A 72,089-nucleotide genomic window follows, 5' to 3' on the forward strand; every position below is an offset into this window, starting at 1 on the left:
AGGCAATTAATTATCATACCAAATCATTGCTAGATGCCCATTTCTTCAAGCAGCAGCTGATCTTATTGCCACCCCTTCCACTTTTTATTTCATCCACATCAGTCTTGTGTCTCACTTACCACTTGCATCATCGTAAATTGCAAAATTCAGAGTCCACAATTTTCTCAGATGGAAACTATAATATGTAGTAGGTAAACACTTCTCCAAGTCAATCATTATTACTTTCATACTCGTAAATTTTTCTTTTTTTGCAAGAGTTTTATCAATCTTATTTAATTGCAACTGCTTCCTGTATGTGGTCTTCCAAAAGGTGTCTTTGAATTTCTTTTTCTTCAAAAGAAATATTAACATCTTTAAGACTTATCTTAGGGCTATCGCAGGCGTCACAGGTATCATTGCTTGGCAAATGAAACCCGAATTAAATTTTTATTTTATTTAATTGAAAATCCATTTTGAATAGGTATATGGCGATAGAGCCACAATTTTGGGTTCATTCATGTGTTTATATTCTTTGAAGAATAAATCAAACATTTTTGTAATACTTATTTATGTATAACTAGCTGTATCACCCGGTGCTGCCTGGGAGTTACGTAGAGTGCAAAGGATTGAATTTAAAAAAGGTAAAAAATATAATATTTTAGATTTTAATTTTTTTGTACATTTATTGCATTTTAAATATGTCAAAAAGTAGTACAAATTAAATTTATCATTATGTGCAACAGGTTAAACTGAAATTCGAGACCCCGACCACGCACTCCGGCTCTGATGCGTCCCCAGGGTGCAACTGGTTAAAACTGAAATTCGGGACCCCGACCACGCACTCCGGCTCTGATGCCACTACATACAATTATTGTCCGTGAGTGAAGCATTCCGATATACGCGTAACACGTCGCCCGCGCCGACCTGCCGGTTATTAATTTTAATAACATAATTATTTGGATCTAACTTTGCCATTTGACTTCCGATCAAGCTGAAATAAACGCCAACATTTTTTAAATGTACACATTTTAATGACATTTTCAATAAAAAATGGTGGTTGCAGCATTAACGTCCGCGTTTCAAGACCTTGTACACGGTGACTTTTTTCCGCAAAAACTGTAAAAATGTCCCTGGGGTTCAACGGGTTAATCTGAAATTTGAGACCCCAACCACGCACTCCGGCTTGTTGGCCCCCGTCTACTGTCCAATTTTTGTCGAAATCCGATTGCGTGTATGGATTTGTACAAAGAAAAACGAAAATTATAGTATGGATAATAAATGTACCTACCTAACGTTTGTTGGACTTCCGTATTTATGGAATTATTATAATGGTTTATTAACATTTTTCTTAGAGCATAACCATCGTAAAAAGGACACCCGTTGTTTATGCACTAAAGTGAATTGGACTTCAGTGATTTTTTTATTAGCTATATCGGTTAATTTACTACTTATGGACTTCAGTGTTTCATTCATTTGTGTAATGAGATAAAATAAAATAATCTGCATATTTAACTCAGAAACGGTAAAAACTGGACTTCCGTGGTTTATCCTCTAATGTACAGTGAAATATGAATTAGCGATCAAACAAGTCGTAATTATGATGTATTGCTTGGTACTTTCGTTCTTCTATTAATCAACGCATATACGTAATAATGAAAATTTTCTTCTTCAAAAATATACAACCTAAAATTATATAAGATTATACGAATTTAATTATTTATAAACCTCTTAGCAAAGTGACGACTTTATTTTGAATATTATTTGTCTGGGCATCAATGAGTTAAGATACGGCCCTGTGAGACAGTTAGGATTTCTTATTAGTTATTATATAATATCATCATTAAGATGCCATCTATGCATTTATTGGTATAATAATTAAAGTATGTAGATACTTACCTTATTATAATTTAATAATTATTATTATTGGCTAATAAAATATTTGAAATAGTTGTAAACAGCGGAGCGGTATGAAAGATAATATTTATATCACGTGTAAGTTCATAGAATACCTGTGAATTATCGATGAATTATTAAAAGATAAGCAGTCAAGCAGGTGTGTGAGAATTTTCAATGATTAGTCTATATTGAATGTCAGACTGACATATCGGTCTTTAGATTAATTAAATTGTATTTATTTCTAATAAAGAAAATATTAATGTAATAATATTTTAACGCCAGCGTGGAAAGTAGTGAATAAAAATAAATACGATGCTTTTAAAAATAATCACTTGATTAATATCATAATATAAATTACTTATGTTATATTATTTTTATATAATATAATAACTAAAATTAAATAAGTAAGGATTATATCTGAATTAAAAAATGTGAGCTCATATGTGACAAAAGTGACAGTGGTGTTTAGATAATTATTTTGTGTAATCTTTTTTTAAAATCTGATAAGAAGACCGAAGTGTAATTTTATAAATTATTTTACTAATCGTAAACTGATTTGGTATTTAGAAAGTTAATAAATTTGAAAATTATTAAAGCGTGCAATTATTAATGATAACTATAGTACAAATAAAATAAAATAAAATTGTGTTAGTGGTAGGTATGTTCTTTGAATATAGAACAATGCCTTATTTGCACAGTTGTATTTGGCTATTTGATAAAGTGATTGCCTGACATATTAAACACTTACTAAACAATGGAATAGATTTTCAATGTGTATTTTTGAAACAAATGTAATTTTTCTACAAAATGGCTTCAGCAATTCGTGGTTCCGTTCCTATGCAGATTGGAGGAATCGAAATTTTGGCAAGATACTCTCTTAGCTCCTTGCGTCACACCAGTGTGTTGACGTCACTAGAAGATTTTCGACAATACGAAAGAGGATCTGGAACTGATAAAGAATGGAATTGGAAAATTCTCAGAGTGAGTCTTTTAATTTTAATGCATTTTGCCAGAAATATACTTAATAAAAAATCTACGACGCCGGACGGGGCCCGAATCTACATTCATCGGATTCTAGCCAATGTGCTTCACCAATTGTACTATCTGTGTCTTAACATAATAATTACAACTAGTAGTATACATTTGAAGCGCTTCTCAACCTACCGCTACCAATAATATGTACTTACCTTGATTCCTAGACGATATCAGGATCTAAAAAAAATAATAATATGTAAGTCTATTAAAATTGTCATAAGTGCAGTTATTTAGGATGACCATATTTGGGAAATGTGAATATGAGATATTTTTAATGGGAACCATTTTATAAATATTATAATGAATGACTAGCTTTTACTTTTTTCAGAATTTTTTTTTCTTTTGGTTATAATACATTTTCTCAGAAGTGTATTCTCAAAATTATAGTATATGGTTTTCATCTGACACGTCATGATTGTTATTTTTTGCAATTATAAAACAAATAAAAAAACCTACTAAATAATTGCATCTTTCGTGTTGTGTCGCTAGGTGCCTCTAGTCAATCCACAGTAACACTACATTTCGTCATAAAATAAACTAAATTAATAATTATTATTAACAGTGAAAACAATTATTATTAATAATGAAACAGGATTGGATGTATTTGTTTTGTAATCTGTTCTTTTTGATGTGACGGCATATAGTCAGCCACAGTATGTATAGTTCAAATTAATTGTAGCCCATCCCTTAATAAATGCAAATCAAAATTTTTATTATAGTTTAAAGTAATTCTACTTCTATTCTACGACATCTATTCTGTAATACAAAAACTGTTGTAATGGTAAATGCGTACGAACGACCCTTATATTAAATAAGTACTCTTATTTCATTAAAATAATTACAGTTAAAATTTAAGAGACTAACCTATTTTAGAATTTGTTATGTCTCAAAATGATTTTTGAAGTTATACTTCTTTTGGCGCGTTTGGGAAAACAGATCAGAGTGTATTTTTGGCGTGTAACGCCGATGTAACGCCTTTGTCGTGTGACGTAAGTTACGCTCGCCGATGCAACACAATTTCTTATTATGATTATTCATTAAGATTTGAGGCTATATTTATGTAAGTATTATTTATGAGTAAAATTATATATCAATAAATAAATTTTGTGAATGTTGAGTTGGTAAATAATTCCAACAATGGTATGTTGTAAATTTACAATATTTAGACACTTCATACACAAAAATATATATTTTTACAGTTTAGGATAATATTTGTCGCATATCCCATATCAATTTATTTATTAGCGGTTTATAATAATTGAAGACAATAATAATTAGTATGTTTCATCACAAAAGCTAATATCACGTTTCAGTTAAACCATTAAATAGGCTATGTTTTACTTTTCATTTGTAATAAATTATTATTGTTAACGAAAATAGTTGTACATCATGTACACACATCTTACATGTCAGTCATATGTTTAAGCAAAGATGGTTGAAATAGCGGTTTGCTAAATTTTTCAAATATAGGTTTTCAGATTTTTTTCTTCCAAAGTAGGTACATTCTGCAATAATATTATTTATTCGCATACATAATATTATTGCTGACGGTACCTATATCGATAAAATACCCTTGAGACCGAAATGAATATAATCATAATAACACGCCAATAAAATTCATTTGTTTTGTTTTGTTTGTGCATTTTATTCACAAAATGTTTTTTTTTTATTAATTCATCAACCGGCACACGGGCACTTCTGAATCGATTATAACCGCTGTATGGCAAAGATGAGTTTTACTGTTTTGTTATTTTTTGTTTTTTTACGCCAAGAAGTATAACTTCTAATGCGCGCACATAAGTATACACACCGATTTTTAAAATTTTTTTAACAGTGATTTTAGGAGGAATAATTTCACTTTCGGAAATTTAGTAAAAAGGGTTTATCACTTGAATGCGTGTATTAAATAAGGCTCTAAGTACCAAAAAGTAGTATTGCCTGTAGTTACAAAATACCGAGTCATTGCAGTAAAATTTCATGAAGCAGGCCTTTTGAAAAATGTAGTTTTACAGTGTGAAGCAATCACGACAGCTTCTAAAATTTTAGGTATTAAGGTATTAAGAACTCGCAAGTGTCAACACACCATCGTCAGCTATTTTATATTGAATGCCGTTGACCACTGCAGTGCTACTTACACCATTATAAATAAAACACGCCAACGGACTTACAACGTCGACAGGTTTAATTATTTTGCTGTATTTTTTTGACTTGCTTGAGGCACTTAGACTATAGTTGAAGTTATTGGCGTTGTTATGTAGAACATTTTTCTATAAAAATGTCAGTTTTTATTTTTTTGGTACTTAGCGCCTTAATTAATACACGTATTCACTTATTAACATAGTTTAAATCTTTAAAAAATATACATAACAACATTATAAATTATATTTATCTAGATAATATGCATATACTTACCTGTTTTAATCAATTTTATGTAGAAATATGTACGTTGTCACGTTATTAAAGATAACATTTTAACAATGATTTATTGTGAAATATTGATATGGTGCATTCAATTTTATTATACATTAATTGATAACGAAAATTTTGAAGGTGATATAAACAACAGTAAGTTCATGACCAACAAACACATACAATTTTAAAGGATTACTCACCTATAATATAAAATATATCTACATTTTCATAGAAGTTACTTAAAAATAAAATAACGATAATATTTATCACAAAACCACGATGTGTAAAATACTGTGTAAAATTTAAAAAATATATAAGCTCAATTTCAGCCCTTCATTACGTAATTTGAAGAGATTTAGTGTTAATTTAGTGGAAATATTATAAAATATGAAATATAATAAAACTTAAGACTCAGTAACTTACTCTGCTTACTAGAGGTATCTTTCGGTCGCTGAATCTAGTAAGTTTCAATATGGTCACAATATTGAAACTCAAGTTCGTAAAAATAAATATGATTTGAAGTTATTATTATTTTTTAAATCGATGATTTTTAAAATTAATATTATAAATTAGGTATATTAAAACTGTAAATTATTAAAAAAAACTTTTTATTGTAAACTAGGTTTGAATAATAAATATTACATTAAAAAAGTTGAGATCGTTTAACGAATGCATGTCTTATATAGTTTTTAATTGTAAGTATCGTGTATATGCTGACTTTAAAAAATATTTAATTTTCTTTTTCATGTTGATATATTGTATTGATCAATTAAAATGCTTTAAAATATAAATTATTAATAAACTATATTAAAATGCCAGCTTGCAATTTTGTCGATAGGTGCCTAACTCCAGTAGGTAGAGCATTCACATTAGTTATGCAATATTTATATTAGTGATAATATTAATATGTACATTGGTAAATATACAGTAGTTCGTAATCGTCTTTTGACACCTAAACACAAACCAAAACCTGACTTAAACTACTGTAACCCCGGAGTAAGTAGGTTGTATTGTGTGTGTAGTTTGTTTTTAAGCTAATTTTACTTCTGTTATCGATAGATTGACACGAGTTTGTATTGAGTTTGATTTGTATTGGTAATGAAATAAAACTTTTAATAACACTGCAATTTATCGGACATGTTCAGTTTGATTGCTACGTATATATATAAACATATTAATTTTGAGCAATATTTTAGTTTTATTACGAAATGTCATTACCGATACATTTTATATATTTGCTAATTGAATATGTCTTATATTAAAACTTTTTGTGATTAGTTGTTATAAAGTAATATAATCGGTGGATGTGGGATACTAACCGAAGTAATTTACAGAAACAAATATGAACATAAAAATGAAATCTTCTATAGAAAGTTGTGTCTAAATATATGAAAATGATATAAAATCTGACTTATGGAATTTCCAAATGTAATACAAAATATCAATATTATATTGCTTGTTGTTTATTTATTTCATACAAAAATAACGGTCCACCTGGAAGAAGATTCAATATCTTTGATCTAACCTTCATAATATTATAAATTTAAAAAAAATCTAATATTTGTTTTTATATAAATACATTGTAAGCGGTATTCAGGTTATAGTTTCTTATAAATGTATTTTTTTCCAGGACCAGTTCATTCAAAAGGATATAGAGAGTCTATTCCGGAAGTACGATGATAAACTTCGACTTAGTTATCTATCAATATTTGTTATCTTACAGATAGTAATGTCAGTGAGTCATATATGTGTTCTCCTGTGTGATACTGCTGGAAATGTAAGTTGATAATATTTTGATTAGTTTGAACGATTACTAAGTATATACGTCTAGTTGTTATATAAACTAATCACTCAATATAATAATAACTAATAACATACTAAATATTATTAGTTTGATAAAACTTTGTAATTGATTTATATATCTATAAAAATAGAAACGTAACACTGATACTTTAGCATTGCAACAAAATAATGTATAAGATAATATACAACAATAAATCAACTCAAATATTAATAGAAGTCGTACTAGATTTCCATTCTGAAGCTTGAAACCATTTCCGGTCTTCAGTGACGAAGGAAAGAGGTAGGCTGTTAAGATCCGACCGACATATATGGTGCACACTAAACTTTGGCAGCCAAACATATTTGTTTTCATTTAACTATGACTACAATGTATAGACAGTGTTTGTTAGTTTTTTTTTTAAATTTAATTAAACCTTGCCTGATCCAAGCCATAGTAAATAATAGTCATAAAGTATCTAAAACAATGCCATAGGCCATGGGTTATACCTATATGACTTTAGATAATTTATAGATAGTAGAATATTTTTTATCGATTATGATTTAGAGTAGGCAGAGATTAATGAATTATTTATTTCAATTACATAGGGTCTTCTGCATCAACACTATCCTAGTGTCAGGCTAAACATACACAAATAGCGAGAACTGCTGCGAGACTGCCTAATAAACACTCCATAGTGATGGATGCATTTTTAGTGTTTTTTTGTATTTTAATCAAGTCAGTAACAAGACACGAACTATTATAATGATTAAATTTTTAATTTTCGCATTTTTTTGGTATCAGCTCAATTTTGAAGATGTCATAAGACGAAAGTGGTATTATAGAAATAATAAAAAAAAATATGGAAATACTCCTCGCCAATAATAAATAAAAAAAAATATTTCTTCAATTTTAATGTTTTTAATTTTAATTTTTCCCTCTTATTATTTGTTTTGGGTTTACATATTGTTTGTTTTTCCGAATTTTTCTTTGTATCTATTTGTTGAAAATTAATAATGAGAAAGTTTTTACTCTCTCTTTATGTATAAGTACTGACTATTGTTGAACTATAGGTACCTATATTATAATGAAGTCTACGAGAAACCAACTAATAATAGTAACTTCATGAAAATATTTACACCAGGAAAAGACTTGGAAGCCATTCAAAATACCATAGTAATATCAAGCTACTCGTAAATAAATATTTTTATAATAATAATTATAATTGCATGTCTGAATAGGAATTTTTAATTATTCGATAGATTTTTATATTTTCTTTTCGTTTTGTTTCTGTAAGCATCACTCTAATGTTATATATTATAAATATAATATTGTTTAAATAAATATATTTTTTTTAAATTTACGATTTATTTTCAGGATGGTTATGAAGTTTTGGCAGTAATTTGCTATGTACTGCAGGCTACAACTCCGATGCCAATAATAGCAATCGATTTTTTCGAAAAAGTCACCACACGTCATAAATGGGTCCATATCTTATGCTCGATTCTCGTTCTAATTATATTGGTTGTTACAGGCAAGGCATTCTTTACCAATATACATCTAATGACAGTTTCAAACGTTAAGTATTTATAGACTCAATGTGATATTGATTAAGTATATAAGTAGTCTATATAGAAATATAATATGAACTCTGTGATACAGTTAAATAAATAAATAATTTTCATAGTTATTATGGTATCTGATTGTCATTATAAAACGTTGGATTATTAATTTAATTAATATTTTTCTTCTTCAGTGGTAACGTTACAACTCGTAAGTAATATTTATTTTCAAAAATGTTGATAATTAATCCTAATGGATGTAAATTCAAATTCCATCAAGTACCTTCGGTCGATAGTATTAAAATGTTGATAGATAACCAATGCTGAATTATCACGATAAACGCCTTTATAAAGATTAAAACTGTAAGGGGTATTTCCCAGTATAACTTATATTATTTGAAAATAAATTATTTCGATACATATTAATTTTAAATAAGATTTTTGAAACCAATGAATGTAGCATTTTCTATGATTTGTAATATCTATTGACATAGAGTAAACAATGTACCGACATTTTATTGTCTTATTTATAGATAAGATATAAATAATAGTAGTGTTATTGTTATGATAATAATAATCCACTACTATGTAGTATTAAAACAAAAAAATATTTTTTACTATCGAATAGCAAGTTCCACACCAGCGAAGCTATTCTATACACAAAGCGTCTATCGGCGGCTATCGATGGTAGTTTATCATAGTATTTATGTATTGAGGCGGTTAATTGTTACAAAACTGTCAAACACATAAATATGATAAATATATAATATTTATCATTTTAGCCGTCGATAGCCAACTTGTGTATAGAATACACATATTATATATACAATACGTGACGATATTATTATTTGTCAGAGTTTGATAGATTATTATCATATATGTATAGATACAATATTATGTTTACAGTGTCGTAAAATAAAAATTGGGAGCGTATTTTTAACGTTACTTACTACACTTACTTACTTACTACATACATGATAATAATTTACAGAAAGAAAATTCATAATAATATCTACCTTCCTAAATTTATGTACGGTCCCAATATTGAAGCTTGATTTCAAGTTATACACATTTTTTTTTATCAAAATCGATATTTTTAAAAATAGATGTAAAAAATATTATAACTATGAATTAGTCAAAAATCTCTTAAGCGATGCTTAGAAAACTTAATAAACTAAATTTTAAAAATAAATATGACCATAAAATATATGTAATAATAAGATGCGGTCCGATTCAACAAATTCACATTTTTCACAATTATTGTAAGCTTATCTTTGACTTAAAATAAAAAATATTTTCTTTTTAATGTTTTCAGATACATATTTATTAATTATTACAGTTGAAATTGTAAATTATCAAAAAAAAATATCTCAAATTGCAAGCTTCGTATTTTTCCTCTAGGTGCCTCTTTAAAAAAGGCTCAGTAAAGGCTTCATTCACCTTAACGACCATTCTAATTAAATCTAATATTATTGTAATAACAAATATTAAAAGTAAAACAATATTCTATAATATAAAGGTGCTTGGTGAGTATAATGTGAAAGAATTAGAAAAAAACCTATGAGTAAGATATCAAACAAGGTTACGTGACCAACAACTATCTACCGAACCTAGAGTGGACTGAGATTTTGTACCATATGTAGTAGCTAAAAGGCATGAAAGGTCTACTTATAAAAAAGTTTAAAAGTATCTTCAGTGAAATAACATGAAAGAAAGAGATTTAAGGAGCTAGTGGAGTACTAATGACGATACTATACAATATATTAATAATTGAATTATAATACTAGTACTATAAGTAAATCATAAAATATATAGGTACTCGTATAATAAATTAATAAATGAAGTTGGGTTTGTTTTAGATATCAGTGTCCCAGCGTTTAGTCAAGAAATTCCAGCGTTGAGACCTGCATACACGACTCACACATTGTTTGCATGCTATGTTTTTCTGCCAATCAGAAATAACTACATTGCTCTAGGATTAGGGGTGATTATCTCAATTTGCCATTTGTTTGTTCTCGGATTGGTGACATACCAAGGTGACCCTCACCTTTATTGGAAGGTATTGTATATTTTTAAAACTTCTATTTGTTACATAAGATATTCATATTTGAAGTTTTTATCTTGGTCATGGATACCTACATATCACATCCATATTAAAATATATAAATAATTTTATAAAAGGAAAAATTAACATGTCGTATTGTATTGTATTTATTTTTATTTGGTTTTAATATGAAACAAAAAGAAAACAAATTCGATAGTTTTACCAATCATCAATATAAATAAAACATGAACAAAAACTGAACAACGATTGAAAATTGACAGTAAGTATATTAAACTATACTTAATAGTTTTATTCAAATTGTACCTATATATTATATTTTTTATATAAAAGTAATTGAAATATTCACACATACAGGTGATCGAGGTGATTTAAACTCTTTGGCAATATCCAACAAAATTCCTTTCCTGATCATGCACATTACGTGATTTTTCCATAGATGGACTCAATATTGACTGTACTGTCAAATAATCAAATTGTTTAAATGTTATTGAAGAAAATATTACTTGACGAATGATGCACAGTGATGTCATTTTTGCTAATGACTATAATAGTTCTCAACGTTTGATGAACAACTATTATTTAGAATTTCCGATGTAAATTTGACATTAAATTTAACGAAAGGATACATAATTATATCCTTCAGATACCAAGGGTGGCAAATTCTGCCAACAGCGATAAACATGTTGCTTCGCCAATAATTACATTTCCCGCGCAAACCATTTTCTCCTTCATCATCAACAATTTTGTGTCGTCTCAGTGTCATTCATCAAGTAACATTCTGTTTAATAAGCATCAATTAAAAAAATAAGATAATCTCGACAAGTTGCAACTGTATTGAGTGTTTATGTGCGACCCTGCTTACAGTCATTGTGATAGTTACTGTAAATATCTAAATTAATGTTGTCTTCGAATAACATATTTAATACATCTAGTAGATAATAATATACAGTCGATCATTATTATCTGGCCAATAAGGTACTACCACTTATATTAAGTAAAGTGTGATTTTTATGAGCAAAATAGTCTCTTTATTAATGATAAAACCACTTCTAACGTTGGCATAATACGTTGTTATCATTATGTAGATATCGTATTATGATAAATATATTTTAGTTAATATTATAATCCGTTCAATTACCTCTGCAATTTTTGGAGTATCTATAATATTATTATAGAAGACTTGGTGTATTATGTACCTTTAACATGTGGTAGATTAACGTTCCAAATCCCAGACTCTCTAGCTAGCCGATGATACATCTGGAAGCAAACACCACCTGCGTCCTCTATAAATACATAAATCAATGTTTTATTTATGAAAACTATTAATTATTATTGGTATTTTCATGTATTTAAGCTTTGTTGAAATATTGTTAGTTATGAGTAGCTACGTATAATATTGATATCGTGTATAATATACATACATGTAAAGTTGCCATTAAATAACTTTACTATAATATATTAAAGTTGCTTTTTTTGAATTTTTATCACGATATTACCGTATAATTTAACAATAATTTTAAAAGCCAAACCCAAGATTTTCCTGCCTTATGATTAAACACTATTAACACACCAACCGGAAATAGGTTGAGTACGTTAGTAATTAAAAATTTACATTGCATTATTATATTTTTATATTTCAGCTTGGCGGTGATCTAGTATTTCTTTTTGGAGTAAATTTTATCGGAATTTATTATAGATTAATGAACGAAGTTGTCACCAGAAGATCTTTCCTGGATAGAAGAGCGTGCATTGAATCAACATTTAAACTTAATTATGAGAAAGATCAAGAAGTAAGTATTTATATTATTTATACTCGCAGACAGAATGATCGGGTTATGGTCAGGATCTATCCTCTAATCTCCGCTATCTAACTTTTCAAGCCATATCTACTTAAATACTCTGAATAAAATAAGCTCTTTTGTAGTGTAATAGCACGTGGTCTATCCTTGTTCAATATAATATTATGATTTCGATTGGTCGTGCATCCTGGACTTCTCAATACGACTGCAATTTAGATCTCCTAACACTTCTCCGATCTGATGGGTTCGCACCAAATACTTTATATTATGCTGATACATTCGTTGTAAATGTTTTGTTCATCTTAGTCTGGAAATTATGTTTTAAGTAGGTACTATGAATGACATTGGTTTAGATTATTAACAGATATTTATAGGAAAAGTTTTAACAATTGTAATACTGTTAAACTGATTATTAAATGCTACAAAAATTCACACCAATAATAATCTTAATAAAATTATTCTTATTTATTTCAAATATCTGATAGGTACTTCAAAACTATTAATGAACTTCATTCATTCACCGTAGAAGAGAATAGAATATTATAATAAGCACATAATAACTAACTAACATAATAATAACATAACCGCAGGCAGCGATACAAAATCTTATAATCATAAATAAAAAGATGGGTGAAGCCTTAATCCATGCCACTAGCCAGTCACCCAGAAAAGCATACAAAATTCAGGTGTCAACGATATGCTTACTGAGTTAGATTTATCCGCACTTACAATAAATTCGCACCCGGGGAATAATAGTGGCACAAGTCTAAATTTGTCGTTTTTTAGTTAAGTATGCAGAAATGTTCCAAGATATCATTTCTCTCCGCGGAAATAGTGGCATAATTCTTAAAAATATAATGGTGGCCTTAAAAGCATTTTTGTCATTATCATATTATAACATTTTACTTGAATTCAAGCAGAAATAGTGGCAAATTGATCATTGTGCCATTGTTATTGCGGATAACATTCAAAATGAGATGACTCAAGTGTGCCAACTTCACGCTACTATAAAGTAAATTAAAAAAAAACTGATTTAATACACCAAAATAAAATATTCAAATCGCTCTCCTGCAAAAACAAGTTTTTCGAGTTGTGCCACTATTATTCCCCGGGTGCGAATTAAACTAAACTAAAATAATGACAGACACGTTATCCATTAATATAAACATATTATTACAATCATTGTCCCATATCCTGAAGTGGGCCCCAACGCTAGAATCGTTGTCACCCCCCTACCTACCACCAAGGTGGCACTCTACAGTACCATCCAAATGGCGTTCACGGTAAAATTAAGGATATTTAGTGTATTTTCAATACTTCCATCCACTTGAATTATGGAGTTATCAAGTAATGAGACAATTAAAAATTACATCGCTCAACCACATTTTTAAAATATGACTACTATTAAAAGAAACTACCTTTTTACTATTAGAGCAAATTTGTGATGTGTGTTTATGTCACTCATTTGGTCGACTCACCACGCCGGGCCCACATGCTAGAGCTCTCTCAGACCGCCCCTTGTGGGTTCCATGATCATTAATTATACACCTCCATATTATATAAGTTATATTGGTTATTCAACATTATTTATAAATTAAAATTGTTTAAAAAATATGGTTAATTTTTAATATACTGCTGAACTGTACCAAATAATATTTAACTATGTTTTTTCGAAGATTATTAATTATTTAGATTATTTGGAAATCCGTTAAAATAAGATTTTTTTTTTGCATATAGTGTATAATAAATATTAATTATTGCTTATGTCCATTACTTATTAATGTATCAATATGTAATTGTATTATATATAGGTAATGTTTATATTTTCAGGAACGTCTAATGCTCAGTATTTTACCAGAACATATTGCGTACAGGGTGAGAAAAGATATAAGGGATATATTCATCCAGATACAAAATCAAAACAAAAGACCCCCTTCAAAAACATTCAAGTAAACATTTTTAATTTATATTATTTCTATTGACTTATTTAAATTATGAGATTTTCTTAAGCTGTATTTATTTATTACTAATCATACACATATTGAAACATTGTTTTATACGCTATGATTAATTGTCTATGTACGTGTAGTTTTTCATAAAGTCTGAGTATGCCGGATTATGTAACATTAACCTAAATATACTACGTAATAAAATAATCGATAGAGCACGCAGATTAATGAGGTAAAATTTCGCTTCAATTTAGTTAATGGCGACGTTCTTTCTAAGGCAGTGTTTGCTAAAATGTGTGCCGCGATGGGTTTTAGGTGTGCCACGAAAATTCTGGATTTGAATTTCTTTAGGACAATTAATTGGTGTCTGAAAGTGAAATTTCTCAACGATGTTATTCGACCTTATTGAGAAGTTGAACGATTTGAATTCGGGATTGCAATGAGCAAATTTAAATATCATTAAAACTACAAAAAAAATATCCTAAGCGCAAAGATTCATTTTCTGAGTTAGAGTTGGCAGTATTTTAGATTCCGGCTTGGAGTCAATAACCTCGATTAGGTACTACAGCCATTAAATCTCTGTTGCCATTTGGATTATCGTATCTTTCCGAATTAGGTTCTTCAGAGCTTATGGGAAAAATATCAAACAAAATATCAGCTTTATTTCATCAGATGGAATAAAAGAGCGGTCCAGAATCTCAGAGTGACAGCATAGTGTGGAGAGATGTTATGTGTTTGTTTATTTAATTTAAAGCTATGACAAAATCCTTTGTCGAAAGCAATAATTGCATCCGTCTTAGTAATACAATTATTACCAATAGCATATATAATCTATTATTTATATTTCGATATTTTGTTGATAAATCAATATTATTTCATTATTACCTATACTAAGATTAATTTAATTTATTCATTATTTGTATTTGGTGTCCCAAATTACCTTCCCCCAGTGTACAGTAAGATGTGTCCGTATGTCAAAAATTGCGATACAAAATGGCTGCAACCTCTGCATACACAATTTTTGTGGAAAGTAGTGTATGCTGTCAGACTTACACTACTTTCCGATGTCAGACTGTCTTTACATACTAATATTTGACAGGATGAATGAAATCACGTTACTCTATTGTAGTTTTTAAATTTATGGCTCGAAGAGATGTAAAAATACAAAATACCTTGGGTCGCAACTATAGATTTTGTTTAAGTGAGAGAACTATCATTGTTGCCATGTAATTTTTATTGGAATTAGAGTTCAAGTACATAACTGAGGAGCATAGTGTATTTCCGGAAAAAAATGTCTACAATCAATATCTTAATTTCGAAAATTCAATTATAAACATAAATAAAATCCTAGTATTTTAAAATTTATAGATAAATGAAAAATCAGCAGAAGACATTATTACTTATAGCCTAAACTTCAATTTTGTAAAAAAAATTACATGTTGGGGGAAGTTGTTCGTTTTCCATAGTTTTACAATGTTGATTACAAAAAATGTGTAAGAAAGCTTTTTGGATAAAATAGTTATTTACAATTCAAAAGGATGAAAGTGGTCTTGATCATTATTATTAAAATTTTATTAATATTTTTTAAGTACTTACATTATTTATTCTCTCATTTTACTAATATATTTTTGAAATATTATCATTTTTATTCCTAATTATCTAACATGGAGTAAAGATTATATTTTAAGATGGCAGTATACTTAAGTAGTTGGTTGTACTGCTTCACGAATCTGATTTCAATCGCAACATGTGATAGGTAAAGACGTAAAAATACAGTCGATAATTATTATTAATTGTATTTGACGTTTTAATTTTACTTCAATTTGCTTGGAGCAAAATGTTTGTATTTAATAAAATATTGTTTTTATTGCAGCAATCTTTATATAGAAGAACATAAAAATGTTAGCATTCTATATGCGGATGTTGTTAATTACACCATGATTACGACAACCTTACCACCAAAACAGCTTGTGGAAACTTTAAACGAATTATTTGGGAGATTTGATGAAGCTTCAGAGGTATGACTTGTTAATAATTTTGTTTATCCCAAGTATCTAACCTTAAAACATCCATTGAATCAAAATATTCATATTATTCTTCTTTATATGTTCAATAAAATTAAAATATTTTCATTATAATACACTACTAAGAACAACTCGAAATAAAGATAAATCTAATAGGTATTAGAGAGTGATGAAATTATGAGACATTGAAATAAATACAATTTATTGAAAACTTGTAATCAACAGAAGCAGAGGAAATAATGTACATAAGTATATTCCTTTCTAAAACAAATATAATACATACTCTCTTTACTTTTTGTTAGAGTGGAGGCAGCAGGTGGGGAAAAATAAATTGTAACTGATGTATAATTTTGAAACTACATTAAAATTATAATTAAAACTTTAAACAAACATTATAATATATCGTAACGATAGCTCTATATGGATAATAAAAAATCATTTGAGGTATTATATTTCTATTTATTTTGCAAACTCACATTTGCTAAAACGGCTGATTAATAAATCATATTTTTAGTTTGTTTGTTTTAATTGTAATTTTATCTTGGAAGAAAAAAATATTTGTTATTTTATTATAGATACTTACTCAATTGTATTTCATTGCGTCTTAAGCTGTCTCTAGTGAATATAAAAATACGCCCTTAATAATTCATAATTCAAAATGGCCACTATTAGATTCATTATTTGTATTTAGTAATAAAGAAAATCACACTTTTTGCTGTTCAACATGCTCCATAATGTAGGACTATCGGTGCATATAAGCATCCCTTTTTAAAAAGATTTAATTGACACCCATTTGCAAAACATCGTGATTCAAGATTCTTGGTTAAAATACAATTAATTTTGATTGGGAAATGACTATTTTATGTGTTTACTGATATTGCAGAATCCAGAATCCTGCAAATCTCCCGGTATTAATATTATTTAAGAAGAGAAAACTGAACACTACTTTTTTATTATTGTAAAAATGATTATGCATTAGTTTATTGCAGTGACTTCCTGAGTGGGTGCTAGAATACTCAAAAAAGATGCATATGTGTTCAAAAAGGGGACGTATTACAAATCGATATCTCTCATATTCTCATGTATGAATTAATTTTAGTCATAAAAAGTTATTGAAAGAACAAGCATATTTAAAAAAAAAACTATTTTATGTTTTTTTATGATAGTCAAACCTTCTGCTTGTATAATATGATTAAAACGTATTTAATGATTTATAACCAATGTGTGTCATTTAGTATTTTTAATTGTGTTAATTCTGCTTGTATAATAGTAAACGTCATAATTATTTAAAATATTTTCAATGTACCACTTTTACTGACATTGTAAAAAATGTGATAGTTCCTGATAAAATGACGCATTCTCTAAAAGCATTTGAATTAAATAATTATAATGAAAAGTTTACTTTTGTTAGTGTTTAAATAAGGTTTTTTTGCTAGGCTTAGTTAATATTTCAACTTGCAGGAAAATCTAAATTTCTCATAAATTTAATGTCAGTTTAATAATTTTTTGACCTAATTAGAATCCGCTGCACACAAAATAATATCTCACCATGTAATCTTAAGATGAAATAAAATACAAGAACATTTAATTACGCATTTTAATTATTTAGCGCGATAATAAATAATAACCAGCGTTATAATAATAATGTAAAAAAATATTAAACGTCATGTTTCTTTGTATAAACATACTAACGTTAGAGCGTAATAATTATTCTTTCCCGTATTGCGTGCAGGCACAATAAAATGCCGGAGAGAAAGCGTGCGTGCGCGTTGAGTGAAATTTAAGATATTGTTATTCTAAGGGAAAAATATTAATCATTATTTTTTTCAGGACCACAATGTGCTAAGGATAAAATTCTTGGGAGATTGTTACTACTGCGTGTCTGGTGTTCCAAAACCTAATCCAGATCATGCCAAGAGTTGCGTGGATTTGGGCCTGGATATGATATCTATCATTAAGGATGTTAGGCAAGTGTGTGTCTAATATGAATAATATTATATTTTTAATATACTTTTCACTCACTTGCGGACTACAGAAGTTTTTTTAATGCTTGTATTTATAATCGTGTCGCTACATTTCAAAATTAGCCAAGTCCATATTTAGGTATTTTTGACTTTTTTGTGAATTGCTGAAGAACTACTGCTTTATAACATTTCTGCTTTATCAAAATGTGGAATATATTAATTTTAAATATTCTATACTCGAAATAATATAAACTTTCACACTTGTGACTGTGTATTTGAGAAAACAAAAAGCTGTTTTTCTCCTATTCATATATTATGGACTTGGCTGATTTTGAAATCTAGCGGCAAATTATCCTTACCCGTTCTGTAATGTCAAGTCACGCTACACAGTTTCTTAAATATTTGATATTCCACTCATTTCAATGTTAACTAGGTATTCCGCATCATCATCACAAAACTAATAAAAATAATGATAAACATATTATTTATACCTAGATTGTTTTTAAAAATTAAAAATATTACTAATTGCACAATTTTATGTCGTGAGTGAGTTTTTGAAATTTCATCGAATTAGTGTGTCGTTATCATTAGAGTATACTAATTCATCATTAGTAATATTGTATTCTTATTTTCTGTAAGTATACCTGGAAAGTGTGTTCTTTTTCTCAGATCCACATAGCATAATATTTCTTTCCAAAAGTCAGCCTTCGCTACTGATGTATACCTACATACATTTTACGCTTTGAAAAAAACTTTAATAATTACTTAAATTATGTTTATTTATTTTATTTTTATTTTTATGTTTTTTTTTTCAATTTGATTGAATATTAAATTGTCAAAATCTACATTCTTTGACAGCAGGTGATTTTATTAATCTGATATTAAATTAACTGTTTATCTTAAAATAATATGAATAGAATAAGCATGATTATAATATAACTACGTTAAAGTAATGTATTGTGTAAAATTCTTGCAATCAATTTAAGTATAAGGAAGGTTTTTATTAGCTCGAATTCTTATTTGTCCGGTGGTTGTTTATCCATTATAAATCATGCAATCGATTTTTAATTAACTTCCCGACTAGCTAGACATTTGAAACTTTTAGAATATATCAGAACACGATGCCAGTGCATTCTTTTAATACTTTTATCCATCTTTAAGTAGAATTGAAATCATTTTCAGTTAATTTTGTTTTGTATGAAAAGTTATTTCGGAAGAAATCCGTAATCCAATCCACTATTATTGGTTGCTAGGGGTGGGGTCCTAGCAACTAAGTTATTAATATATACGTGCGGTACTATGGCAAAAGTGACATTTCAGTATTCTATATTAATTGTTTGTTTGTTTTTTATTTACTTCATATCAAGCACAAGTTTGAGCATAATAATTGAACAGAAAATTTAAAAACGTTGTATATAAAAAGTTCTTTTTATCATGTAATTATTTTGTTTTGCAAATGAGCTTATTATGCTAAAATCTGTCCATATATGCGTATTAAAAAAAAATATTCCAAATTCCTTAAAGAGATTATGCTTATAGGTATCAGATAAGAGATGAGTGGCGATTAATAATTATAGTGAACATTATTTAACAACGTGTATCTATAGTCGCTTTAAATGTTTAGAAAAACATTATTAATACTGTAAGATTACTGTTAGGTCTTAGAAATCGTATTTAAAATAAAATAATAAATAACTAATCCCGCATGATAATTTAAATAGGGAAAAACGACGCTTAGACATTGATATGAGGATCGGAATTCACAGTGGCGATATTATGAGTGGCCTCATCGGTATAAGGAAATGGCAGTTTGATATTTGGTCCAAAGATGTCACTATTGCGAACAGAATGGAATCTACAGGACGTCCGGGGTAAGCATTAAAACGAAACATATAATATTATAATATTAATTGATTATTATAACACATTTAAAATATTACAGCCAAAGCACGGAGTCACTTGTTAAAGTTGTAATAAAAAATGGAGATTAAAACGATGATAGGTAACCATAAGATAAAAGAAAAATTAAAGCACAACGTAAAAATAATATACCAGCTGGATTCTTTAAATTTGATTAATATCAACAAATCATTATTAATGTATATATTTAATTGAATAATAATGTCGTGGGTCTCGGGTTCGAATCATGGGTCAGGCAAATACCCGTATTATTTTTCAATTTATGTTTGAAGTGAGAGTATGGACCTAATAGGATGCACAAGTGGCTAATATCTATTTCTCATAAAAACAAAAATTTGTTAATACAAATCTCCACTCTGTGGAGTCCCATATGATCTTATTAGTATCGGACAAGGTTAAAAAAATTAAAAAAAAAACAAAATGTTCGATAGGTAGTAAGTATTTTATATCCAGTTAATGAGGCACAAACTTTTCTTAAAAGCGGTACAACACTATTCAAATTATTTGATAGTTATTATAATACTGGGAAGTGAGCGATTCCTCAATAATTGAGATAACCAGTTTCTAAGAAAACTATGTTGTATTCATGTATTCATTTGTATTTATTGGTGTAGATGCTCGTAAATTATATAATATTTATTCATATATTAGTATTATATTTTGTATATTGAGTATTAATTTTTTATTGATCACTTATAAAATATAATATAATATATAATATGCCACAATATGAGAATAATCATAAAATTATGCATAGGACGGAAGTTCACAATTTTCGAAATTACATGAATTAATATTCAACCGATTAGGGAAAAAAAATTATGGATGGGACTTGAACCCACAACCATCGCAATGTAAGTGCTGTGCTTTATCGTTTAGTGTAATGATGTACTCACTAATCAAGCATCCGAGGTGTTATTTTAAATTCCATAAATATTGGCTATCATCTTTTTTTTTTAAATCAAGTTATTTATAAAATTAATAATATATCAAATCTCTCTATGCCGTAATCATATTTCTGGTATGCAGGTATGTTTCTGGTGTATTATAAAAAAGTGATATTCAATAAAAAATAATCTTGTACTAAACATATTTTTTAAATGGTCTAATAAATACTATGTAAGTATAATTAATTTGCTTAAATTAACAAATTATAGCAATAATTAACAGGCACTTAAAATAATTATTATAATAATGCACTGTAACAATCGTATTATATCACTCTGTGAAGAATTTTCAGATGAACAGTAAAAACTTGTAATGGTCAATCTATATTCTATGGAATAGTAATGACAGGTAACTTTATTCAGTTGGTAGGACTGGTGTCCGTCGACAAAATACGATTATTTGATACGGCTGTAAGCGTAAATAGTATGTGGCTATATAATCATAGGTAGGTATTTTTTTTAATAACAATGCACCTAGTAATAGATGTTATATTATTACTAAAAGTTTGGTGCTTGAAAAAGGCTTAAAAATTTTCAACTGTTGTTCAAAACATTATATGACGATAAATTCTGTAAACCTTTTATTGGTTTTAGAAAAGTCCATATCACAAAAACAACATATGAAGAACTTAACAAATCGACTGGAGATTATATAATAGAGCCTAACTATGAAGCTGCCAGTGATCCATTACTTTTAAAATATAAAATGGATACTTTCTTAGTAACAAGACTACCTGCCGTAAGTATATAATAAATTTTATTGTTTTTGTGTTTAAATATCCAATATGTATAATTATATCGTAACAATTATCACACACGTATCACAGCTTAATACCTCGTTTACACGTGCATAGATGTACTGCCGATATTACGTATTAATTATCGCTGTCGTAATAAGAAAAAGTAAGTGTAATCATGTATTTTCCTGCAGTTGCAAGATTGCATACATAAATCAAAAAAAGTTCGGAAGCATCTGAATTGTCAAGCGACAGTTGCGATTTTTTCGATCTGCCCCTGCGCAGTAGAACGATTGTGGTGAATCTGCCGGAAAAAAACGAGTTACACTGCATAGAGACTCATTTTGAGGTTATTCGATTTTTACGACCTGTAAAATAGTACCATACAATGATAACATCGTTTCTCGCATACTCTTGAAGAATGAGATTGGAGAAAAAGTCAAGACTTTCACATGTAAACAATTATTGCCCCGATAGTTTAAAATACACACTATTGGTGCCCATAAATCCATGGACGTGTACAGGTACTATACAGTGTATTATACATAATGTTTGTGAAAACAAAGTATCTACGTAGACTGTATAATAAGAACTATTGTGCATGTTTTGGATTCGAATATATATTTTAACGAGGAAAAAATACCTTGTAGTTATTATTAATGGACACCTGTTCTGAAATAACAGAGCCACCGTTGACCATGCTCATAGCTACCAGGGCCTGCTCTTATAATATATTTTTTCTCTTTAATACATTAATACATGAATGTAGTTGAAAATGCTATCAACTCAAATTTTAATAAGTCAGAAATTTATGAATTACTTTGATTAACCTATTCTGATAATGTCTAAGCTGGCGTATATTAATATGCCAATACCTATATAGTTATTTAATCCAACTGATATTATGACAGATTTTATGTAAATATTCTGTAAAAAAACTGTACTTTTTTTGAATTAAAAATAGCCCGTTATTATTTTAGCTAACTAACTATATTTTTGAAATATTATAAAGCATTGTAAACCTTGGAAAAAATATAATTAGCCCGGAAATAAAAATGATGTTTAAAATTAGCATATGAATGCACAAAAAAACACTTTAAGTAAAGTATCTCAAAAGAAAGACTGACTATAGTTTATATCAGCTGACCCATGGGTCAGAATTTTCGGTACTCAAAATATGAAATGATCTTTCTTGATACATTCGATCAAAAGTTACTAAGAAGAACTTCTAGAGCTATGCAAGAAAATGAACGAGGTGCTCTGAGCTATATCGCTTATTTGCGGAGTCAAGAAAAACGCCATTTGTGATGGTGGTCCGCTTACAACAGGTGACTCATGTCATAAGGACGGAGGAAAGTTAATTATCAACAATACTAATGACGACAAATTTGGAAGGACAAAATCAGAAAACTCGAATTGAGACAAATCAACTGCATTAATAAGAAATGCCATCACACACGCTTTTCAAATCTGGACAAATACTGTTAACGATAGGTAGGCGTAGAGAGACATTTGATTGAGGATTGTAGTGCCAGTAATGGCGATGAAAAAAACTGTTGATATTAATAGTTCTTGTTATACTTGATGTATTTTGATATTTTTTGTAGAGTTCACCAGAGCCTTCAGAGCATCGAGTGTCATACAGAAGAGCTTCAATAGGCATAACGAGAATGCGGCGTGGAACACATAGAGTAAGTCTAAGTAAATTTAATAGTTTTCACATGTTTTCAATTGGTAGATATGTTACGCCGAATGTGCGAAATTGACTATTACATGAAATGGGCTAAATTTTGCCTAAATCATGAAAAATGCAAGCCCGTTGCCTTATTCATGAATTAGACAAAATATCTGGTGAGTGCATGAATTCCGCAGTAATTTTTCTGCCTTGTTCATGCATTGGAGAAATTAGATAGTAGCGCTACGGTGGTATTTTTTGCAACTAAACTAAATGTGTGAAATGCTCGTGGATTGGTCAAAATATACGTATATTATCTAAGGTCAAAATAGGTGGTCGCGCTCCGGTGGTATTTTTTGCAACTAATCAAACTAACCAAATGAAATGTGTCAGATGTCATTGATTATAATATAAAAATATACGAATCAATAACTAAAATGACGTTCATATCCATTTACTATGCGCAAAAAAACTAGAACTATAATATGATAACGGATGAATTTTATTAAAAGGTATTTTCGCGATTTGATTCGTGCTTGGGTATCGTACATGCAATGGTCGATTGTACGTTTTTGATAGTTTGTTGACACTTGTTAGCTAACCTCAAAATAGACATTCAGTTGAATAATTCAGAATTTCAAAACCTAACCTAACCTAACCTAACCCAACCTAACCTAATAATATTATATTATGTCCAATTATAACTAATAAAATCATCCGTATTAAATTTACTTTTTCTGCTGTCATGTTGACAGGTTAAGAATTCCATGCCCTGGCGACTTCATGTACTCGGCAGAAAATTTACCTTATTCATGAATAAGGCAACAGGCTTGACTATTACATGAATTAGCCAAAATTTAGCCCATTTCATGTAATAGTCAATTTCGCACATTTGGCGTAACAGATACACAAATAGAATTAGTTTGAATGATCCGTGAACTTTGCACGAAAGATATTCGTCTCATTATGGTACCTTAATTTTTCTCATATATACATAATATAAATAAACACAAAATACTTAGGTACAGTGTTTTATCTATTTAGTTTCATAAGAAAATCATGTTTATTGCACTTATCAAATTATTGTGGAATGGAATGGTCAGACAACCTTTAACTTATTTTTTCGTTATTTTTTTTTTATTACCCTGAACGATCCAACCCCGAAGCTTTCTTCGGTCAAGCTTTATTAAGCTTCCGTGGCGCAGTTCAGATCTCTTTGTTTCTGTCATCCATATATTTTTTACACTCGCGGGTTTCATATAGAATGGTAACTTCTACAGCATTCTATGCACATGGCCGATATAGCGTAGTTTTCGAATTTTTACATAATATCACGTGATGTTCCGTCCGCATAAAGTGTGTGCAGGTCCTGGTTATTCCTTGATCTTTTGACTTATTTGTATATTCATTTTTCAAAGTAGACGAATGCATATTAAATAAACAAATATAGGTAGCCCTAATATTGAATAAAATAATATAAACGACGCAAAAATTGCTAACTATAGTATCAAAAAAACCTCAGGTCACAAAACTTTAATTTGAAAAATAATGTAAGTCTTATGAAGGTTTTATCGAGATTTCTATTAATCTAAATTATTAAAGGAATCCATATGAGGAAAGGAATCTCATATGAATTGTTACACTTCTTAATTATTGGGACTATTGAAAAATACATATTATATGACCAATATCAAGACATTCAATATATTAAATTATTATACTATTTGATCAAGTTCGATCCTAATAAGATTATATGGACCTCTACACAGTGAATGTTTGTATTAACAGATATTTGTTTTCACGAGAAATGGATGTCAGCTACTTGCTCAACTTATTAGGTCCCTACTCTGACGCCAAACCCAAAATGAAAAACAATATGTGTATTTGCCAGACTCAGGATTTAAACATGAGACCCACAATACTTTAAACCGACGCGTAAACTGCTCGGCCATTGTGGGCATGTAATATAATTTACTTTTGAATTAATTATCTTTATAATGGCTGCGTGGTCAAATATAATTTACTTATACACTATCATCATTACAAACTATGAAATCTCCAAACTTCATTATTGTATAGTTCCCATAAAAATATAAAATTGTGAACTTGGATTTTTTGCCAATATGAATGCTACAATGCCAATATAATATGCTACATTTAAAATCATGTGTATACTCAATCTTAAATAAAAAAAATATTAAATTAATAAAATATTGTTTATTTTAATCCGTTAAAAATAACCTTTATCAAAAGAATCTTAGATATACATTAAAATATGCTTCGAAAAAATGGGTAGGTACCTATATATTATTTCATGATTGATTTGATTGAATCTAAGTATCTATTCTCAAAAGAAAAAAAAGAAGTCTGCTTTCGCTTATCAATACATCACCATGACGTGACAGGTTTTCTTGGAAAATAAAAATATAATTATGATAAAAACAGCGTAATTCAACACTTTTTTAGTATTTATTGCATGAAACCACGCTACTGAGGGATTGTTTCTATTTAGGCGAACACTGTTTCGCCATTTTGACCGGGCGCCTCCTAATTACTAAGCCCACTGTTATTTTAAAACAAAAGCATAGTTTTAAAACATTAAAATCCACCAAGTACTCCCTGGTGCAAAATTTATCTCTTCTAATGGCGGTTGTCATTATTCTGGAACATTTAAATAGTCTAGGTGAGAAAATGAGTCCGGTGTGACAGGAATATATTATATAATAATATTATTCATATTGAAACACAAAATAGGCTTAGTTATGACTATTCATGAATGGTCGCTTATGATTCATATTCAAATTATTCCATTGTTTTGCTGCGTATAATAATGAAAACTGAAAATAATTTAATATTCCGGGAAAGTCAATCCATACAAAGGTTACCAACACTCAATGTTTCTCAAAATCTGCATTTGAATTTCTAATTTTACATAATCACAAATTACCTGTAAGATCAGATCAAAATATTATTAAAATCACATTTTCAATTCTACATTATTTGTTTTTATTTTTCAAGATTAAAATAATAACTGACAGGTAATTTTTTTAATCAAAAATCACCAATTACAATTATTTATTAATTGCTTTAATAATATGAACTTTCAGAATTTTAATTATAATAATAATATTTTACCTAGAAATAATTCCAACAAAGTAAAAAAACACCGAACATACGTTTTGGTTAGATTAAGATATTTCCAAATTTTTATTTGATTAATTCATATTTTTTAATAATTCTAAAATGTCAATTGGTCGCAAATATCGTATATCTATTATGTATATTAGGAGTATTTGTTTTCAGGTCATAAGTTGACGGTACTGCCTAAATTATTAAATAATATATTCCATACAAAAGAAAATAATGAGCGAGTAAACAATTTTTTTAATTTCATTTAATACGGAATTGTTAAAATCAATGTTATTAATTATTGTAGTTAAAATACGTAATAACCGCAAAATTTTTTTGACGTTTACTGGAAAACAGGAAACTGGGATAATGTTGCTTTTATTTTAAATAATTTTATATTAGAAATTTACCTTATAATAATGGTTACAGAGTAATATAATTATTATTATAAATTATTTATCAATTCGTATCAAGTATATTTGGCAGTATTCTCATGCTATTTTAATGCATATAAATCAGAGTAAGTCGACCACATAGCTCACCTAATAATGGGTATTTATTTTGTTACTAATTTTTATGAAAAATACTTTAATTTACAAATAGAGACCAGCTGAAAGTATGACTTTACCAAGTGCGGCCAGGTCACGACAAACTGCATTCATGGATAATAATCTCCTGGCTTATCGAACAATGCTTCACGCAGCTGATGCACAGATGGAAGCAGTTATAGAAGAAATGCCACGAGGAATTATACGGTAAAAAGATATTTTATAATAACATATTAACTTTACTTAACTACAACACCCGTTCCCCTTTTTGCACGGTTTCGAAATAACACGGTTTAAAAAAAGTACCGATTATTTTTTATTTACACTTATTTTTTTGCTTTAACTCGGTTTAAAAAACTAAAAAGAATAAAAATACGTATGTATGTAGATATTTATCAAAAAAATGCGTTGCGATGGACCGCATGCCACTGGTGCATAAATATTATGTTGTCACCGGATGCCGCCCAGATATACATACATACATATATGGTGCCACTAGTCAGTCACTTCGGGTTCGATACGAGAGATGCGCAGCTTGCTTTGGCGTCAGCGTCATTAAATATTTGCAGCAATGAGAATGATTTTTCGCCAGCAAAAAATATCAGTAAACGGGCACGTTTATTGTCAAGTAGTGACACTGAATAAATATATTTAACCCTTAGAATGCTACGCAACGATATATCGTTGTTTTTGATAATGGCCAGAAATGCTAACCACGATCATCGTTTTGCTTTTGATGCCTGAAATGTTAAGTTAATTTGGGAACATACTACTACACCAGTGGTACGAAACATTGATTTATCTATTTAGTTTTATTGTTGTGTAATATAACCCGTTTGTGTTTAAAGTAAAGTGGATTTGTGCTATATAAAAACAGTTTCATTTATAGAAAAATAATGAAATAATATCATTTGCAATACACATTTTAAATGTTCCAATAAACAAACACCATAAAGACACTTTTCATAAATCACGCATATTGTACGAGATCTTTTAACGAGGCCACCAAATTTTTCTTTTCAGCCGGGTAGTTTCCTAATTCTACTATTTTGTATTATCCTTCATGTAGGATAACCGATTGTTTCCAATAACTGGTAAAAATCAAAACTCTGTGCGCGGATAGTGCATTTCGCTCGCTCTCGCGATCGCCCGTATGATGGAGCGAGAAAGAGATATGTCAATTACTTTTAACAGTAGATGCAGCTCGGGATATCTAATTGCCTCATTATCTATTCAAAATGATAAATTAATTACGAAACGTGTTTTCATAATATTCCGATTTCGCAGAATCAATTAGAGTGGTAAGGTGTCTAAAAATAATACAATACTTTAATTTATCGACAATCATTGGTAGCAATCCTCGGCCGGATTTTGCATAACATCGTAGCAGCCAAAGGGAAAATTATGTATTTTAATGAATAAATATTTTATTTTATAAATAATACGTAAATTCGATTTATTTTTGAGTTCAAGAATTTCGTATTTTGAGTTGATTTTAAGTGATGGAACCCATCTACCATTTTAGTATGGGCACCTTTGGGTCTATTCTATACTTATCGAACACTAAAGTGACAAATAGTATCAAACTCAGGGTAGGTTTGTATCAAAATATTAGCACTTATTGTAACAATTATACGAAGTTGGTTTTTATTGTTGCAATAAGTGCTATATTTTAACAGCACCTATCTTGCTGCTGTTAAAATATAGCACTTATTGCAACAATAAAAACCAACTTCGTGTAATTGTTACAATAAGTGCTAATATTTTGATACAAACCTACCCTAAGTTTGATAATATTTATCACATTAGCGGTCGATAGGTATAGAATAGACCCCCTTATCTATTTTTACTCGGTTTTGTTTTGCACGGTAGTCTTTGGAACGTACCTATCCCCCGTGCAAAAAGAGGATCGGGTGTATATTATAATTTATACACGGAAACTTTGTTGGTTGCAATATAATTTCACTATTTTTTTTTTAAACATATTTTTGTTATAACATATATATATATTATAACTGTTGTTTCCTTAATAAATAAATTTAAAAAAAATATATGTTAAGCTAGACATATTTAGTGTGTTATGAAATTTTAAAGATACACCATATATTAGGAATAAGTTAAAAGTTACTCTGCGTTACTACGAATGAATTCACTGTGTATTGTTTATTCATATCTCTAATATAATATAATGTAACAAATCATATTGTGTGTCCGTTCAAAAGGCAGTTTTCGTATCTGCCAGTTAGACGTATTATAAATATCTAAGTTTTTGTTATCTAGGTCATTCATTTTAGGTGCTAGAACTGTATTCGAAATAATTTTGAAAATCATATTTTTACTCTTTGTATATTTTCAGAAGTACTACGAATAAATGAAAATAAGTTTCTATTGAACTTTCTCTAGGGATTCTACTATTTCATCAACTGAATAGATATATATATATATATATATATATATATATATATATATATATATATCTAAGCGAGTATTTATTATCTAGGCAATTTTTGTTTCAGCGAATACATCAAAGAGAAGACAATCAGTCCTTGGACTTTGTTATATCGCAATTCGTCTTGGGAGACTTCGTTCGTCAAACAGCCGGATCCCTTATTTAAATATTTCGTTGGGGCCAGTTTGCTCATCTTGATATTGATGATGGGGATCGAGGCGTTAACAATACCAATGTAAGCAAAGATGTTTGAATCTCTCTAATGATTGCAAAGTAATTAAGTATTATTTTCAATATTATATCCAGGGGTCGCCAACTTGTTTGTTGTTATGATAGACTTTTTATGTAAAGATATAGTCACGCGCTACGTCCTGCCAAATTCTTATAATAAATGAGCAAACACCATATTGATATGGTTTATCACAGGTATAAAATCAGGTACGTGCAAGGATTTAAATAAGAAAACATCACATTGATTTCTTTTTTCATATGTTTTGATATGAATAAACTGCGAATATATTATACATAATATTATATCGCATTGATAAGATTTTTCCACAGAAAACATACCTATATTTATGTTTTTTCGGTATCGAGATGTGAGTATTTTAACGAGATAACTTTGCATTTCACCGCCATGTTTAATTGTATTATATTATATAATATGTTATTAGTGTTCATTTATTTTAGTACATTATATAATAGGTATATAAAAACATTTTTAATGTTTTCAGATACATATTTATTACTTAATACAGTTGAAATTGTAAATTATCAAAAAAATGTCTCAAATTGCAAGCTTCTTATTTTTCCGCTAGGTATCGATATGATTTTAAAACAGTATGTTTAATTTCATATGTATATTTAAATGAGTAAACATTGAATTCATATAGTTTAGACTAATATGTTGTTATAGAAGTATCTATGATTTAAATGAGAAATATAATATTATTACGTAGACACTGAATAATATTTTCTATTTTTATTTAAATTTGACAAAGTTGTCTATAACGTTTTAAATTTCTACGGCGTGTTTTTAAAATGTAAAATAAAAATTGTTATACTTTTTTTTTACTATACCGGATCCTAATAAGATCACATGGGTCAACAAAGGGTGGAGGTTGTATTAGCAGATTTTTGTTTTTACGAGAAATGGATGATAACTATTTGCTCAACCTATTAGGTCCATACTATGATCCAACACACATTGAAAAAATAACCTGTGAATTTTCCAGACGTGACACTTTAGTTCTCTATTGTATTTCCACCAATTATATTATATAGAATTCTCCGAGATTTATATATTTTTTGGATAACCTGTTATATGTTATTTTGCTTTGTATATTTAACCGACTATGTATTTCTTTTACTTTGTGAAAACACATAGGTACAAAAAATTGGGAAGTCGATAATTTAGGTATTTAGAGTTTATGTACGTTTTTTAAATGTATTTATTGATACGAATTATGTGTTTATATATAAATAATATGTATGCTAGAAAACTAATTCAAGGTCATCCGATATATTATAGAACATGCACATAAAGCTCAAAAAATAAGCATTATGCCTGATTTTAGGGGGCATGTCAAACTTTAAAATTGCAGTTACTCCATAACATGATTTCGAGACTTATCAACTTTTGGCAGTAATAAGCAGCATATATAATAATAATATGTAGGCAGCAATAATTTTTATTAATTATAGTGCGCTTCGGGGCGATGATAATAATTTATTTTTAAAAATATATTTTTAATATTTCAGGTTAGATTGGAGAACGATAGTTATAGAATTTGCTTTGGCAATAGTTTTATTAATCCTGCAGCCTCTGAATTGGACACAATACTTGTGGTCGGTAACGCACGGCAGTGAAGAGCCAAAAAACGCAGTGATAAAATTTTTCTATGACAAGTCCTCGAGTATTGTATGGAGCATTACATATAGGAGTATCTTATATATATTTATCAGTGCAATGTTGTCACTTAGTTCCTTAATTAATCTTATTCAATGTCACTCAGAACTGTACGATAACCAAGAAGGGGATGAAAATTGTATACCACCTTGGGTAAGAGAAATTTTGTGTTATTTGATATTAAAAAAAGAATATTGTAATAAAAGTTTTAAAAATATACGTTTAAAACACATTCATAATTAATTAAAAGCTCTTCACTAAGCTTAGTTTAAAGTTTAATCAATATTCTATCATTAATTACACTTTGATCTAATCACTTAGGTACGATAATTAAATGTTATGAATATTTTGTTACATGCCATGAGTAGAGATTTTTGCGCCTTAATAATGGAAGAAATTTATTTTGAAGGTTTTGGCAACGCTGTTCGGTATTTAAATATTTTTCTTTTGTGAAATTGGTAATATTTTAATAGAAATATCAAAACAAAGGAAACATATATTTCCTTTATACATTTTTATATGCGTAGGTTTGAGTAGGTACCTAATATATTATAATATACACATGTACAAGTAGAATATATTAAATTTGTCGAGTTTACTTGTACAGAATGAAATATTATTGATTATAAAAAAATAAATCACGATGTATTTCGTATTTGTCAAATATATACGTGACTGTGAAATTAAGTGATATTAAAAATAGATTAACATGATAAAACTAAACACACACAATTTAATATGCTTATTATATTGATTATCCTGATGATTTTAAATTGTGGGGAATAAGACGTATATATTTTTAGGTTTTCGGTACTGAAAATGTTTTGTTTTTAATCTGGCCAAGTTTTTCCTACTATCACTGTTCAATCTCGGAGCAAAGTGCAAGTACAAGGTCGCAAAATTGTGTTCATAATAACCCTGCAGTGCAAAGATCGCACTTGTAGCATCGCTGCAGGATCAGAAAAGATCAGCTACGATGCTGAAATTTGTTATGCTCAATGTAAAAATCCCTAAATATAACTCTATAATATATTACCTACATACTGTTTATTTAATATAGATTCTTAATGCTACAATTACGATTATTTTATATATATAAGTATTCAATAGAAAAAGGTTCCTTGACTTTGTTATCCCATTGCCACTAAATCTTACAAATACTTATAAAAATCATGTTTTTTTTAGACTTAATAAATTATTGTAATATTTTTGTTTTTTTTAGGTATTTTTATGTTTTAAGCTTTTGTGCGTTCTTGGTAATGTATTGCGTGATGGGTCTACCGTTGAAAAAAAGGTTGCCAATCTCTGTTTTAGAGACCTTGAAATCTAAGTCGTATTTTAGTATAAATATAAGGGACAGAAATTTTATGAAATACATTTCTTCCAATTTCTTCATTAAATAAAACTGGGGATTCTGTCACTTTACATTATATATCGAATTAATATATTTTGTTACATAGTATTAATTTTCTTTAATATTTTATAGCATTTGGCGGAGGTATGTGCATTAGCTTTGATGCTCAGCTTTCTCTTCAGTCGAGTATTATTCATAGTCAAATGGGCAATTGGCTGCATTTTGACGGGTATTTATCTATGGTTGATTTGGGATATCAAGTCTCATGTATTTCTGAGTGACACTTCATGGAACAGAAGCATGGATCCGAGAGTGGCGCATACTCTAACCATTGTTTTCCTGTTTATCACTTTACACTGGACAGATAGACAAACCGAGTACAGAAATCGACTGGATCATAGATGGAAAAGGCAATTGACAGACGAACAAGAAGAAGCGTATACTACTAAACTTGTTAATAATATGCTGTTGCATAACATTTTACCAGAACATGTAGGTTAGTTAATAATTTAATACTTACTAATCAAATCGGAAAAAATCCTAATTTAGATATAAATAAAAATTCATAATACTTAATTCAAAAGATAATATTAAAAAATATCTCAAATTTTATTAAATGTTACTAGTTTCACGATAAAACGAATCTTTAAAACGCTCAAAAGATATACATAATTTGAAAACACTTGTGAGAAATATATAACCAATAGAAAAAAACCTTTTTGAAAAAATATGAAACCTAGCAGGATTTGAATCTGCGTCTCTCGAAAATTGCGCTCACGTGCACTGACCACTATGCTATATTATTTAATTGCGACGCATTTTAACTAATGGCTCTTTCAATATAATATTCTTTCTGAAGTGCTTTCCAAATTGCGTTAATATTGGCAATCGGCTTTTGTATTTTAAATCAAAGTAGGTATTACATTACCTTGGGTACTAACCGACGTCACGAACCACTCAAAGATTATTTGTTATTACGTACTTGAACTTGATAATAATTTAAAAGCCGATTCCCAATTATTAATAACGCAATTTAGAAAGCGCTTCTTAGAGTATTGTAAGAAACATTACCTAGTTAAAATTCGTCGCAATTAGATGATATACCTATACCATAGTGGTTAGTACACGTGGGCGCGATTCCCGAGAGACGCAGGTTCGAATCCTGCTGGGTGTCATATTTTTTTCTGTTGGTTATATATTTCTATGGAGTGTTTTCAAAGTATGTATGTTCAATAAAAATAATATTACATTCTTAAATCTTGTGAATATTCGTTGAATGAAAAAAATAGTTTATAAAATAATAATTCACGATAACTCAAGGCGAATATTTTCATATTCCAAGTCATGATAAAAGAACGAGTGTATTAAATTAAAAAAAAATCTTCCTTCTCACAACAGTGATGTAGTCTCATTTACTCTTTTTTGAATTTATATTAGGTACTGCAAAGATTAACTTTTACGGACTTAAAATATCTTTGGATGTTGAAACACTTTTAAGATATAACAATTAAACGTGTTCCCATCCACAATAATAAGATAATCTTGAGATTTTTTTGCAATGTATTTCAATATGTAGAATTAGAAAATGATATACCTGGACATATTATTCATTCTCGTGTATTTTATTAGTAGCTTTGTAATTACGTTATAATATATTATTGTTCTATATTATTTTAGCTGATATTTATTTGAATACCAATCGTTCAACAGAAGAGTTGTATCATGAAGAATACAGTAGTGTGGCAGTCATGTTTGCATCATTGACAGATTACAGACTCGGCTTGGAAGATGATATGGAAATTCCGGAAAGAAGCATGCTAAGCATTTTGGATCAGCTTATATCCGATTTTGATAAGGTAATCAGTATTGATATTTTAAAAATATGTGGATAGTTACTAATTGCAGAGTCAGTTTCCATCGTAAATTTATTTTCCGAAATATTCACAGAAAAATCCTGACCTTTGTAGGTACTAAGGTTTGAATAACTTTACATATAAGATACCCTCATATTATAATAGAGACTTAAAGCATCTTCATGAATGTTGATATTGAGGAAAAATAATAACTTATTTATTTTTATTTATACACATTGAGTACATAACAAATTATGAATTCAAGACGTTCACAACATGACATTTAGAATAAAAAGTAAATCAACTAGAAAAAAAAACAAAGCAAAAAATAATGTTTGATGTAGACTAGTTTATATTAATATTACATACATTGTCATAATATATACAATACTAAATTCCTCACTTATGTTGGCCTTAGAAAATGCATAGGACCGTGCTGAATAATATCAGTATTTAATTTAATTATTATTACTATCATACATTATATATTACTCACGTTTTCTACAATGCATCTAACCGTATATTCTTCGAATGAAATCTTTCGGATATGTACCTAGTCTTTATTATTGCAATACAAATTGTATCAATCATTTTATTTAATATTGTTAAATTGTTTATATGTGCACTGAATAAATTTATTACTTATCTTATAGTATTAATACTATGTTAAATTGTTTATATGTGCACTGAATAAATTTATTACTTATCTTATAGTATTAATACTACTATTTTAAAACATACAAGCAAAATTATTTGCTATTTTCATAATACTATCGTTATACTATTATCAAAGCAAAGTTATTTGTTTCGATTTACAAATTCAGTCTCAGAACAATAAGATAACTAACTGAAATGTCGTAGATTTGATTTGAAAAAAAACTTTGTTTGAAACCGTTTTATGACGGGGTTCTATAAATACGTTAATTAAGTGATAAATTTAATTAAAATAAAATATGATTTGTCTAGTATGTATCTAATACACAAAGTAATAAAGAGCAGAACTATTTTTATTAGTATAGAAGGTTACAAACATAATATTACAAATTTAGTATGTTTCTAAAGAATCGGGAAAATGTACCTTATATAATTAGTTTTTTTATGCGGTATTATAAAACTAAACAGTATTATAATAGATAGCTTTTTATATTCACTCAATTTTGAAAAATATGAAGATTATGTCCATTCATTTTATGAGGGCAGAATTTTACTATTTATTAAACGAAAAAGTGTGATAACCATACAATACCAAATTATCTTGAGCTTTCGTTAACCTTTTCGAATCTAATTAAAATCCCAAATTGGTTATCTGATTTTATTGTCTAATTATGAATTCAAGAAAAAATATATTATTTTTTTATAGTTACTGATGACAGGAAAGACCAAACAATTGAAAGTTGAGAAAATAAAAATGGCCGGCTGGACGTATATGGCTGCATGTGGGCTGGAACCGGGAGCAAGGGATTCTTATTCATCAGTCAGCTCTCATCAAGGACCAATCGTGCGATCTGATCAGGCATACGAAGATGACATTATTATTGGAATGGTTGAATTCGCAGCATCTATGATGAAACAATTGAGAATATTCAACAGAGGGTCATTTCAAAGTTTTCAAGGAATTAATCTAAAAATAGGTGAAGTTTTATTGCATAGAAATAGTTGATTTTAAAGTACGATAAAAATGGATGTTCTGTTATTTTATTATTATTGTTAATAGTAATAAATTATTTTATTATTAATAGGCATATCACACGGCGAGGTGACAGCAGGGGTAGTAGGATCACTTAAACCACTTTACGATATATGGGGAAATGCTGTAAACATGGCATCTAGAATGGACTCTACTGGAGAAGCTGGAAAGATTCAGGTTAAATAAATATTTTCTTTTTTGATTTTCAAAATATAATATGAAGAATAATATTTTTCTACAGTATCTATATTTGAAAGTATATTGGTAGTAGGTAAAGTGTTCGAAAATCACTACCTACTTAGAGTATAGAAGTATGACAATGGAAAAGACAGCAATATGAATACTTATGTATTTAGTAGATTTTAATACAATTGTAATAGTATAGAAACTATAAAATTAATTTTATAAGGAGAAGAGGTACAAATATTAATTCTTCTGGCATTGCGGCCATGACGAAATCATTTTGGAACTGTATTTAAATGAGTTGCATACACTGCCAGAATAATTTAATACCATGCTACGTATGAAAGAAATTGAACTACAAATCTAAGTTTTTATGTTACACGACTTTATAATGAATGTTTTTGAAATAGTTGAATTGGTAATTATAGAAAAAAATAAGTTGATATCATTGTAGTATGTAAATAATGTAGAAAAATATCGTTTTTCAGTTGAAAACTTGGACCCCGAGTTTGATTCTTGATGAGATTACAATATATTTATGCGATTTCATCAAAACCTAAGTGTTATAAATTGTTTTTATTCTTTTAATAAATACACTACAGTTATGTTACGCATGAAATTGTGCATTGTCTAAAGCCGGGTACTCATTGGTAAGCCGTAACTGTAACCGTTCCAGATAGGTACTGTAACCAACTCTAGATGCGAAATAATTATTTATCTGACTCGTGGACTAATTATTTGGCGATCATATTGGTTACTGTATCTGCAACGGTCCCAGTTACGGCTCGCTTACGAGTACTTGGCATAATATTTTCGGTTTTATAGGTGACAGAAAACACAGCCATCGCCCTTGACAGACAAGGTATACTTACACAGTATAGAGGAAAACCGTTTGTGAAAGGAGCGGGTTATGTGAGGACTTATTTTGTTCCTCTGGATGAAAACTTAGATTTAATTTTCAAAAAAGATAACTCCTACCCACCCGAGGAAGAGGACTACGAATCTTATGTGACCAGATGCTGATAGTAACTATGTACATACGCTGTTACTATACTCAAATCCATTTTAACGAAATATAAAATAATTAGAATACAATAATATTATGTAGAGTAAAAACGAAACGATAATGCGGTCGGTTGATAGTATGCGTGCATATGGGGAACCGTGATAAATGCCTGGCAGCTGATGACCGCGTATTTGTACGTATACTTACATATACAATCGACGAACCGCATCATTGTTTCGTTTTTACTGTGCCTACGTATATTTTAATATTGACTTACAAATTTGTATGTGTATATAATACCTATAATTTATTAAAATTGTTATAAATTCGACATTTATGTGTATAGTACCTATATATTTAATAAAACGATACAATCATTATATTAATTTATACCAATTAAAATAACCTACTTTATTGTTACAATAACATTAATAACATATGTATTATAATAATATGTTGTGCAAATGGTTAGTTAAATTAATAAATAAAATCCTGAATTATTTATAACAATATTATAATATTTATGTGGTAAAAAACAAAAAAAATAAGTACCTGTAATAATAGAAATATTAATTTGCAGATAAATTTTGTCATAACAAATCTCAATTAAATATACAACAAAATCATTTACTATTTTTTTTTTCACTTAAAATTTCTCACTTTCCCGTAATTTCCCCTAATTATTTGGCGTCCATACTGGTTAATGTATCTAGAACGGTTACAGTTACAGCTTGCTAATTAGTACCTGGCTTAATGCGACTTGAAAGAATGAGTTATATTATAAATATATCCGGTAGAATTGCTTTTTGAATTTCTCCAAGTGTGATTGCATAAGTGATATCAAAAATATTATTAATTTTCTATTTAACTTTTTAATCCTTAAATGTTTGATGGCAACCCCTTAATTTACATATTACTTTTCTAATGTTATTGTTGTAATATATTGTTGAATATTATTTTTAATTAACAGTGGCACTATTTTAACTACCTATTTTTCGGTACACTTTGTCAACTGCAGAAAACTGCAAGTTTTTAAATAAAATTTCATTCAAACAAAAAATAATAATACACCCTGCAATTAAGGGTTAACAAGACCGATGATTTGAAAATGTATATATCTAGAACATTAACAAAAATACGTTAACGACGAAAGTAATTGATTAAAATATTATAGTTTAATAATATTATTATAATAAAAAACGGCTTGGATCATATAAGGGTTCTAGAAACAAAAACGGCAGTCTCCATTTTCGCATCATGTTGGCGAGTTATTAAAAATGTCTAACATATTTCTTATAGGTATAATTTCTGATAGACCAATGAATACGGATTTACAAGGCCTACTAGCCGAAAAAAAAGATTTTCAGTCTGTCTGTACAGCTGATAAATAATTTCTATCTATAGAAACTATAAAAAATTCAAATTGAGTACAGCCTAAAATACCTGATTATCTAGTTAAACCTTATTACAAGCTGAAAGACTCTTTCGTAGACTGAAATAACGATGGCTTTGGGCAAAACTACCAACCTTACGTGGACTGATTATATTTATTTGAAATACTGGCCTACGATGTTTCAGAAACGTGGATATTTATTTTCCCCCGTCACGTTGCTGCCATGGAATTATTCGAGATTCGCATTTACATCTAATGACAACATAATAGATGCGACCAAAAATGCATTTATTTTAATAATCCACGTATACTAAATTTAATAACATATTAGGTATATTACATTATATTTTTAATGCATACGAGTATAATTAAATATTGTGTAATTTTACAAATTTAATATATTATAATATAATATATGTACTTAATAAATTTTAAAAAAATACAATAAGCCACGAGACCCAATTACAATAGTGACATGCATTACCTCTTATTGACATATTCAGGCTTCAGAAAATCAAGTATGTAAATCAAAATTTTGAAGAAATACCCACTCATAAGTGACGATTTGATATATTTATATAGCAAAAAGTTTAAATTCAAAAGCTTTTTTCATTTTAACACAATGAACTTAAAATTTATATAGTAATATAATAAGTACTACTTACACCAATCGCTACAATTATATAACATTAGACAACCTGATATATGTCATATTTGTATTTTATATTTATCTCAACTAGTTATGATAATCCTTTTGAAATATTCAGTGGCATTTTTTGTAAAATAGGTTTAAAATGAATACTTAATCCCAAATATAAATTCACGTAATATCTTTATAATTAGGTATGTATTTAACACTGAATCTTCACTTTTAAACCAATAAATATAATTCGCACCATCTTTACTCAATAATTGTAGCTTCGTAAGATTATTTGCTATCCCTTTTTCACATTCATTCATTTGTCATCGGCAATACAAATCACTGGTATCATACCAAGATCCTATCTTCTATTTCCTTGTTGGCATAATAGAGTCATCTCGCTTTCATGTGTAGATCAACGGGAAGATCATTCTACAGTGTGATATAAAACTCTATCTATACTTATTATTCTACAGCATTGATAATAATACTAATGTTTTCACTCTACAATAGCCTACGAGGGTACCTATTACAGTAGATAGTAAAATACTCGAAAAAATCACATGAATATATTGTGTTATCAGTGTTTTCACCAAAATTCGAATTTTCCGTTATGAGAAGCCAGTGCCAGTGTAGGTATAACATAAAGCTTAGATATACATTATTTATAAAAATGTGAGCGAAACATATTGTATTGTATTTTTAATGGCGAATACCATAGAACAAACTTATCAATATGGTTGGGACAATAATGCCAGCACCTACTTTCAAATCCCTTATTATTGTCATAAGACCAGGCAACAAGCAATTACGGGTCATCTGTCGACCGTGATTGAATAAAATTCAGTTAGCTCAAGACAACGGGTGCGTGTAGGCGTGTTACTTCTAAACCACCATCATTGATTGAATCAATTATACAGACTGATTAAAAAGTTAGCTCAAGTGACATCAAGAAAGCGGTCGTGTGCGGGCTTGTTAAAGTTTAGCCGTCGATAACCACAGAGTGACTCAAAACACTTATATTCGACCTTCGTTACGCTAAATCTGATACGGTTTGAGCGAACGTCGCGTCTATCATCCATCCAGAATATTGCATCATCTCCCAAAAACAAGTGAAACCGCGAGAGTGACATTCCAAACCGTCCGTTTACCAGTACGTGAGTGCTTGAAAACCGAACCAGCTCCAGAAATCCGTAATCCACCAACCATCACCTTCAAATTACAGTCCACTGTTAAAAGCGCCACTAAATATTGATATAAATATTACATTATATTAATTTATATATAACGTCACTTTATTATTAAAACCTCGTACGTATGTTTAAGAAAAATGTTGAGGGGAAGGAAAAACGTAATAAAAACAATATTTTAAACACCTCTCTAATCGATGAATCTGCTAACACTGGTTGTGAAATACGAGGTTTTAATTCCATATTTGAAACTACGAGACTTTTTAAAAGTTGTCGATAGATGGACAGCATACTAGTCTAGTCTAGAGAACCAAGGTTTTGATATGATTTAAAATGTATTTTTGTTTAACTTTTGTCGAATAATCTTCATTTTTCCATAATATCGGACTTACAAAGTCTCAATAGTAAGGTGGCGATATGTATTATTAAAATGGAAGTCTTTTAAGTGTGCTACTTTACAGTGGTTAGAAGTAACTTACTTTTGTAGTGACACATCTTTTATACAATGCGTAGTTGAAATTCACTCGCGCGGCGTTAAAAAATGGTTCTCTCGCGTCCATTTCAAAAGAAGAGTGGCATCTCCGACCCGTCGCCGCTCCAATTGCTTTCCGTTAAGCCAGGCTTTCGGCCAAGAAGACATACGGAATGACAACGGATTACAATGTTGCGGCGATGGTCTACGGCGTAGGCGCGTAGAGGCGTAGCGATAGCTTGTCGGCCGCCCGGGAATCTAATCCATCAAGGGCCGACAGAACGCCAAAAACCCAATTACCTGTAGCCAGTTTTCACCTACGTACCTGTAATTATTCCAGGCTTCAATCCGGCTGACACGGCAAGGTGTGATGTGGAATACTCTTTTTTTATACGCAGGCGTGACCGGTGAAAAAATCGAATGCATTTGGTAATTAAAGCACTATATACTCGTAACTAACTGTAATTATTTTAACTCGACATAGATGTTTGTAAATACAGTTTTTTTGTTCATCCCAATGATTATATTATTGGCCATGATTGATTAATCAAGGTATATGGTAATTTATTTTAATTTAGTTGGCAGCCACATTAAGCGCTGTAGAAGCGAGAAAATCAATGATTCAAAAGAATTATAATCATAATACTACTAATTTTGTCGTATTTAATATTTTTAAGGGTTAAAGCAATGACTGTTTCTGAAGCCCACAACGATAAAAAAAATACGAATATCAACTAGCGACGCAATTAGTAAAAATATTTTGTATGTGTACCTGTTTTCTAAAATCACACCCTGTAACTAAATATTATTATTATTATTGAAGATGATACTGATGACATAATAATATAATAATATTAGTCTTTTTTTATGTACACGTATGTATATGTTTGAGTGGTTATGTTATATTCCCCTTTTATGTTAATTGCAGGAATTTAGTTACGATTTGCGTAATATATTATACTTACACGATTTGTGAGAAATATGAAACTTTTTAAGATCTTGACATATATTATTTAATAAATATTTCATACGTTTGAATTGTTTCAAGATAGGTACTTTTTAAATTCTTATTACGTGAATACATTGATTGCATCGTTTGCATCAAAGAAAATCGCCGCTGAAAGCTCAAGGTTTTAATATTCAACTCAACACTATTACTCTATCTTGTACGATATGAGCTTCGTTTGCTTTCCGGCATCCTGATAATACTTTTTTTATTACAGTATCTACATGTTTCAGTTCCGCGTTAATCGTATAAAATAGTCGCGTTATCAAAACATATTTTCCCTACCCATCGACTTTGAAGGTTCGACCGATTTAAATTTGAAATAAATTAATAATAAATAATTACAATATAAAAAGAACTTTTCATATACAACGTTTTTAAATTTTTTGTTGAATTATTATGCTCAATATGCTCAAACTTGTACTTGACATGAAGTAAATAAAAAACAAACAAATAATATAGAAATACTGAAATGTCATTTTGACATTTCATTTTTATTTCCATAGTAACGCACGTATATATTAATAATATAGTTGCTAGGACCACCCTCTTAGCAACCAATAATAGTCTTTTACTTTTTACGGATTTTTCTGAAATAACTTTCCATACAAAACAGAATTAACTGAAAATGAATTCAATTCTGCTTAAAGATGGCTAAAAGTATTAAAATAATGCATTGGCATCGTGTTCTGATATATTTTAAAAGTTTCAAATGTCTAGCTAGTCGGGAAGTTGGTTAAAAATCGATTGAAAAATTTGTACTGGACAAACAACCACCGGAAAAACAAGAATACGAGCTAATAAAAACGTTGTAAAATTAATAAACCGTCAGAAAACTCCTTTTTCTACGAATTGTATAATTTTTGTTTTGCTATTTTTATTTCTTCAACAGTTATAAGCAATTTTATGGACAATTATCACCAAACGGTCAGCAACTCACCTTTCCTAGTTCAAAGACATTCCACTTCAAAAAATAACAGACACTGCCTTTCATTATTTAAAATAAAGCAATGTTTTGCTCACAATGTCGACATCTCCGAAAACAATAATATATTCTTGTCTTTTCCGAACGTCAATAACATGTCTTCCAAATGAAAAAAAGGTTACTAAGCATACTAATTTACCCATTGCAATAGCTACCATGAAAAACGAAAAGTTTTCACTTGAAAAATTTCAAAGCCTGTAATATAACAGTATATATATTCACGGGGGATGAAGGGTTAAGGAAAAAAGATCTACAGCCCACACCTACCCCCACGAATAGCCCCACAATAACCTAACGTAACAGCATGTTAACGAGCCAAGGGCAATTTTTCACCGCAAACCGATGACTTTGAACGATCATTGTTTCTTTTCAGCTCGCTTTTTGCCGCGTTTTCTGCCAACACTGTGTTTCTATTGTTTTTGTTTTCCTTTTTTTTTACATAATAAGATACACTAAATTAATTTCTTTTATATATTTTTTTTGAACTTTACACCGTCGGGGAATTCGTTATATTTATAAGTATTAATAGAACATAATACTGTTCTTTCATAAGTAATATTACGTAAAAGAGGTGGTTTTCTAACAAAACTATTTTCACATAAAAAAGGTTTTTATTACATATACAGTACTCATTTTTTTTCTATTTCTATTCTCAGAAGTATTAATAGAACATATTATTATTGTATATATTGTAAATATAATATGTACCTATCTATTGAAAAAGGTTTTATTACAAATGTTGTCATTATAAATACTAAAATAACATACTGTTAAATATACTGATAAATAATAGGATTGTTTATTTAAAGAAGTTCTATATTTTTTAGATTATTACTACGACAGTTGAATGAAAAATATATATATTTGGTAATAAAATGTTTTTGGTGCATAATTTAACAATATAGTGAAATATTAGTAAAAACAAATATTATTATTTTAGATATAATATAAAATATTATAATCCTACCCAACAAAGAAGCTGCGAATACAATTAAAAGGATAAGCTCATCAAATAAGTTTCCAGGTTGTAGTATGACGGATTGTCTCCATCATCAATTGCTATTACTAATATACCTACAAATTTACCTGATTGTCTTTTCACAAGTTCAAAGTTCCGTATATTTTTATGTTCCAAAACGTTCCAAAACTTTTATCTAAAAGTTCTTGCGTTGACATTTATTTATGAAAAACTATGGAGTACCCTATTGTTAAAAAGAGGGGTGATTCTTGATTGTCATCACCACTATTGTCTTACTACCTTCAAAATATTTGAACAGGCCAAACAATTGCAGTAATTATGCGTTGCTCTTTATAATTAAGAAAAGCTATTCATAAAATATCTTTGTAGTTTGCAAGTGACAAAGCCAAGAAGAAATTTGCATTATTGGAGATAATTAAAAACAACCCTCAAATACTCCCCTTCGAACATATTTAAAAACCATAAGACCACAAAGACATCCCTTCGTACTGTTACGTCCCAGACAACAGATAAAATTAAAAGAAACAAGTCATGTTCCTTATCTTAGAGTTGTACTTTGATGAAAGTTGATCAGATGTATAATGTTGTAATATTACTTCATTTACATCTGATTGGGACAATAAGAACAGATATTTATTTATAATATCGATCTCGTTGCAAAAGGGTAGGTCGTCAGGTAACTACCCTTGTTAGGAAGATTATGGGCAAACACTTTAACTCTTCAAAGACTTTGTAGATATAAAACTTTTATTGAATATAATAATTATACAGACAAGTGCTTAGTAACTAATTACGATAGATAATGACAAAGAAACAGCGTTGTATGGAGTTTATATATCAACGGAAATCAATTAACCACAATTCATAATTTATTCAAATATATTTATCAACATGTGGTTTAATCAAATATATTTATCAACATATGGATTTTATCATGCGTGCGTCTTGGCGTGCATCCTGTTTATTTGAGTATTTTTAATTGGTAGGCGATAAGGATGTGATTGCGGTTTTCCTTGAACATGAAGGTTGAGATAAGCATAATGCGTAACACCTCCCCTTTTAAACTGACACTATACATTTGGTAAATGATTTAGTGGCATTGATCTTTTTAACCTTTTAATTATTTCATTTATTTTATTTTTCAATAACATATTTTTGGTTTCTAATAGCTTTTTCCTTTTTATTTTATTTTATTGACATTTTACAAGATTTCTTAAAATTAGTTTTACATATAGGTATATTTATCATTAATAATATTAAATTTTATATAATTCAAAAAAACATCTTATAGATACGTGTGTATTTGTGTGTATATGTTTTTCCTATTCTAATATTAAATCTATTTTCATTCAATGATTACTAAAACTTATTCATCATTGAAGTGATTACTTTATTTATCTATTTATTAATTATTTTAAGCGTTTCTAATAAAATAGAGATTTATTACGAATAATTAATTCATGAAAATTCTTTCTTTTGTTCTTTTTATTTTTGGGTTTTTAATTTTTGTTTTTTGTATTGTTAAGTTAGCTAAGCTCAACATTTTTATTTATATCGTCCACTGATAATAAAATATACTTGCATGCGAGAAATTATATATATTATGTATATATTTTTCTTTTTTTATTAAGAAACATACTCATGACCTTTGAAATGTATTGAATAATTTGTGAACCTGATTTCTATTTGGAATCTTTATGTGAATGTATTTTCTCTAATGAGAGTTGAGGTCTTATTACTCATTGATCTTGTCGTGGGTTTAGGCCTTTCCACAACATCTTCTTCATCTTTATATTCTCTAGCAATATTAGTAAGAGAAATAGCGGGATAGTCCCTTTGTCTAGAAACTGATCTTCTAGTATTATGGCAATGATTGAATATCTGTATACAATTCTTTCCATCTGGCATCTCTCTGGAATATTTCCTATATAGCTTTGTTGCTATGTATAATGAAGCCATTCCTACTAAGGTATAAATGGTGATTGCGAAATAATTTGAATGTTTAACTATCGTAGGTTTATTTCTTAATTTTGTTAATTCATCTTGGAATATATTAAGTTTATGACTTGCTACTCTTAATTCATCTAAATTAATGTTTGTTAATAATAAAGGATTTAGATGAGGTATAGTTGCGTTAAAATGTTCGTCTCTGATACAACAGTCTTCTTCTATAATATTAAATTCACTTTTAGGTGTAGTGATATTTAATTGTATTTCGTTATTAGCGAAAAATTGTAATGTTTTGGTATAAGCTTTACACTTATTTTCTAACTTTAATATTCCCGTTCCTATCGCTTCTAATTCTTCTAAAGGTTTAGGGGGGCAATCAACAGTAATCTTTGTTCTTTCGGTTTGAACGAATATCCACCTATTATGCATGATTTCATGCCAAATATTTAATTTTCCGAAGATTGTTTTTGTTGAACAATCTGTTGGTATTTTTCGCGGATTGTCAGTCAAGATTTTAGTTTCAGTGAAAACTATTTCATGTGATATTTTTGTTAAATATAGTTCTAATTTTTCTAAATTATTATTCATTATTTCTTCATTTATTTGAAATTTCTTAATTGTAAAATTAAACGTAGTGATGGTTGACGTAACTACTTGAGTTTGTTCTTTTAGCAATGAATTTAATTCTTTTTCATCTTCTGCTACTTTATTTATAGCATCGTTGTAATAGGTTGCGTCATTCTCGTCTAGTGTGCCAAATATCGTTTTAAATGCACTTCCTACACCATCAAACCATCCTCGTTTAACTCGTCTATTATAATTTTTTCCGATAAGATGAAGTATTGATTCAAATTTAGCTTGTATTTGTTGGATATCGTTTTTGAGGCTTTCTAATGCCATCCTACAATTATTATGTTTACTAGATGATGTCATTTTTGTACAAATTACATCTGTCTTATCATATATTTTTAAAAGTATTTCATGTTGGGATAAAATGTTATTAGTTTCTTGAAAAGTAACGACATTCCAATAGTCATGGTAGATTTTTACGTTTCCTATTTCATCATAGAATAATCCACTCCCATCTTTTATTTTCTCTATGTACGAACAATAGGTCCATTGTAAAGATGCTAGCAGCAAGAATCTGAAACAACGTTATTCCAATCAGAATCTTTCTAATATCATAATGTCTATGTTTAGATATTGTAATTGTTTGAAATCATCTATAGTTAAATAAAAATCTATCCACTGTTCTTCTCGATCTATCTCGTACTCAACAACACTTAACTCGTGGTCATGTTCTTCATGCCATCTTTCTATTCGAATGTTTTGTTTAAGCTGGTCTTTCCAATGTTCATGTGATGGATCCTCAGGAATTCTAAATATCCTCTCAAATTCTAGTCTGGAATTTAATTCTACTTCATTGAGGATACGAAAGCTCACATCGTATTCTTTTCCTATAAAATGATATTTTTCATGATATAACCTTTTTAGATTTACGTGTTCTGTACATAACTTAATTTTAAATCTTGATATGACTGCTACGTTTTTACACTGGTCGTTGTATACAAATGCTTCACACTGTTTAATTCTTTTGAACATGAAGTACTGTAGGGTTTGATTCCATTTTAGTTTAACTCTGTCCATCTTGTAGACGTTAACTGAAAATTACACAATTATTAATTATTTTGATGATAAGGTTTTATTTCGTTGACATGATACTTTACTAATCTACTCTTTATCTTTAAAGTCACGTTTATCGATGAATTTATTTCGGCGATTTCATACGGTCCTTTATAACTAGGTGATAGTGCTTTTCTTAGACGGAGATGATTCTTTATGACAACTAAATCTCCTACCTTGTATACATGTTTATTTTTAGCTGTAGAATCATATCTTTGTTTGGTTCTTTCTTTAGATTTTTGAATATTTTCTCTAGCGATTCTATGAGATTGGGAAAATCTATACTTTAATTGTGTTACGTAATCGTTATATGTAGGTGTATCATTTTTATATAGACTACTAGGGATTATAGCTTTCTTTCCAAATACTAATTCATAAGGGGTAAATTTCGTTGTTGCATGAATATTAGTATTATAACTTAACATTGCAATTGATATGAATTCGTCCCAATTTGTTTGATCATGATTAACGTAATGTTTAAGATAATCCTTCAATGTGCTGTGGATTCTTTCTAGGGATCCGTTGCATTGAGGCATATAAGGGGTAGAATTCTTATGTTTAACATTAAGTAATTTAGTTATTTTTGCGAAGAGTTGTGACATAAAATTCTGAGCTTGATCGGTTAGAATCGATTTGGGTATTCCAAAACAAGAAGAGAAATCAATAAATTTATTTGCGATTTCTTCTGTGGTAGCATTTATTAATGCATAAGCTTGACTAAATTTAGTTAAGTCATCTTGGAGGGTTAAAATGAATCTTTTTCCATTATTAGTTTCTGGAAGGGGTCCTACTATATCGAGGGCTACTCTCTCAAAAGCGTCTTTTGATGTAGAAGTAATTTCCATGGGTGCAGTATTATTTTGTCTATTTACTTTATTCATTTGACATTCCTTACAATTTTTTATATATATTTCAATTGAGTTTTTCATCCTAGGCCATGTATAACGATTTTTTATTCTATTATACATTCTGTGATAACCTAAATGTCCTGCTGTAGGTACATCATGATTTTCAACAAGTATTTGTGGTATATCTCTTTCGGCTACGTTTTTGATAGTATTTTTATAAATATTGACGGTGATATCTGTATCGTCAAATACGAACATAATTAGTTGTTTTATCTTGTGATAATCTAACATATTGAAAGGGTCTACAAAATCTGTAATTGATATGCTTGTAATATTATTATTAGTAATTTTATCTTTAAAATTCTTTAAGGCGACAAAGATGTCTGGATATGAGGGTTTATCAAAGTGATTAATTTTTGTAAATATATGATAGAATGTTTTTGAATTTCCACTTGTTGTTTCTGTTTGATATAGTTCATGACTATTTAATTTAAATATTTCTGAGTCTTCTGATCTACACATTATATCTGTACAATATGGAATTTCATCATTTAAATCTATTGCAGTTGGATATGCAATGTTTTTATCTTTGGTCTTTAATAAATAATCCTCATATTCATTACATGTCACATTAAAAGTATCTCCATTTTGAAATTTTTCTAAAAAATCTTTATAAGTGCTATTAGCGGTCAAAACGCTAATAGGTAATCTCGATAAGCAATCTGCGTTAGAATTAATCTTTCCTGGTTTATATACTATCTCATACGTATACTCTTCTAATTTCAATCTCCACCGAATAAGTTTGGATGATTCTTTTGTATTAAATAACCACAGTAAAGGTCTATGATCTGTAACAATAGTAAATTTCCTACCGTAAATATAGGGTCTAAATTGTTTCGTTGCCCAAACTATTGCAAGTAACTCTTTTTCTGTCGTATTATAATTACCTTCAGCTGAGTTTAATGTCCTAGAAGCATAACAAACAGGTAAATCTTGTCCGATTTCTCCTTGAGATAATACGGCTCCTAATGCATAATTTGATGCATCTGTTGTTACAATGAAAGGTTTTGTAAAATCGGGGTATTGTAATATTGGTGCTGTGACCAACATCTTTTTTAATTCATCAAATGCACTTTGTTGAAGATTGGTCCATTTGTATTGAACGTCTTTCTTTAATAATGATGTTAAGGGTTTTGACAATTTTGAGAAGTTATCAATAAATTTACGATAATAACCTACCAAACCTAAGAATTGTTTTATTTCTTTGGGGTTTTTAGGCTCAATAAAATTCGTAACAGCTTTAATCTTTTCAGGATTAGGACTTACTCCTTCATCTGTTATTATGTGACCTAAATAAGCAACTTCTTTTCTTAAAAATTCGCATTTATCTGGCTGTAATTTCAAATTAAACTCTCGTAATTTATTGAATACGTTCACAAGTCTCTTTTGATGATCTTTCAATGAATCGGCATATACAACTATGTCATCTAGGTATACAAAACAATTAATTCCTTGTAATCCACTTAAAACATTATCCATTAATCTCTGGAATGATGCCGGTGCGTTCTTTAAACCGAATGGCATTCTTACGTACTCGTAATGTCCTGAAGGGACTGAGAAAGCTGTCTTCTTACTATCCACTTCATCCATTTTTATTTGATGAAACCCAGAGGCTAAGTCTAAAGTAGTAAAATATTTACTATTTCCTAACTGATCTAATATATCAGTGATATTGGGTAAAGGATAAGCATCTCCTATTGTAACTTCATTTAATTTGCGATAATCTATCACTATTCGCCATTTCTTTTGTCCAGAAGAGTCCATCTTCTTAGGTACAATCCAAATTGGGGAACTATAAGGGCTGTTTGAAGCTTTAATAATTTTTTGATTTAACATTTTACTGATCTGTTTATTAACTTCTTCTTTATGAATTTCTGGATACCTATAAGTTTTGGTATGTATAGGGTTATCATGAGATGTAATGATCTTATGTTTGACTGCATTGGTAAAACTTAAGTCATCCCCATCAAGGAAGAATAAGTCATTGTATTCTTGGCAAATCTCTATTAAAGATTTGTCTTCCTCATTATTTAAATGGTTTCGATTAATTAGGCTTTCAATTTTCTTTATACGTTCTGATGTTGCACTAATTTTATTTATCTTTTTAATATTCATCGAATTCTTTTTAATCACTTCGAAGGGTAGTAGTTCAACTTTAAGACTATGAATCTTTACTACTTTATTTCCTGTATTAAGCAATGATATTAAACATTTATTATCTTTATCTACATTGGTTAACACATTAGATACTTTTATATTATTTCCTAAGTTCAAATCTAGGATTAAACCTTCTTTCACTTCAGGGTTAATAACATCTACCTTTAGAAAGGTTTCAGACCTTGGTTCCAGTTTATAAATAACTATATTTCTTTTCAAAGGTAATCGAATATTGTTCAATATATTCAATATATTTAATTCGTAATTAATCTTACAAAGTTTATTCGTGAAAAAGTCATTACCTAATATTCCATCGAAATCCAGATTTATATTTGCAATAACATGAAATGTATGATTAAAATTTTTATCTTTAAATCTAAAATTCAGGGGTAAAGTTCCTTCTGTTTCAGAGATGGAATCAGATTTTTCAATGCCTTTTATTTGTATTTTATCTACCTTTAAATTCGAATATATATCTTCATTAAGAGCAATCTTTTTTATGAGAGATATGGCGGCTCCTGTATCAATTAAAAATGTACAGTCCTTGACAAATTTCTTATAATATATTCTAAGGTTCACATAAGGTAAATTTTTAAGATGATCTTTATCGATTTTCACTTGATTCACAGAAATTGTAATTTGATCAGAGTTTTGAGTGTTTCTATTTAAATTATGGATATCATGGAGAGTGGAACAAGTAAGATTTGAATTATCTACTTTCTCACATGAATCTAACATTTGTGCACGTTGTTCTATTCGTCTTCCGTCGCAATGCACCACGACGTTCCGTCTGTGTTTTTTGAAACTACATTGACATTTAGTTTCCTGTCTTTCAAATATTTCTCACGCTTGGAGGGGTCTTTCTTGAAACAATTTTCGATTAAATGACCTGTCTTTTTGCAATAGGTGCATACTTTTTTATCCTTATTAAACTGTGTATTCTTACGCATGTCGTTTTTAGGTGTGAACGTATAGAATTTACGTGTGTTATTTTTATTTTTGTAACAATTGGGAGCCAAGTGTCCCATTTTACCGCATAGTTGACAGTTGGTTTTGTTACGACCATACACTAATTGTCTCTTTTCTTCTGCTAAACTCCTGATTGATTCTTCTTCTATCGCTAGCGACAGTGCTTCTGTTAGATTTTTAGGGCGAATGTTTCGTAGACGTTCACTTATACCAGGGATCAATCCCATTACAAATTGTGAGAGAGCACTTGCATCTGCGGCTCCGAATCTACCTTTTAATTCGTCGTCATCTACCTCTGAGAGACTAATTGCTGTTTTATACTCTTTTGTACATATCTCTAGCCTACGCATATACGTCGCTACAGATTCATCTTTCTTTTGGTTGCATCTCTGTAGTTCTATTTCTAACTGTCCTATCTGTCTTGCGTCTGCGAAATTTATTTTAAGATGAGCTTTTAACTCCGCAAAAGTTTTGAAATGTTTAATCGTACACGCTGTTCTAGCTACGTCAGAAATTCTTGTTACAATGTATTGTAATATACAATACTTTTGATCCTCTCTAGCTAGTCCCATAGCTATGTCACAATTTTGCAAAAATTCAGTAAGCTTCTCTCTAGTACCATCAAAAGGTGTGATAAATCTGGCTAAGTCAGAGTAAGTTAATGGTTGTGGTTTCGTTTGAGAATTTATTTCAGAACTTGTCGGTAAGTCTGTTTGAAAATTCGTTTCCGTCATCGTGTATGTGTCAATGTTACAGTTTATAAAAATTAAATGGTATATATAATATTAAATTAGAACAACTTACACTATGGACAATATCTATAATAATTAACAAATAAACACTTACATAAATGTGTAACTATTCTTCATTCCGTTTTGATATCTTGGATTTTCTTTCTTGTGTCTTGAAAAATTGCTGCTCCTTCTGGCTGCGTAGAGGTGTACCTTCTCTCGGCAGGGATGAAGCGCTTTGTGAGTTCGCAGATTGGTCCTTTGGATTCGGTTCTCGGGTCTTCCGGCGGCTGAACTCTTGAAGTTCTGCGGCAAAGGGATGACTTACGAGAAGACGTCTGATGATTTTTTCCTATGAGATCCCACTTCTGACACCACTGTTACGTCCCAGACAACAGATAAAATTAAAAGAAACAAGTCATGTTCCTTATCTTAGAGTTGTACTTTGATGAAAGTTGATCAGATGTATAATGTTGTAATATTACTTCATTTACATCTGATTGGGACAATAAGAACAGATATTTATTTATAATATCGATCTCGTTGCAAAAGGGTAGGTCGTCAGGTAACTACCCTTGTTAGGAAGATTATGGGCAAACACTTTAACTCTTCAAAGACTTTGTAGATATAAAACTTTTATTGAATATAATAATTATACAGACAAGTGCTTAGTAACTAATTACGATAGATAATGACAAAGAAACAGCGTTGTATGGAGTTTATATATCAACGGAAATCAATTAACCACAATTCATAATTTATTCAAATATATTTATCAACATGTGGTTTAATCAAATATATTTATCAACATATGGATTTTATCATGCGTGCGTCTTGGCGTGCATCCTGTTTATTTGAGTATTTTTAATTGGTAGGCGATAAGGATGTGATTGCGGTTTTCCTTGAACATGAAGGTTGAGATAAGCATAATGCGTAACAGTACGACAAATAAATAGACTACTATTATGAATATTCATGAGATACGCAGAAACTAGAATATACATAGTAAATAAACAGATATCTTCTATAACATAACACCAATTGAATATTTTGAGGTTTCAGTACTTGTAAACATATGAATAAAATATCCTAATACAAGTGCTCATATAATTAATTAATTCTTTAAATTTAAATTCTATAAAATCCGTTACATAAAATTAAGCCAAATAAAATATAATAAATTAGGTAGTTTGATATTCCAATAGAGATTGGGATTTATTTTGATTAGAAAAACATTTAGTTATCAATAATATTATAATAGTCTTAAACTGGCTTTTAGCTTTGTTAAATTACATGGAATAGGTTTTTTATTTTATTTTATACTGTTGTTTTATAACTCGGTATGTTCGTGAATAAATACGGAAATACACTAACATAATATAATAAAATATCCGCCTGATTTGTTTCTTGTTATGTATTGCACATGCGTTAAGTTTACTTAAAGATAAGAAACTTATCTTAAAGGGTTATAAGAAAAGTCAACCCAGTCCAGTATCTACCAACGGACGTCGGTAGCCGGACGTCGTTTTTAAATGTGGAAAACTCTGCTTAAATTCGGGAGAATTAGAATAAGCAAACTATATAATATACTAGAAAACTGTTGTCAATACGTTCTCATGTAAACATTTTTGAAAATTCAAATCATTATTATAAGTATTCTAATAATATTAATTATAAGTGGAAACTTTATCATCACAAGACCGAAAAATAATTTTAACTTCATGTTGATAATGATGCAGAAATTTAGGTTGGTAGGTATATTAGATTTTATTTGTAATGTGAGTATTAAAATATATAGGTAATCTAATAAAATATTTGATTCAGATCATTATTATAGAAAATATGTTATCTAATATTATGTGAGTGTGGAATTATCAATTTTGAGAAAAACACAATATCCTTTTAATTACCGTATCCGGAAATTTGTACGTAAACAGTTCAACGTAGAACACTTATTCGTGTGCCGCAGTACGTGAAACATGAGTTCGTGCAACATTTAATCAAATGACGAGTTCTTCGTTGAACATTTCACCGTGGAATACGTATTCTACAACATGTGGCGCTAGTTTGCTCTTCCAATTAGATTCAATACGAATTTTATGAGATGTCTTTATTGGTTTCAAATAATTTAATGTTGAAACTACATAAATAATATACCTATACGATGTGATTGTATTTATAATCTACTTACCTACCTATTTTTTAATGTGTGTTCCTTGTATTACGATGGTTTTATTACGTATTTTTAAGTGTTTTATTTAGACATTAATATTGTAAGTTACCGAAATAGCAATATTTTGTTAAATATTATAAATAAATAATATTATATTTATAATTTCCTGTGTAATATTAGTATTAGCTAGTATTAGTATATTAGTAAGTAATATTGCACTTTAATGGTATAAATTATCAACAGCTATTGGTGGTAATTGGTAAACTTTTTTTTGCCTACTTACTAAAGGTTTCAAATCAACTAGTCCATTGTCCACACGCAAAATTTGTGTGTAATGGCATTTTCGGAATTATCTGCAATAAAAAAACTTGCACATCCATCGCTTTAAAAATCGATTTATTTAAAAATGAATATAATATTAAAACGGTGTTATTATTCTGTTAATTAAATTTTCATTTAATGTATTAATACTTTTTTAGTGGGTGTATTATTTTATGGAATAACAAAGAAGGCGCATAAGAGTTTTTTTAAATGTGGGCGTAGTAACATAAAATTTGGAAACCACTGCTGTAAATAATAATTAATATGATCTTAATATTTCTTCGAATACAAGGTTTTTTTTTTTAGTAAAATTAAATCACACGTTATAAATACTACTACTTTCATAATCTTTTGATATCAAGGTACATCGAATATACGATCAAGTGAATAAATTGAATAGAATTTTAAAGCGGATGGCATTTATAAAATACAATAAAATCTAAATGGAATCAGGACACATTTTTTTTTGCATTACTCGCGAGTAAAAACGTAATGAGGGTCAAGTCAGTGAAATTTTGTACTGACCAAAATGAATATTTTATATTTTATATCGTCATGTAAAATGTATGGCATTTGGATGAGAATACCTTCCAAGAAATTTACAGGTAGTAATTATTTAAAGTGGGTAGAGGTTGTATGCAAAATCTACAAGTTTAATGATATTATTCTCATTACAAATCGTGAATATATTTTACAAGGTAAGGTATTTACGTATAATTAGAAGGATTAAATTAAAGGTATAGGTTTATTTTGAGGCTTACATTATAATAAATAATATTATAATAAAAACGTACAGTATCGTATTTTTTATTAATTTATAAAATATGTACTGTTTTCCATACAATGTTTTTCCACCAAAAAAAGAAGAGTAAAATTAATAAAAAAAGAAATAGGACAAAATTAAAAAAAATTAAACAGAAAAAACGAGAGAGTTAGAATTTTTTTTCATCATTATTTTATTTTGAAATTATTGTACTTCTTCTACGGTGTAATTTTTGTAGAATATTTCACTTAACGGTACTGATGTGAAGTTCAATTGGTTTAATACTTATATTACAAAAAAAACTTTATGACACATCTCTCACACACTTGTGAGCTTCACTAAGTACCTCTGAGGAGGCGCCTTAGTGATGTAACTGACTTATTTTGTGATAAGCTTAGAAAATCACCATAGTTCGCCGATAGATATCTTGAAAGTCTCCAGGTATTTAATGATCATTAGATTTCATTCTTGTTATTCTCCACTGTGTAACCAGGCTTATATCGTGATTGCAAAAAGGAATAAGTTTAAAAATTGATTATTCCCCTCTGATATACAAGGCAAACAATCTAAGGAATTGTGTACTGCTAGTAAGGACATCTAGCAGCATAACACGAAAGATGTAATTGAATACATTTAAGGACTCAGACACAAAGCACTGCAGTTCAGTACGTCGACGCAGGTCTTACTTGAATCAAAATGTATCATATTTGAATCTCAAATTATCTGAGCCTTTTTAGTATAGTGGAAAAATTTAAACTTGAGCTTATGTAGATTGCAATTTTTTCTAGTGAAGAAAAATTACATGGGCGAATTCAATTATTGAGACCGATACTATTTTCCAGTGCATTTACATGACGCCTAATTGCATCTATTTCTCTCGCTCGCCATAAACAACGTCATATTTTCTGCCTAAACTATCGAACTTCATGTTTATGTTGGATTTACTGAATTTTAAATAATCAATCACTACGCATAAAAAACATTTTTTTAAATCTGGTATCTGGTAAATTCTACAACGATTGACTGTCCGGTTATTGTGTAAGTTAGAATGTCGTGTCACATTTTTACTCTCAGTTTTCGCCGACTTCGTGTATAGCAAGATAAATGAAATTCAATACACTGACTGTATTAGTAATATTTCTTTGTTTCTAAATGTGATGTTGTGAACGTCTTAAATTAATAATTTGTAATGTTCACTACACATAAATGTTAAAAAATAAATAAAATTTGAATTAAAATGCGTTAAAAATATATTCCAAAAAATCTTGGGGGCGGTCTGGTACTCCATAGTTGGGATCTACATAGTTAAAAACTAACTTTTTTATAACTATCCTATCGATCAGTAATATTATGTGATGGACTATTTATGGACGGTCTCTAGCTTTTGAACATGTAAAAACTATAAAGAGAAATATAGAAAAAAATATAAAACAATCACTAGGTATATAAGTAAATTTAGTTATAGCGATTAGCATTATTTTAATAAAAGCAGCGTAATATATTGTAAAAAAAAAACTAGAATTTGCGGCGCCGTATTTTTACCGAGAGCTTGTGAAAATCGCAAAAACTTTTCAGTGCACATTTCCCACGGTAGCGTCGGTATACAAAAAGCTTTGGCGTCGGTTCATCCAGTAGCGTCGTGCAGCCGTCGTCTCTCTACTCAGCCAGAATTGCCGTGCCGAGGTATGTGGGGATAATTGAATATTTGCATGTGATTTGCATTCGGTATACCGCAGATCTTCCACGGAGTAGTTTTTGTAGAATATTTCACTTAAAAGAGCCGGTAATAGATTGCTAAGCAAAACGGATTTTGTATTTCCACTGTATACTGATTATTTAAATACAATTTGTATTTTTTATACAATACGTTTATCACTTAGTATTCGCCACGTGTATACATTACTTTACGAGACGTTTACTCACCTGGTTAGCTTTACCAAATATGAGTTTATATTACACTAGCGAATACCCGGCATGTGTTGCAATGCCACTCAAAGAAATAAAGTGTTTGTGTTTTAATTTTGTTTATTGAAGTGCTTTTAGATACACAATATTTTTTGTTTCTCCGTCTGGTGCATACACAATAAATCAGGTTTTCCAACGCGTAAGCAGGCCACATACAGCTGTCCATGTGAGAAGCATGGATTTTCCAAATTTGGTATAGGAACGCATACGAACAGAAGTAGAATGGTTGTACTAATTCAGAAACCTCCGCGGGCGTGCGCACAACAACTCACCAAAGTTTCATTGCAATCGGATGAATGGTATAGGAACGCATACGATTAGAAGAAGAAGATGGTTGTAATATTTTAGAAATCTTCGCGGGTATGCGCACAACAATTGACGAAAGTTTCATTGCAATCGGATGAATGGTATAGGAACCATACGAATAAAAAAGACAGAATGAAGAAGAAGAAGAATATAGTTGTACTATTTCAGGAACCTTCACGGGTGTGCACACAACAACTGACGAATGTTTCATTGCAATCGGATGAATGGTATAAGAACCATACGAATAAAAAAAGAGAATGAAGAAGAGGAATATGGTTGTACTAATTCAGAAACCTTTGCGAGTATGCACACAACAACTCACCAAAGTTTCATCGTTATCTGATGAATGGTTTAGAAACCATACGAATAAAAGAAGATAGAATGAAGAAGAAGAAGATGGTTGTACTAATTCAGAAACCTTCGCGAGTATGCATACAACAACTTACCAAATTTTCATCGCAATCGGATAAATGGTATAGGAACCATACGAATAAAAGAAGATAAAATGAAGAAGAAGAATAAGTAGAAGACGTTTTTTTTAATCCAGAAACTTCCACGGGTGTACATACATCAACACACCAAAGGTTCATTGCAATCGGATGAATGGTATAGGAACGCATACGGGACAAACAAACAAGCATTCATTTTTATATAAGTATATAGATAAACAAGTCATTAAATAAATTATTATGAATTACTACTTAACTATAATATATACGTTGAATCAATTGATTTTTTTAAAACTTATGTTATTTAAAATCGCCAACGAAATTAAATAATCTTATCTAAATTAAGCAAAAAAGTAACATAAATCAGAAACGTACTTATTGCGAAAAAATGAAATGTATTTACACGAAAGATACATGAATCCTTATAAATAGTGAATCAAATGCTATGGTTTTGTTATATTTGGTGTACATAATTTTTATTATAAGTACTTCTTATAAGTAGTTCTTTAAGTAAGTATCAAAAAAAATATATTTAGTAAAAAAAAAAATGTTGTGTTTATTTTTAAATTCAAATTTAAATAGTTTTACTTTTTTTGCCTATTCCCCAAAAGTTTTAAGATACTTTCAGCTGTGTTAAATATGATTATAATGAACTTTTGATACTAATTATGATTAAGATGATTAATTTATTTCTAAATTATTACAAACGGACATTGAGTCTTCATTGACTATGAAATAAAACGTAACTCTGTATTGTTATTTTCACGAAATTCGTCAATATTTAAAATTTAGAAAATATGTTTGTTATATGGTCCGATCAAATTACTTAATACTATAACAATATAATATTGTAATGCCTACGATGGATGAGCAGCTTTCACGTTCACTTATAATATCGTGGGTCCCAGGTTCGAATCATGGGTCTGGGAAATACACATATTATTTTTCAATTTGTGTTTCTATAACTATCGTTCTCCAATCTAACCTGAAACATTAAAAATAAATTGTTATCATCGCCCCGAAGCGTACTATAATGAATAATTATTATTGCTGCCTACATATTATATATGCTGCTTATTATTGCCAAAAGTTGATAAGTCTCGAAATCATGTTATGGAGTAACTGCAATTTTAAAGTTTGACATGCCCCTAAAATCAGGCATAATGCTATTTTTTTGAGCTTTATGTGCATGTTCTATAATATATCGGATGACCTTGAATTAGTTTTATAGCATACATATTATTTATATATAGACACATAATTCGTATCAATAAATATATTTAAAAGTACATAAACTCAAAATACCTAAATTATCGACTTCCGAAATTTTAGCAGTTATGTGTCTTCACAAAGTAAAAAAAATACATAGTTAAATATACAAAGCAAAATAACAACCAACAGGTTATCCAAAAAATATATAAATATATAAAACAACCATTTATAGTACAAACGGAAATCTGTCAATACAAACGTCCACTCTGTGGAGGCCCATAATATGATCTTATTAGTATCAGACACGGTTAAAAAATATGTATTGTAGCACATTCAAAGCAAAATTATTTATATGTGCCTTCAAAATATGTTTTCAAAATAACTTTCCAATACAAGTTATTTCTGTATCATATTATTAACATTAAAATATATATTATATACATGGTATCATTGCCTAATAATTATATAAACCTATACCTAACAGCTATTGCCCGCAAAACCAAACTGGTATAGAGCACATTTAGGCGGCTGTGTTGTATGTTTAAAAGTGACCTCCCGTTGTTACTAACGCGTAAGTATTCAACCTATGTGCTACTAGTATTCACGTATGCATGTGAAATATTCACCCCTTTAATATAGGTAAGTGAAATTCAAAAACTTGGAGTAGCGCAGTGTGGCACGGATTGGTGCAGGTTGGGCAATATACTGATTTTCTCCTATTCGACGCTTGTATTTTAACTGTACTAATTTATGGTAGTAGTGTTACCGTACGCAGACTCAGAGAAACCGTATATGTACTGAGCTTCGAGAACAGGTAATTGCAGCAGATATTAGATGTGTGGTGTTATGCCTCTAAGAGTATCGAGGAGATCAGAAAGTGTACCGTGTAGCCTCTCATCACATAAGGTTTGTTGGACCTGACTCGACGACGTGCCATGGATATCTCGATCAGTCATGACCTCTACTGAAGTCTATCGAATTCCTGTATAGGCTGCTAAATATAATCCATAAAGTGTGTGAACCTATAGGATGCTGGTATGACTAATGCAAAAATTCTTGGAGGTGGAGCGTCGTGTCCATAGTACCTCTCTAACTGAGAAGCGCATATTGAAGAAGAAGTTATTTACTACTAATAATTTATTAGAAATGATTCGCATAATTTTTCCTTCTACAAAAAAGCTACTTATTGTAACAAAAAATACACTTAAAACAGTGATTTTATTACCCTCATAATAAAAGTTGCCGAGTGATTAAAACGAAATATATTCATGGTAAAGTGAAAGCTCCGGCATTAGTTTATGACCCTTTCCATTTTATTCGTGTTTGATTCAGTCACTGTTTAGTGTTTACAGTCTGGTTGTTTTTACGATGATACCCTATAAATTAACGATGATCGCATTATGGTGCTTGCAGACAAGTGTCGTAGGCGAACGGTTGGGAAACCCCCTCTCGATTTAATGCTCGCATCGCTTTGGATATCATTTTCAAAAACGTAATGTCGGATCGTTAGTGTAAGGGCTTGCCCCTATTGGTATGGGGTGAACTAAATACTACCGTACCGATGTTAAAGCTGTCGATAACTGTGCAAAAACATATTCATAAGCAATATTACATAGTGTTTTATACTCGTACAATGAAAAACACGTACAATAATCGTTATACAATATTATTTCCTTGTATATAATATTATTATTAGTAGGTATATTATTATTGTAAACTACTGTATCAGAATTATATAACGCACTACGAACTTTAATTATGGCGAGGTAACGGGTTTAATTCAACCTGTTATTAACATTTTAACTGCTATATTTTAATCATTGTAATATTAATGAATATTGTTAGTAGCTGGTGGTTGGTAATCATTTTATTGGTTCAAATTTAAAAAGATATTTATATTATATTATGCGTCCGTGATAGCTAAGCGGTAATTTCTCGGCTTACAAATAAAGTCGTGGATCTTGAGGTTAGAAATCCGGGTCTGAAAAATTCACACGATGATTTAAATTATTTTAAATTAATATATATCTATATAAATATTATAGGTATACAGTATACATAGATATTATTTTTAACACTTCAGCATGCCATAAGGCCTGACAGAAGTATAGTAAAACAATAGTGTATTAATATAGTGAATGAGCTCCAAACCTAAATACCCAAGCTTTAAGAAAATCACATATGAACACCTCTTTGTGAATAGGTAATTAAACCCGGAGCCTCAGGATGAAAGTCCAACTCCTTGCGTACTGGACTACTAGGGCCGCCTATTGATAATTATTTTTAATTTACATACTATGTTGATAAAATGCCTAACATCCGTTTCTAGTAAAAAAAAAAATATCTTAACAATCGTTTTCGTTAGCCGTATTAATTATACATATAAATAGGTAGGTAGATAAAAAACCGCGTCCGAAAACTTGTACGTATGCAGTTCGCCGTATTACACTTCACCGTGAATTGTTGTATCGGAAATATATGGCCTTATATTAATTACACAATCACTGCTAACCTTTTAATTACCACATTTAAATAACACGTTAATTATATCTAATGGCCAATGACTCCAAACGCGCCAGTCGCGTTAAATGAGTTAAAGACCGTCCAATCTCTTTCGGTCGTATAGTACTGACATAAAATTCATGTCTAAATGAAACACGATTCTTGTCGGTTTACACTTTACAGGAAGCCAGCAGCAAACAAATTTTGAAAGTAGTCGATATACTGGATTATTTTTAGGTTAGGTTAGGTTCATTCTTGAATTCATGAATTTGACCAAAATCAGCTATGAAAATTGAATTAATCTTCATATTGAATCTAATAAAATTGGAAACCTTATAGTATACAGTCATCTCTTTCCGATATAAAGCTCACGGTGAACTGTGCCACGGTGAAATGTCTTACGTACAATTTATATGTAAGTAACCAAAAAAACACCATTGCTCCGCTGCTCGAATTAGAATATTATTGTAAATTTTATATTTTGTCTTTTCAGTATTCGAGACATGAGAAAATAACCCAAAGTGATAATCAAATAACTCTAGAAGTTTAAAACCTCGGTCTGGTGCAGATATGAAAGTACCAGTCGCACTTCATCATTATTGTGATGGCAGTCGATTAAAAATTCATCATTGTTAAACATTAGTCATGTGGTGATTCACTAACATCTTGTTAATAGATTTATAATCAAGCCAATCAGTATTGCTTTTACAATAAGGCATTATAAATAAGCGGCATAATACTAAGTATTAATAATTACTTAACTGCTGTATTATGCTCATTCGTTGCCCAATTCATAAAAAAATAAATTGTTAGTTGACGCGGTCAATCGGTAGACAACATAGTTTTGTTTCATTTGTGTTATTTTCAAATTAAATAAGTATCTAACTAATGTATAAAAAAAATAAAATTATTATTAGTTTCGCCCCGTATTTGTCGGCAGGAAGAAATAATATGCCTCTCTCAATTTTCTCTACTCTTCTTAGGTCCTGTGCTACCGTTATCCACATTATGGACCATATCAAAGAAAAATTACCCACGTTGTTCACGATTCTTATTGATACCATTGCAACATGTGTTTTTAACTATTACTAACCTAGTAACAACGTTATTTGGACTCTTTATAGATACGAACATTTGTCTTTAAACTAGCAATGGTTTTCGTTTATTCCCATTTATTTACACAGAAACTCAAAATTCAGTAGATGGGAATGAATGTGTTTTTTTTTTTTTACTTTGGAAGGCGGTTAGGTGCGTCAAACTTAGGGTCTCTATACAACGATCTTGTGAAAAGCATTTTTTAAATGGTGCTATCGATCTGATATCTTCCATAATCATTTATTTTATGGTCGATTTCTAGATATGTAAAATAATGAAAAATATAGAAATAAAATTAGTCAAAGCCAATGGTGTAGTTATGAGCTGTCGAGAAGGTGGCCAAGATTCACATTGGATTTTAGAAAAACAATAAACCGTAGTTATATTATTATCTACGGTATATGATACATTACACTAGCATTTGACGAGCGTCAGAGAGTCCGTTTCCAAAACGGTGGGTTGCGGGTTTGAACCCGCGCTTAGCACATGGACACTTTTCGATGTATGCTTTAACATGGTGCAAATGATTCATTTCCCGTAAAACAAATGCATATCAAATTTTAGAGTCACTGAGGATGTATGTTTACTGTTCGAAAATTTGAATATTTGAAAACGATAAGCGGCATGTTAAATCAATAATACTCTAAATGCATTTCCGGTTCCTATGTTTTTATCGAATATTCAATTCCATAACCGCATCGGAAAGCGCAATTATAAACTGAGTAAATAAACATACAATAGGTTTGGAACACGTGAAAACAATGCATCAAATGCAGCGACGGTTCACGTCCGGTTTGTTCCAAATCCAGAGTCCGCCGGTTCGGTGAGCAATTTTTTCCACGAGCTTTTGCAGTTTTGTTCCACAAAGCCAGCTTGTTCTGTTATTGTCGTTTAGTTTCAAAATGAGTCCTTTAATAATATATTAATATTATCGCTATAAAGATTTATGATAAAAGATCGTGTTCAATGAATTAAAATAAAACGTGATATATTTAGTATAGTTTAACAAATATCAGGATAATTATTGTTTGACATTATCAAGTAAAAGATGAGAGTCAAAGAAGTTTATAATGCTAAGTGGATGAAATTCGTCCTGGTATTATAATATATATGCGGAGTAAGATTGTACTAATATAGATAAATTTCAATTCTTACCTAATACCAAAAAAATTAATAAGTTTTTGAAGATGTACATCTTCCTCAAGCTATACTATGTTTTAAAATTAGCCGGTTGTTGTAGTTAACCATAATATTAAAGAGGATACTAAGTATTAATATACTATTTGAATGAATATCACACAATACACAAAATTAAAAAAAAAATATTAAACATAAGTACTTATTTAAGAAAAATCTGGAAATCACGCATCAAATTCAAATCTATTTCAATTCATTCATTCCGTTTTGATTATGTGTTGTAATCAGTAAGTTAATCGGTTAAGATTATCGCTGGAATGTGATGGGTATAGATTAGATTTCTATTCAGTAAGTTTTTCTACTTTTTTTTAAACGTATTTAAGGTATGGTTCGAAATTAAATCACTTGTGAATTATGTCTTGAATAGAATATATTTACCTATTGGTGAAAACATAATATTATACCTAATAATTAATATTTTTGTAAAAGTAAATATTATATACTTAGGTACTGTTCAATTATTATACTCAATATGCTCAAACTTTTACTTGATATGAAGTAAATAAAAACAAACACATATAGAATACTGAAATGTCATTTTGATTTCCATAGTAACGCACGTATATATTAATAATTTAGTTGCTAGGACCAATCACTTAGCAACCAATAATAGTGGATTGGATTACGGATTTCTTCCGAAATAATGTCATTCCATATTGATTTCCATAGTAACGCACGTATATATTATTTATAATAATTTAGTTGCTAGGACCCCGTAGCAACCAATAATGGTATCGAAATAACTTTTCATACAAAACAGAATTAACTGAAAATGAATTCAATTCTACTTAAAGATGGCTAAAAGTATTAAAAGAATGCATTGGCATCGTGTTCTGACATATTCTAAAAGTTTCAAATGTCTAGCTAGTCGGGAAGTTAGTTAAAAACCGATTGCTAGATTTGTACCGGACAAATTAATAAGAATACGAGCTAATAAAAACGTTGTAATAAATAAATAGTTCTAAGCAATATTATTGTTTGAAGAACACAATTAAATCAGGTAATGACTATAATCTAATATTCACGTATGCATTATTTTGTTTTAATATTTTTAGATTTTTTTCAACCTTAACGCCCTGTTTATCTATTTGTTTCGGGAATAGAAAACAAGTTGACCGTTCATGCGATCGAATCAAATCGTTAAGCCGACTCGACTCAATCGGCCTTGTTTTTAGAACACGGCTTTATATTAACTACGTCACCACGGGCTGTCCCACAAAGCTCGTTTCGATGAAATACAACGTTGATTAATTGACAACAGTGTTTAAGAAATGTTGACTATTCGAAATTATTGACTTTGCTTTTAAAATACGGATAGAATATTGCGCCTATACGTCATGCCAGTGGCGAAGGGTGGAGGTAGGCTGTTAAAAATCGACGTAAATAGTGCACACTAAACTTTGTCAATCATAGTAAAACTGAACTAAGACACTTTGCAGATAGTATTGGTTAGTTTTTAAATATGAATTAACCTTTGCAGGAAACCACAATAATTTACGTATGCTATGGGCGATCCGACTAAAATGGTGCACACTTTTTCAGTCACACTTATTTGTTTTCTTTAAATTAAACATTACACTTTACAGATGGTGTTGATTAGTTTTTTAAATTCATTAAACCGTGTCTAACCAAACCATAATTGATAAAAATATGCTTCTATCTATAAAATATCTAAAAATCTGTATGGTTTAATGCCATAATTTTGGATATTTTATAGATAAACGAATATTATTAGACTATTATCTACTATGGCTTAGATTAAGCAGAATTTAATTAGATTTTAAAAACTAACAAACACTATCTACACATTGTAGTCAATGAAAACAAATACCTTTGACTGACAAAGTTTAGTATGCACTATTTATGTCAGATATTAACAGTCTACCTCCACCCTTCGCCACTGCGTCACACTCTAATGTTTTTACTGCAGTCAGTAGTGTGATGTAGCGATTGCAATTTTTGGTCAGGATTTTTAATCCCAGTATTATAAGTGGGCCAGAAAATATAGGGATGTGATATCAATATATTCAAAGAAAAAAAAATCATACAAAAGAAATTTATCATTCAGTTGTTCGCTCTTGATTGATAAGTTAATATAGTTTAATAATTAAGTAAATAATTCTGATTTATTTCCAATTATTTTTATCAACTGTTTTCGTTAAATTGCAAGTCTTTAGTTACCCACCAATTTACATCACCTATGTATAAAAAATCTCAATTTTAAAAATTATTAAAATCTGACAAAAATTACTATTTAGAAAAAATTAAAACAGAATACTTATAACATAGCAGTAGGAAATGTGGGTTATAATGCACCAACGTTATAAAACCGATTGGGCTGTTATGAGAATATACCATAGAATATACCTACCAAATCTGTAATATTTACATAACCGACTCTGGTCTGCTGATTACGTAGATGCGTCAATGGGACTGTCTACCAACTCACCAATGTAATGATTTGTTATGAGAATGCACTCTCGATTGATACATCTGCATACGTTAATTTCTATCATTGAGCACCTACGTCGACTTTCCACATTTCATTAATTCATTACCAAACAGAGTATTAGTTTTACTATGAATAAAACGTATATCGATTTAATTAAACTTTATTATTAAATTATTGTTTTAAAATTAAAAAAAAACGTAATACATATTATAGCCAATATTATTAAACAAACAATGGCATAACTGCGGTATATCTGTTAATATCTCTAGTCATCGCGTATTTTGCCACAAAAATAATATTACTGTAAAAGTATAAAATTTGTTCTGAAAAACAAAATCTGTATCAACAGAAAAACCACGTGCAATTTATTTTGAATAATCCTTTGGTAAATGGTAATCCTGTTTGGAAATAATATTATGTAAAAACTATTGCATATTTTCATGCATGCAACATTTGAATTTGAAACCGATGTGACCGCATTAGGCGGCCACAGACGTACAGTTTTCGTAGCAGGTTGAACATGGCACAGACAATAACTGTTCAATAACTGTAAGTTAGTGGACACTAGAGGTGGGAAAACTGGTCGATTTTGAAGACTAAGTATACTTACTACCAGTATTAAAAAATACTTAGTATCGAAACTTGTTCCAAAATACTTACTAGTATTTGAAATATCGGCTATAATAGAATCGGTAAAAATACATCCGCTTTTCGGAAAGTCTCATTTTCGAGACAGGTATAGCTGGAACTATGGCACTAGTCACTCCTGTTTCAGTAGAAAATACTGGAGCATTATAAACACTGGTTTCATTTATCTGTAAAGCATTTTCATTTACAGGTGGAGCTATATTTTGCCTGGCAAATTCAATATGAATAGTTGGGTGCTTGCGCTGTAAAAGTTTCTTCAAATTTGACATTGACTTGTATGAATTTTTTATTTTACAAGCATTACAGATGGCATAATTTGTAACTATTTCTTTGGAACGATTCCACACGAAACTTAACCTTTTAGTAGCCATTTTTACACAAATTGTTTATCAAGTATAATATAATTATTATCCATTTATACAATCACGCATACAATTTGAATTCAGTTTATGTTTATAAGTTCCAATTATAACACTAAAAAATCGAGAAACTCGACGTGACAAAACCAGATAAACGCGTAGTCAGTTAGCGTTATCAGAACTCCGTTATTCCGGCTTGCGACTGACGTCAACTCGATGTAAATGTCTTACTCAACTGAAACTAAAACTAAAACCAGTCGCATACTAAACATACGCGAGTCGCGACGCCGAGGTGTGATGATTTCATACGTAGCAAGACTGCGAACTATCTAGAGGACGGCGAGATCACATACCATGCGTCGAACTACGGAACTCGATAAAGTCTTATACCCAACTGAAACTTAAAACTCTTAAAACTAAAACTAAGGTGAACTCAAATAGTATACTATAAAACGAGTGACCATTTCTGTCCTTCACTATACCAACTTTACAACAGAGGAGAAAGGGAGAACAATGACAGTTGAGTATAATATCACGGCTAGACATACGTGTATCATAATATCTCGCTCGCGCGCATTTAATATCAATAGCGTTGAAAGTCAACCAGCATTACGCGAGTCACTGCGATGACATCATCGAATGCGTTTGAATTCGAACATTTAATACGTTTCAAGTTTCTTGAAACAAGTTTATTGGGCCACAAATACTTAGTATGGATAGTTTCATCCGAAACTTAAGTACACAAACTGGTGACAGTATTTCCAACTCACCTCTAGTGGACACACCACAGATCAGTTTAACTACCCCATTTAAATCTGTCGAACTGTCAACAGACGTGCTCATATACGTACAGTTATTGTCTGTGGCAGAGCAAGTGTCAAAAACTATGGAGGTTAGGTTCGCGGAGATATTACACAGGGATATTACGCGGAGATATTACACCCACGATAGCCGCGTTGCTTAAGCGCCGTCTATAGTGTCGAGGGTCCCAGGTTCGAATCCTGGGTCTGGCAAGTACACATATTGTTTTTCAATTTGTGTATGAGTCAGAGTATGGACCTAATAGGTTGAGCAAGTGGCTGACATCCATTTCTCGTAAAAATAAAATCTGTTAATACAAACCTCCACTCTGTGGGGGCCCATATGATCCTATTAGGGTCGGGCATGGTAGAAAGAAAAAAAAAGATTGTTTAAATTAGTTTTAGGTAGGGTATATTTGCACGATATTGATACACGAATAATTTTACTTTGAATTTATTATGGTTATAATTATTGTTTTTATTAGAATTAAATTGACATAAAATACACACCTATGACGTTGGTAAAATAAATCATGATTTCGCTAGTGGATTGTGTATTTTATCGATTCACCGAAAAAATATTATACACATTCGTGTAAATATAAAATATAAACTTTTCTTTTGAGTAAATTATTCCCTTTAATGGACAGTATCGACAGTAATGGACTATTTGGTCATATTTTTAGAAAACGGTAATATTTATAAAGGTATTGATTTTATATATAATAAATTTAAACATGCCACAAAATTATATTTACATCAATCATCAGTATAATAATTAATTACTATGATATTATTAAAATATATATATACTTAAATTTTATTTAGATTTACCGACATTGTCATTCACAATTAGGTATATTAATTTATGTTGTGAACGTCTTAAATTAATAATTTGTAATATTGACTACATACAATAAATAAAATTTGAGTACTGAGTTATTAGTCTATATTTTCACAATAACTTCTAAAATTTTAACATTTATATTATATTGTATAAAATAATATGTTTACATATTAAATAACTATAACTTTGTTTTACTCTCGTAAAAATAAATAAAATATAATATTTGCGATCTCCGCGTACATAATATTATTACATTTTTAATAATAAATTAATTTTTATTTTATAACAAGCAACACCAGCCGCAGTTGTATCGCCCGGTATATTCTACTTTACGTTACCAACATCTAACATCACCCGAGAACTTTCGGTGAGTTGAAATTCCAACAGTTTTACAAAAACATGGGAGTGGGGGGTCGCTGGCAGTTTGAACCTGGCACACATCTGGCAGGTCGAAAACTGTCCGTCTATGGGCGCAGCAGATTATCTACCAAAGATAACTGTATGGCCGCCATTACGTATTAACTGGCATGTTCAACCTGTTACGAAAACTGTACGTCTATGGCCGCCTATTGTGCGTTACCTAACGCGGTCGCTCCATTTAAAATAACATAATCACAAATAAAGCGAGGTACGACTGCCTATTGACGTACTCATATTACTTTCATAATAATATATTTGTAATGTATCAAGGCCTTATAATTTCATATAGTAATACAAATTACAATCATACAATATATCACAATAGATGTTATAAAATAAAATAGTACAAGCAGGATTGCCAACCCCAACTATTATTTAGTAGGTAATAACAATGCCACCGAATTGCAGTAGATACCCAAACCAAATCAGGAAAAATATAATATTATCATATTTACGCGATTGGCAATATAATATAGTAATTACAGTTTTAGCAATTCTATTGCAATATTACACTCAACTACAACTTACAACTCAAAAATCAATAAAAATAGTGATAATAATTACAAGATAAAAATAACTTTTTATATACAACATTTTTAAATTTTCTGTTCAATCATAATATAAACTTGACTTGACTAACTTAAACGATCAAAAAAAAGTGTACTTGATAGAAATACTGAATAATGAAATGTCATTCCATATTGATTTCCATAGTAACGCACGTATATTTTATTTATAATAATTTAGTTGCTAGGACACGTAGCAACCAATAATGGTATCAAACAAAACAGAATTAACTAAAAATGGATTCAATTCTACTTAAAGATGGCTAAAAGTATAAAAAAATACATTGGCATCGTGTTTTGATATATTCTAAATGTTTCAAATGTCTAGCTAGTCGGGAAGTCAGTTAAAAATCGATTGCAAGATTTGTACCGGACAAATAAGAATACGACCTAAGAAAAACGTTGTAAAATGACATGCCGCATGTCAATTAATGTGAAGTTTCTTAATGGCAACCCTGATAGATACGGTTACATATAAATTTTGCGTAATACATTTCACCGTGATACAGTTCGTCATGAGCTTTCTTATCGGAAAGAGATGACCGTATACTATAGGGTGTTCAATTTTATTAGATTCAATATGAAAATTAATTCAATTTTCATAGCTAATTTGGGCAAAATTCATGAATTCAAGAATAAAAACCTAAACTAACCTTACAAATAATCAAGTATATTGTCTATTTTCAAAGTTTGTTTGCTCTTGGCTTTCTGAAAAGTGTAAGCCGACAAGAGCCGTATTTTATTTAGACATGAATTTTATGTCTGTACTGTACGACACAAAGAGGTTGGACGGTCTTTAATATATGGCCATATATTTCCGATACAACATTTCACGGTGAAGTGTGATACAGCGAACTGCATACGTACAAGTTCCCGGACACGCGTAGAAACACTAACTACTAGATATAGTGAGACAGAGGATAGCAATTATAGCGCGTAGGTTGCAATACTTAAAAAAAACTCACAGCGCGACACTAGTACCACAGCGCGACACTAGCACCACCACGCCGCGCGTCAAATTATAGTTGTCGCCATGCTCTAAAGCTGTCAAATGTCATTGATTGTGTGAAATATTTTCAAAAAAAAAAT

At 29.7% G+C, this 72,089-nt stretch overlaps 2 protein-coding genes across 2 annotated transcripts; both read left to right on the plus strand.

The window, feature by feature from the left end:
* Window positions 1-2,682: 2,682 nt before the first annotated feature.
* LOC147072328 (adenylate cyclase type 1-like) lies at window positions 2,683-29,792 on the plus strand. Its single transcript, XM_085946340.1, has 12 exons — window positions 2,683-2,856; window positions 6,953-7,099; window positions 8,480-8,636; window positions 10,524-10,723; window positions 12,370-12,519; window positions 14,359-14,477; window positions 16,351-16,495; window positions 18,332-18,474; window positions 20,187-20,336; window positions 21,927-22,071; window positions 23,677-23,760; window positions 29,778-29,792. Exons 1-12 carry the CDS (start codon window positions 2,683-2,685, stop codon window positions 29,790-29,792), a joined length of 1,629 nt encoding a protein of 542 aa, XP_085802466.1.
* Window positions 29,793-30,076: 284 nt separating this feature from the next.
* Window positions 30,077-37,879, plus strand: LOC147072329 (adenylyl cyclase X E-like). Its single transcript, XM_085946341.1, has 7 exons — window positions 30,077-30,105; window positions 31,632-31,932; window positions 33,266-33,629; window positions 34,811-34,989; window positions 36,347-36,617; window positions 36,726-36,850; window positions 37,682-37,879. The coding sequence occupies exons 1-7, from the start codon at window positions 30,077-30,079 to the stop codon at window positions 37,877-37,879; spliced, it is 1,467 nt and encodes a 488-aa protein (XP_085802467.1).
* The last annotated feature ends 34,210 nt before the right edge of the window (window positions 37,880-72,089 follow it).

The sequence above is a fragment of the Rhyacophila brunnea genome, unplaced genomic scaffold, assembly GCF_057557595.1.
Source record: "Rhyacophila brunnea isolate RB1 unplaced genomic scaffold, BYU_Rbru_1.0 scaffold_2, whole genome shotgun sequence".
In the NCBI taxonomy this organism is placed as follows: Eukaryota; Metazoa; Arthropoda; class Insecta; order Trichoptera; family Rhyacophilidae; genus Rhyacophila; species Rhyacophila brunnea.

Coding starts and splice junctions, on each gene's coding strand:
- LOC147072328 (XM_085946340.1), top strand. CDS start 2,683: ATGGCTTCAGCAATTCGTGGTTCCGTTCCTATGCAGATTGGAGGAATC. Junction 14,478..16,350: donor CCCCCTTCAAAAACATTCAA/GTAAACATTTTT, acceptor TTTTTATTGCAG/CAATCTTTATATAGAAGAAC. Junction 22,072..23,676: donor TAGTAACAAGACTACCTGCC/GTAAGTATATAA, acceptor TATTTTTTGTAG/AGTTCACCAGAGCCTTCAGA.
- LOC147072329 (XM_085946341.1), top strand. CDS start 30,077: ATGGGGATCGAGGCGTTAACAATACCAAT. Junction 30,106..31,631: donor GAGGCGTTAACAATACCAAT/GTAAGCAAAGAT, acceptor TTAATATTTCAG/GTTAGATTGGAGAACGATAG. Junction 36,618..36,725: donor AGGAATTAATCTAAAAATAG/GTGAAGTTTTAT, acceptor TATTATTAATAG/GCATATCACACGGCGAGGTG.